This window comes from Nicotiana tomentosiformis, chromosome 4, assembly GCF_000390325.3.
Source record: "Nicotiana tomentosiformis chromosome 4, ASM39032v3, whole genome shotgun sequence".
Lineage (NCBI taxonomy): Eukaryota > Viridiplantae > Streptophyta > Magnoliopsida > Solanales > Solanaceae > Nicotiana > Nicotiana tomentosiformis.
Genome location: NC_090815.1, coordinates 39467848 through 39539936, shown reverse-complemented (window position 1 = coordinate 39539936; position 72089 = coordinate 39467848). Strand labels below are relative to the sequence as shown.

Sequence of the window (72089 nt, the reverse complement as noted above, 5' to 3'; positions counted from 1 at the left end):
CTATTATAACAATGGTTATTGAAGTTTGACTATAATTCTATTTTTTTTTGAAATTAGTCGCCTTACATTTGATTTAATAATGATAATTTGTACGACGTTTGAGCTTATTTTTTTTATGTAGGAATATTCAGACATGAAATGGTGAGAAGTTATACAAAGTAGTGCCAAAAATGACAAAAGTGGAGCACGAACAGAACGAGGACGTAAGGCAGTTCAGGCGCTAGACGACAAGAATTCATCGCCAACGCTGCTTAGCATTGCCAAGCGTGCCAAGAGCTTCGTGCTCCATTGTACGAGGTGGTCCAATTGCGGTGCCTTTGATGGCATAACATGCCAACAACCCCTGTCCAAGCCGAATTCTTCCCCTCTTTAGTTCTGGACTTTGTTACTTCAGCCTAGACTTAACCCTACCTTGTAAATATATCCTAAACTCATTTTTGAAGGGGTTGGAAATATTTTGGGGACAGCAAGGTCCCTTCGGGGACATCTGATAAAATCGGTCCTTTGGGCATTTCTTTTACTGTTTTACCTATCTTTCGACTTGTGCTGTTTCCTTATTCCTCTTCGTTAATTTCATTTGGAAATCACTACAAACTCAGAAAACCTTTCCGGCTTCATTTGACACTTTGCTTCTAATAATGGAAAAAGAAACGAATCCTGATTTGTCAATAGCGTATTCATAAACCTTTTCCTAAAAGAAAGACACACGCACGTAACCATTTTACTCCAACGGCGACATTGATTCAGCTCTAAGTGTATCTCTTTGAAGTCCTTCCACTCACTCGTGTGTTGTGTTGAGCACTCAGTATTAGTTGTGCATCGACGGCTTGTCCATGGATGAGGTGCGAGATGTGCACTCGGTATGGTGGTATTGGGCCATTCAGGAGGACTTGAGGATGGGTTTTGACTGTAACTTGAGGGATCGATGGTTTTAGTTGTGTGAGTATGTGATTTTGGACTTCTATGTTCGGTAGTGTCCCTAGGAGTGGGGCTTATGGCTTGGTGAGTGGGTGGATTGTTATATGATGAGTGTGATGTGACTGCGGAATGTGTTTGGATGGCTTGGATGTGACGACAATAGTTTGCTTGGGATGTGATGAGTACCGTTAGGTGCTTGATTTCTATCTTGGTGTGTTGTACGACTCTGAGTTGTGAGAATGTTGAGAGATCTTTCAAATGTACATTTGTGGAATGAAGTAGATTCTTATGTCTTGTTTACAAGTTCAGACTCGGGAAGATTAAGATATCGCAGAGTGGTGGTGACCATGGTAGAGCATAGAGAAATTCCAATTTGAGGCTAAGTAGGTGGGTTATCTCCTACGGGATGTTCTGAGGCTGTGTGATCCTTGTGATATTATGTGAAGAATTTTCTTTATATTATTGGGTTATATGTGTTGCAATTTGAGTTTGGATCGCTTGAGGAAGTTTTCTTGATTGTCATGAGGATGAATATGAGCTAATTTGATGAGTTGAGGTATCATATAATTAGTGATATATGAGTTCATGAAGGATTTAGTTGAATTTCGGTGCGAGATCGTGGTATTAGTGAAGCAAAGGTGTTGTGGGTTATCATATGTTTTGTTTAGTGGGTTCGAGCCTAGTGAGGGAGCCTGCTATCGCGCTCAGATTGGATAGCTATGTGTTGTATTGGTTTCCGTCTGAGGTATGTTTGCGAATCAGTTATGACTTGCAGAGGTTAGGATTGAGGATGACTCGGGTAAAGAGATTTCTGGATATGGGATATATTCCACTTTATGGGGATATGAAAATCATTGAATGATTTGAGTTTGTATTCGTGACGGATGTAGCGTACATGGAGTAGGGATTTACTCAATTGTGTTATGATGGGGGTTAATTCTTTAGGTGTTTGACGAGCGCAAAACACACACTTAAATATGCTCGCTAGTCGAATATAGTATAATATAATATCGTATCTACTGGGATTGGAGTTAAACAGTATATTCGTAGTTTGTAGCTAGATTGCCATCCAAGATAATCAACAATTTAGATTTATGTGATTAATAACGAAAATTAACTAAGAATCTAAAGCAAATTGACTAATGAAAATCGAAGCAAAGGTAAGCAAGGAAGTTATCAGTTAGAGAAAATAGGGATTGATTGGATAGGTGCAAGATAATTGTTTGGGATCTAACTCTAGATAATTCACTTCTAATATTTGAGTGAGTTTCTCGAATTCACCCAATTGTTAGTTCAAACGTCTAGTAGAAACTCCTCTCTCGATTAAGTCTCAACCTCGCAAGATGAACCAATTTAAGCACGTGAAGATATGCAAGAATGCGTAGTGGATTTATCTTTAGGAGAACCTCTCTCGATTATTATCCTAACTAGGTTTAATCAACAATTCAACTAGCCTCTTTCGATTACTAAGAAGAATTAATGAACTCAACCAACAATATAATGCAAAGATATCACAAGTTATGCCTCTCTCGATTACATGAACATGTGAATATAGATGCAAAAATTAAATAATTTAAAACGATTCAATACATAACACTAGAGTTATAATTCACAAACAAATATCAATACACCAAACCCATCAAACGCTAAAGATAACTACTCCATAGATATGGAGTAATTCATCACAAATATGTTTAAAGTAAAGAAAAACATAAAACGATCCAAACTCGTGTCTTGAGTGAGGATTGAATGATGAACTCCTTGTGCCTTTGCTTCTCCAACTCCTCCTTAGCCTCTCTAGATCTCAAATATGCCAAAAGCCCATAAAATAATGTTTTCCCATGTATTTATACCAAGTAGGGTCGGGCCCAAACGAAACCACCTTCTACTACGCGAAATAGGACAATTACTCTGTAAAATTTGCATAGGCGCGCAGCATGGGGAGACACGCCATGAGGAGAATTAGTGGGGAAATCCAGAGAGTTGTTTCTGACAGGCAGTAGGAATTTTGAACAGCCGCGGCGTGTCACACGCCGCACCACTGCATTTTTCTCAAAGTACGGATTTTTCTTATGTTTTGACGTCCAGACTTGGTCCTCGACCCCCAAACACGATCCCGGCTTAATCCCTTGGGCTTTTACTCAGACTTCAAAGCTCCAAATCACTCGAATTCATTCCATAACATTTACATAGCTCGGAATCACTCTTACTAGGCATAAAACACACAATAAGTACAAAATACTAGCGATTAAAGCTCAAACACAATAGAAGTGCAGTAAATTAGAGTGCAATAAGCGACTAAAACACGAGATTATAGCCTACCATCAATACCCCACACTTAAACCATTGCTTGTCCTCGAGAAATCAAACTACACTTCACATAGACAACCGTTTTAAACAACTCTCATAATTCATCAATATTTAAAACAGATTAAGCACAATACCGTAACGTCCTAACCTCAAGATTTGACTCACAAGCACCATGCATTATTTATAACCCGCTCACTTACTCTAACATAAAGGTCAACAAAATTACCTTTCCTTCATGAATCAAGTGCCCTCACACAACAATAGTGAGTAGTTCCACACACAATGAAATTTAAGAACAATTAGGAACTCAAGATAGAAAGAATTCACTCACTCTCAGAAATAACATTCATATGCCACAAAAAATTCACCATATGCTTGCCCGTAGTGTACTACTCTACTAATTGAGCTCATTCAATCAAGGATCAAGTAGAACTTTATTTGGCTGTAATGTAGGATGCAGGATGGGTAGGATACATTTGGATATAAGAGTGACTACACCTCCCTAAGTTAATATATACATTTTATTGTTCAAAATCCCACACTTATGTCAAACCAAAACTCCACCTTCACATCAATATACATTAACTCCCTACTTCTTTAAGCACAAATACATCAAGAGTTACCACTAGTAAAGATATTTTCACAACAATACACTTTTTTTTCTTTTTCAATTCAAGTGGCTCTTACTTTTTCAAAACAGTGCACCTTTCTCCTAATTTCAATAGTTCCACTCAAAAGCCAAACCAACCACCCTACACTTCAACTTTTACAAAGTTCATAACAAATTCAAGTGCTCACGAGAGGTACCAGGTTGAAATAGATGGTCAATTCGAACAAATAGGTAAGGCTTGTAATGTGGTTGCCAAAGAAATAGGATTACAGTATCAAAAGGGCTAACTAAGATACATAACAATTAGGTGGGTAAAAGCTTATAATTGGCTGAACAAAGAAAAGACTATATCACTTCCACGACTGAACAAAACTAGTATTTTGCTTTGAAAACACACGGGGCAAGTTCTAGACATCAAATGCAGTGCACAGAATAACACAAACCTCACACACACATGGTACATAACTCAATCGAGATTGGATTATCGAGACACTCTAGTCAAAATAGTTAAGCAAAGTTAAGGTCATACATTTTAAGGTACTTATACAAGAGTCAAAAACTGAGCCTAAGCATCAGAACCAAAACACTTACTATCCTCAAAGCATCATAAATTCAAGCGATATTGCTTTCAATTCAAATCCAGAGCAAAAGGTTTCCTACTACTAATAAAATAAAGCTAACTACACCTGGTTCAAATAAAACCCTTGGAAAAGAACCGCAGCACAAAGAAAAACCAAGGGGGAATTATTAAACTACCTAACAAAAGAAAATCTTTTTGTCTTTTTCCTTCGACTTTACTCCCTCAAAAATCCCGTCGAATAATATCCATCGTCGGGAAAAATTGAAATATTTTCAATTTTTATGGTTTTTTTCAATTTTTCCAACTACTACAACTAACAAAACTAACACATATACATACAACATAAAATTAACAAAACTAACACATATACATACAACATAAAATTATCCCCCACCCCATACTTTAAGTTGTGGCACGACTCCATGACACACAATTAAAAAGCATAAGGTAAAGGAAGTTTTCCTGAACATCTAGTCGGGGTCTTAGTCGAAGTCGGGATCCATTCCTTGCCTTCGAAATAATGCGCTAATCCATGCCGACAGCTTCTTCTCAGCCTTTTTGGGGTGCGCCCCAAAATTATATTTCTCACACAGTGCAGCCTTCTCTTTTGAGCCCTTTACTTTTCACTCAACACTTGCAACTAGCTTCTCCTTTTTAACCCCCATTTCTAAATTCATCTCAAACGTTATAGTCTCTTCACCCACTCTAAGCATGAGCGTTCTCTCGTGTATATCTAATACTGCTCTACCCGTTGCTAAGAATAGTCTTCCTAAGATGAGGGGGGCCTCTTTGTTCTCCTCCATATTCACCACTATAAAATCTACAGGAAATACAAACTTATCTACTCGAACCAAAATATCTTCCACTATCCCCTCGGGTATCAGAGTCGTTTGGTATGCCAGTTGCAAAGATATTGGCACTGACCTTATCTTTCCAATCTCTTTCTCATGTTACCTGTAAATAGATAGAGGCATTAAGTTAATTGAGTCAGATAAAGATTTATCAAAATTAATAGAGTCTAAAGAGTAAGGTATAGTAAAACTCCCTTAATCTCCACACTTTTGTGGGAGTTTATTTTGCAATATCGTACTGTAATGTGCTGTGAGCTTCACCACTAAGGTCTTCTCTATCTTCCTCTTCTTTGTCATTTTCTCCTTGAAGAATTTAGCATTTGGGAGTGCCCCTCTATGAATGGCAAATTTACATTAACTTGTTTCAGCATATCCAAAAATCTCTCAAATTGCTTGTCCGTCTTTTCTCTATATAACTTTTGAGGGAAAGGTAAAGCAGACATATGTCTGCTCTCCTCGTGTTCCTCCCTTCTTGATTTTCTTCCTTCTTCTTCTTCTTAATTTTCATTGGGCCTTTATTCTTTTTATCAACATCATTCTTCAGTTGCTCCCCACTTTCTTTTTCAAGTATCACCTCTTTTTTGATTGGAGTGGTCTCTTTCAACACTTGCCCGCTTCTCAAGGTCACAGCATTTACTGTTTCTTTGGGATTTCTCTCAGTATCAACGGGGAGAGTTCCTGGAATCCTCTCAGACAATAGAGTGGCTAGCTGCCCAACCTGTCTTTCCAAGTTTCGAAAACCAGTACCTATTTCTTTGATAGCCGCTCCATGTTCCGTATAGGTGCACTTTAAGTTTCAAGCCTCTCATTAGTTTTCAAAATGAAGGCCTTCATGAGATCTTCTAGACCACGCTGATTGGACTGCAGAGGCTCAAACTATTGCCTCAGCTAATTTTGGTATGCTGGAGCTCCTTGTCCCTCCGGTCTAGAGTTATTTTGTTGCCAAGCATTCGAAGCACCTCCAGGTGAACCCTATAAAAAACCGGGGTGCCTTTGACCCATCACATTATAATTTCCCAGAGCATGTACTTCCTCAGTTGAGGCTTGACACTTATGAGTAAGGTCCCCTCTTCCACATATATCATAAGCTACGTGAGGCTCACTTTTTATCGAGGATAAAGTCAGCTTCCTTATCTCCTTGGCCATAGCATGAAGTTCTACCTGCACAGATGTGTTAGCATCAACCTGGTGAACACTAGTTGATCTTCTTCTTTCAGCACTCTCAGAGGACCACTGATTTGCATCTTCAGATAACTCATCAAGAATTGTGACTATCTCCTCTAGAGTCTTCTTCATCAACGGACCTGGAGTTGCATCCAGAGTTGAATTCAGCTATGTTGACACTTTCTGACTATCTCCCTAAATCTCTCCCATGCTTCAAAAACAGTCTCAGTATCTTTCTGGCAGAAGTTATAGATTTCTCTTCTAAACTTGCCCGTCTTAGCTGATGAGAAATATTTATCAAGAAATTTTCTGGTCATCTCATCCCATTTTCGAATTGATCCATTAGGTAAGCTTTGAAGCCATTGCTTTGAATCATCTTTGAGTGATAAGGGGAATGCCCTTAATTAAACTGCATCTTATGACACACCATTTTATTGAAAGGTATTCATAATCTCCTCGAAGTCCATTAGATGTGTATTTGGATCTTTGTTTGGCTTCCCTCTGAAGACACAGCAGTTCTGAAGGGTTTGGAGCAACCCTTGCTTCAACTCAAAATTATTAGCTGCAATTGGAGGTGGTCGAACACTTAATAAACTTTGAATGTAAAATGGTCTAGCATAATCGCCAAGTGGTCTCCTAGGCAAGGGTTGATGTTGATTACGTCTGAGACCCCTCTTTTCTTCATTGTGCATCTCTAATAGCTGCTTCCTCAGCATCCGTTGTAGCTTGTCCTCTTTGTTGGGATGCCTCTCTCGCAGCCAAATCTACATTATCATCACCAATTCCATACATATATTTGGTTGAGGATTGCCCAACCATTTCTAACGTCTCGGTGAGAATTCATTCCTTTCTCAATTGTTGCAGTTGTTTTTCTATCAACAGCTCGTATAGTAGCACTTTCTTCGCAAAATTTCTAGTCATGCACCACACTAAACCTGTAACATGCGCACAGTCAAAGAACACCAAATATAAAAAGAGAAAAATAAATTAAAAATAAAAGAAAAAACTACAAACTATTTCAAACACTGTTGATTGCCAATCCACGGCAACTTCGCCAAAATTTGACGAGCGCAAAACACACACTTAAATATGCTCGCTAGTCAAATATAGTATAATATAATATCGTATCCACTGAGATTGGAGTTAAACAGTATTATCGTAGTTTGTAGCTAGATTGTTATCTAAAATGATCAACAATTTAGATTTATGTGATTAATAACGAAAATTAACTAAGAATCTAAAGCAAATTGACTAATGAAAATTGAAGCAAAGGTAAGCAAGGAAATTATCAGTGGGAGAAAATAGGGGTTGATTGGATATGTGCAAGATGATTGTTTGGGATCTAACTCTAAATAATTCACTTCTAATATTTGAGTGAGTATCTCGAATTCACCCAATTGTTTGTTCAAACGTTTAGTAGAAACTCCTCTCTTGATTAAGTCTCAACCTCACAAGATGGACCAATTTAAGCACATGAAGATATGCAAGAATGCGTAGTGGATTGGTCTTTAGGAGAACCTCTCTCGAATATCCTCCTAACTAGGTTTAATCAACAATTCAACTAGCCTCTTTCAATTACTAAGAAGAATTAATGAACTCAACCAACAATATAATGCAAAGATATCACAAGTTATGCCTCTCTCGATTACATGAACATGTGAATATAGATGCAACAATCAAATCATCCAAAACGATTCAATACATAAAACTAGAGTTATAATCCATAAAAAATATCAATATATCAAATCCATCAAACACTAAAGAGAACTACTCCATAGATATGGAGTAATTCATCACAAATATGTTTAAAGTAAATAAAAATATAAAACCATCCAAATTCATGTCTTGAGTGAGGATTGAATGATGAACTCCTTGTGCCTTTGCTTCTCCAACTCCGCCTTAGCCTCCATATGTCTCAAATATGTCAAAAGTCCAGAAAATAATGCTTTTCCATGTATTTATACCAAGTAGGGTTGGGCCCAAACGAAACCACCTTTTTCCTACGCGAAATAGGACAATTACTCTGTAAAATTTTGCATAGGTGCGCCTCATGGAGAAACGCGCCATGTGTGGAATTAGTGGGAAAATCCAGTGTTTTTCCCAGAATACATATTTTGCTTGCGTTTTGACGTCCATACTTGGTCCTCGACCCCCGAACACGATACTGACTTAATCCCATGGGCTTTTACTCAGATTTCAAAGCTCCAAATCACTCAAATTTATTCCATAACTTATACATAGCTCAGAATCACTCCTACAAGGCATAAAACACACAATAAGTATAAAACACTAGTGATTAAAGCTCAAACACAATAGAAATGCAGTAAATTAGAGTGCAATAAATGACTAAAACACGAGATTATATCCTACCATCAGTGTTGGTGTGATGATGGAGCATAGGTCGTTCGGCTTGTTTGGGCAGTGCATTGAGATTAGAATAGGGTGAATGACTCTTGAGAAGGTTCTAATGGGTTCAAGGTTCATATGTGGCATTTGAGTAATTTCAAAAATTTGTAAAAAGAGGATAAGATATTATATTTGCATTGGGTGGTGTTGGGACTGGCGGTACATATGTATCATTAGAGGTTCTATATCATAAAGGTAAAGGAAATAGCATTTAATTCACGTAAAGTCTCTTTAGAATGGGCACTTTGGTTGCGATACTATTCGATGCTGAAGAGGGAATACAATGACGGACGACATGGTTTCATGATAGGATCTCTTGTGGCTAGCTTTGGTTGAGGATTGTAGTGTTCTAGAAAGGAGAGGTGTTAACTTGAAGGCAATTCGAAATGAACTCAGAGAAATAAGACAGCTTGGTGGTAGATCGGATTAGCATGGTAATGGGTATAATCATATCTTTTGGTTCTTATGATATGGCGAGTCTTTACAGGTATTTTGTGGCAATACTCTTGGGTTTGTTGACCTGCGTAACTTGGTTGAGTTAGAGAGATTCAGTTTTGATGGCTTGGTTATGTGCATATGGGTTTCGTAGGGTTCTCGATGATTTATACCACGGTTTGAGATAGATATTTTCTATCAGCATAAGGAGTATGTTGCGTGTTGTAATTTTCTCCTTAATGGGTACAAGTGGAAGGTTTCCGACTGATCGAGTGTGTATTCTACTTATGACTCAGAGTTGATAATGGAGTTATCGTGTTTTCATATGATGGCATGATAGATGTGGTGCATCGTGTGGGATTGAGGTTTGCATGCACTAAGTTGCAGTTCAATTTTGAAGGGAAGGTCATGAATTTTAGACAGTATGGACAACTTCAGATAATTAGATGAAAGCTAGTACTACTTGGTATTTCCTTATAAGGGCGCGCATTTCAAAAGACGTACTAGGTTTGACTTGTAGGTGCTTCACTGGTATTGCGGTATTCTCTTGGTTGATAAACGGGTGATATTCAGATTTTGATTTTGATATATAGCGCGGGAGAATTATAGAAGTATTTCTCGTGGGATGATTGTGCACGAGAGATGTGTGAGCCATTCGAGTGGCGGAGTTGGGATCAGCTATGATGATTCATGTGTTCTATGGATTTGGGGAATATGAGTTCTTAGAAGCAGATTGTTTAGTGGTTGCAGACAGTGAAGATGTGTCCAAAGTTAGCCAGATGGTAGTACGTGTTATGGTTAGGTCATTTTGGACTTTTGGAGGGTCATTTATCCATTTGGGGATGACCGGAGTTGATTTGAAGGCCCATGGATAGGCCCAATGAGGATGTGCATACTACACCGGGTCGATTTGTTGACTCAACACTGTTATTATTGAGGGGTGTGTCATTCTATTAGAGTTAAGCTTGTTTGTGTTTCGATATGTTCTATGTGTTACTCTTCTATGCTATAATGGGTTGTGATCTGTTTTTTATTTGCACACATGATGCGATTCTGTTTGGGGCCTTATGGCAGAATTCGAGCGATATGGTATTTAGGATGTTGAATGGTTGATTGCACCTTGGTTATGGTATTTCATATTGGTGATATATTGTGTTAGCCGTTTCTCCGTGGTTATAGTCATACCCTTTGTGTGTTTGTTGTTGATTTGTGTAGGGTTGTGGATTTAGAGCATTATGGCTCAAGGTAGTTCATGTGGATCGGTATTTGGATTGGGTCACGCACTGTGACAGAGTTATGGTAGGATATGATCCTTTGAGTGAGGTTTGTTTGTTTTAGTTCTACTATGTGTGATGGGTTCGTAGCTTTGTGCTTGTGGTGGTATCTGTTGAATTTGCGGGGTGATTGTCCTATTTCATTCTCTTTCCATTACTGGGAGCATTTAATTTATTGCTTGTTTGGTGCACAGATTGCACAATATATGGCTTGAGGTTGTATTGGTGTGGCATGTCAGTAAGGTAACTGTATTTGATGGGATGAGGTCATTGGACATGGAATGAGTACTATCAGGTTTGATTGCAGTATATTTGGAAGGATAATGTCATTGATCGGCTTAGAATTGGATATGGTTCTTGTCGGACGAGAGAGCTCTATGACAGGCTGACCTTATGAGTGGTTATGAGTTTTTACATGTTTTATTCACTATTTGGCAGTGTACGAAGGTTTGGGACAAAGTTTTGGTTGATATGAGGTTAGTTACCGGTACCAGGTTTATTTTTGGGAAGCTATTGTTGTGAGAAGTTATTGTTGTGAGTATCTAAGTTATGTGGTATATCATTTGATTACATCTGGGTTATGATTATGGCTTGGTGCAGCTTGTTCAGACTTATGCAGTGTATGGATGTGAGAATTAGGTCTTATAATGAATTGTGGATGTTGGATATAGGGTTCCAAGGTTTATGGACTAAGGTTGAAGGAGGAATCTTCGGCTATGTTGAGTCACCTTATATGGATTGGTGTGACATGGGATCACCCCCCGGGTATGTGCATGGTAAGGTTATATAGTGATTTGATGGATTTGGAACGACTCTTGGCACGTTCGAGGACGAACACATGTTTAAGTGGGGGGAATGTAATGAACAAACCGGTCGTTTTGAGCATTTGCATTCCGTTCAGCTGTTTGAAGTCTTGAGTAGCTTCATATGATATATTATGACTTGTGTGAATCGTCCGTTTTAGTTTCCAGGTGATTCGAAATTGATTTGGAAGAATGAATCACATGTTAGAAGCCTTAAGTTGGAAAAGTTGACAAAGTTTGACTTTTGTGTATTTGACACCGGATCAAAGTTTTGATTTTTTCATTAGGTCCATATGATGATTTGGACCTAGGAATATGCTTGGATTTGCATTTGGATATTTCTATAAGGTTTCGGCACTATTTGGCAAAAGTTAAAAATTTAAAGGTTTGGAATGTTCATAAGTTTGACCTAGAGTTGACTTTGATGATGTCGGGTTCAAATTGTTGTTCCGGAAGTTGGAATAGGCTTGGTATGTCATTTGGAACTTGTGTGCAAAATTTGAGGTCATTCCGACTTGATTTGACATGGTTCGGTATGAGGTTTGGAAATTGAAAGTTCAAAAGCTCGTTAAGTTTGATTTGAAGTGTGATTCATCGTTTAGATGTTGTTATGTGTAATTTGAGGCCTCGAGTAGGTCCGTGTTATATTTTGGGACTTGTTGGTATGTTCGTATGGTGTTCTGAGGGGCTCGAGTGAGTTTCGGACCATTTTGGGCCATGTTGTTAGTGTTGGTTTTCTGCTGTTACCAGTTGCTTCATGTATTCTTCGCGATCGCGGAGGTCTATCCGTGATTGCAAAGTGTATTTTGGTCTGCAGTGAATTTGTTCTTGGCAGGCGCGATATATGGAATGCGTTCGCGAAAGGTAAGTTGATTGTGTTCCGCGTTCGTGATGCAATGTCACGTTCGCGTTGTGGAACTGGGAACTGGAGGTCATGTCTTCACATTCACAAAGTATTTATCGCGTTCGCGAAGGTCTGGGTTTAATGAGCATCGTATTCGCGAGGTCTATGTCGCGAACGTGTAGGGTCATTTTGTGGCGGTGAGTTTTTGTTCATCGCGAACGCGAGAGTCCTTCCACGTTCGCGAAGTGTATACCTGGAGCAATATATAAGGTACTCTATCTCGAAGGCTCTGCTCATTTTATTATATGTTGAGTTGGGGAGCTCAGATTTGGATGATTTTGCAAGCGATTTTCACCACGTGGATAGGGGTGAGTGTTTTCTACTCGGTTTTGACTATATTTCATTAATCTATCTTCGATCTTGGCAAGTGGATTATGAATTTTAAAGAGAAATTAGGGGGGGGGTGTCTAAACTTTCTAAAGTGAATTTTTGAGTTTTGAACATCGATTCTGAGCCGGATTTGAGTGAAATTAATATGATTGGACTCGTAATTGAATAAGTTGTCGGAATTTGTGAGTTTTGTCAGGTTTTGAGGTGCAAGCCCCAGTTTGACCTTTTGGTTGACTTTGAGTTATTCATTAAAGATTCTACCTTTATCATTTGGGTTGGTTTTCTTTGGAATTATTTGATGTATTTGAGTTGCCTTTGGCTAGTTTTGAGCCGTTCGGAGATTGATACATGAAGGATGGAATTCTAGAGTGTTGTTTGGCTTGCTCGGCATTTGTTTTGGCTTGTTTGAGGTAAGTATCTTATCTAAACTTGGTTGAGGCACTAGTTGCCTGAAATATTTGTGATAGCTAGGTGTTATGGGTGCGCATATGTGTGGGGTTTGAGCCTATGTACGAGCACCAGAATATTTATCCATACTCGGGGTAGTGCTAAGACTTTGATATGCCTAGAATTGATTGTTAAGCTTTAAGCTATAATGTTTCTTATATTTGTAACATTGTTGTGAACTATTTGAACCATATTTGAGGTTACGAAGAGGCTAATTCCCTTAATAAACTTAAAAATTATTATTTTGTGATGAAATTACAGATTTGAGATATAGATAGCACACTTTGTACATGCATACACTTTAGCATGTCAGTTATACCAGTTCAGGAGCATAAAATCTAATATTCGTTGATCACCTACATGATTTCTTGAAATTTGTTTCTTGTGTGATATGATTTGGACTGGATGAATGTGACCACGCCGAGCGGATTATGTTGTTATGCATGTGACCATGCCAGATAGATTGTGTTGTTATGCATGTGACCATGACAGGCGGATTATGATGTTGAGCATGTGACCACGCCGGGCATATTGTGAGTATTGGCATGTGAGTTGTCCGTGTGGATCAAGACATTGATATTATGGCACGTGAGTTGTCCGTGTAGTATCTGAGTTGTCCGTGCAGTTGATATTGAGCCTGTGACTTCGCTGGGCTGGTAGCTTGTTGAATTGACCGTGATTGCTTGTGGATACGGATCCATCCCCTAGGGTCACCCTCTCATATTTCTATCATGATGGTGTACACGCGAATTGTGAGAAACCGACGGGTTTCTAGTTGATGTGAGCTCTGGATAGAGTTTGTAACGACCCGGCCGGACTTTTTGAGCTTTAGCAGTCCTTTCATTGGTTCGGGGTCTTGAATGACTTCATATTATGTATTATGACTTGTGTGCATATTTGGATTTAAATTTTGGATGTTTCAAGAAGAATTTGAATGAGTGATTCTCACTTTAGAAGCTTAAGTTGGAAATATTGACCGAGTTTTGACTTTTGCAAAAATGATCCTGTAGCGGTGTTTTGATGGCTCCGATATGTTCGTATCGTGAATTTGGACTTGGGCGTATGCCCGAAATTGAATTTGGAGGTCCGTAGGTTAATTTGTGTTGTTCTGCCAAACGTTGGCAATTTAAAGTCTTAGAATTTTTACAAGTTTGACCGTAGGTTGACTTTATAGCTATTATATTTAGATTTCTATTTCGGGACTTGTAATAGGTCCGTTTTTTCATTTTGAACTTTTACACAAAGTTTGGTGTCATTCCGAGTTAATTTGATAAGAATCGGACGTGCGGTTGTGTTTTTAGAACTTCTTGAGTTTCATGTTGATTTCATGTGTTTTGGAGGTCCGATTCGTGGTTTCGTATGTTATTTTGATGATTTGATCGTGCGAGCAAGTTCATGTTATATTTTTAGACTTTGTTGATGTTTGGTTTGGAGCCCCGAGGGCTCGGGTGAGTTTCGGACGCATTGCAGAATGTTTGATAGTGTTTAAGTACTACTCGTTTTTGCACAGAAGCTTCATGTCTCGTATTTGCGAGATATGCGTCGCATTTACGATGTTTGGATTAGTTTTCTAGGTTCGCATTTGCGAACCCTGTTTCGTATTTTTGAAGTGGTCTGGGTTCAGCAGTGATCGCATTTGCGATCATCTTGATCGTTTTTGTAATGGTCCAAAGTTCGCATTTGCGAACTAGTTATCGCAAAAGCAGGGATGTGAGGTTCTTCGCTTTTGCTATTGTTTCTTCGCATTTGCCAACCCCCAGGACGCATTTTTGACACTTGTGACTGGACAAAAAGCTGAGGGATGGGAGTGTTAGTCTCATTATCATATTTGGGAACTCTGAACTCGGTAGGAGGCGATTTTGAAGAGGGATTTTCATATACAATCATTGGGTAAGTGATTTTGTATAATTTCCAACTATTTTACATGATTATATGTGAGTTTTAACATTAAAATCTAGAGAACCAAAGTGAAATTTTGGGAAAATTTGTCTATTCTATATTTTGAAAAATAAAAATTTGGGTTTTGGGAGTCTATTTGGACTCGAATTTTGAAACAAAGAACATATATGGACTCGTTGGGTTATGGGTAGTTGGAATCTACCCTTAGACCCGTGTTTTGACTAGGCAAGCTCGAGATTGACTTTTGAGGAATAGTGTAAATATCATAGCTTTATTTGTTGGAATTGATTTCTCTTGCATAATTTGATGTTGTTAAGTCGATTTTGGTTTAGATTTGTGCTGAGCGGAGATGAATTGAAAAGGGGAAGCTATTTTTGAGTATTGATTGAGGGCTTTTGAGGTAAGTACCTTGCCTAACATTGTGTGGGGGAACTACCCCGCAGTGATTGATTGTTTGCACTATTTGAACTCGTGAAAGACGTGTACACGAGGTGACGAGTGTGTATAAGGCTTATATGTGGAAATTGACCGGCTTAGACTCTTAGGTTCCTATGTACATTAAAATGAAGTTGTCTCATCATGTTATATCATCCATCGCTAAATTTACCCTACATGTCTTATTTAAAGTTGATTGGTTCATGTTCTACCCTTTATTGCCAAATATACCCTTATATGCCTTAATTGTAGTTGTTGCCTCTTTTATTGCCATGTTATCTCTTCCGTAGTTAATTATCCTTAATTGAAGTTATTGTTATCTCTTCAGTTGTTGACTTAACCTTATCTGAGGTCGTTGTTACATGTTATCTCTCCTATTGTTGAGCTACTCTTATTTGATATCGTTGTTACACACTTTCTCTCTCATTGTTATGTTATTCTTGTTTGAAACCATTATTACTTGTTATGTCTTTCATTGTGAGCTCGTTTTTCCATTCTTTGTGTTTAGTAATTATTGTGTTGATTTACTTATCGTACTCCCGTGTTATTGTTGTTGTTGTTGTTGTACTAGGTGTTGTTGAGCCGAGGGCTACGTGTGGTTGTTTTATTGGAATTTGTATGGTGGAAATGTTGTGGCATATGGGCACATGTGGTGCAAGTTGTTATATTGTGTTGTTATATTTTTGGCACACGTGATATTGTTGAGAGTATTGTCGGGGTGTTCGGACGTGAGTTGTCCGTGCTATTGCTATTATTGATATTGCACATGCGGCGTGGCAAGATGGGCTTTATATATGTGGGTTTGCGCATGTGGCGAGACAAGGCAGGAATATCATTATGTGCGTGCGGTGAGACACGACGGGCATTTACTTTATTATTGTGCATATGGCGAGACAAGGGGGCTATGTCGGGGATTATTTGTGATGACTTGTGATGGTCGGGGGCATTGTTATTGATGATATTTGTGTAGTGGTGTGCTTACCTTGTTTGGGTCATGCATTTAACGTTTTGTTGTGTTGTTTCCTATGTGCCATTTGTTGTCTCTGCTCTTACTTGTTGACTCACATTGTGATAGAACACTTGCACAAGCATACACCTAATTAATCACTCATATAGGTTTAAGAAGATGAACCCTGATGTTTATTGATCATTTACATGTATTCTCGTATACTTTCCTTCTGTGCGAGCATTGTACTATTGGCATGTGAGTTGTCCGTGTGGTTATGAGATATTGTCATTTCTAGCACGTGAGTTGTCTGTGCAGATATGAGATATTGTCACTCTCTTAGCATGTGATTTGTCTGTGCAGATCTGAGGTACTAATGGTATTGACACGTGAGTTGTTCGTGCAGTTGTGAATTTTAATGTGGGCACAAGATGTCAAGTGATTAGGGTTCGTGACTTGGGACCCCGCGAATTGTGGTTATGAGGTGTAGCACCTCGGGAAAATTCTTGTATAAATCTTGAGTGAAAGTGGTTGTTTATTGGGTTGTTACCTATTTTTCCTTACTTGGTTGCACCGAACTTTAACTATATTCAGCTTACTCTACGATGTTATTACATGTTTGTTCCTTGTTGCTAATTGTTGCTTCTAGTTTTCAATTGCAAGTATTGTTTGTCATTTCTACCATGCTTAGCTTTATATTGATATTGTTCCCTGTTAGTTTCACGTTCATACTTGTACAGGTTATTATGTCTAGTAGGTGTCTTGATTGTTCCTCGTCACTACTCCACTGAGGTTAATCTTGATACTTACTAAGTACCCCTGTGGTATACTCATGCTATGCTTGTTGCACATTTTTGTGTAGATCCAGGTACCTCTGAGCTTGTTGATCACTAGATAGCTGATCGAGTATTGCCGTGGAGACTTCAAGGTAATCCTGTCATCGTGTTCTCAAGCATCGGAGTCACCTTCTGAAATTTTACTTTGTACTGCTTATTTCTATTCCGGAACAATTGTACTTAAAGATTTTCTAGTAAACTCAGTAGAGCTTATGACTTGTACTACCGGTTTTGGGATGTTGTATATCATGTTGGGATTGTTGGCTTTATATAGAAATTTATGTTTCATGCTTAATAGTTAATTGGTTAGAAATCGGTATTTAATTTAGTAAGTGTTAGGCTTATCTAGTCTTATAGACTAGGTGCCATCACGATTCCTTAGGAGGAATTTTGGGTCGTGACAGTGGTGCACGCTGCAATAGGCCTTATTGGCTTATTGTTGTTTGGATCAGGTTGCGCACCGCAACAGACTGATATGTGGTTATTGTATTTCATCTTTACTTGCAATTTCCTTGATTGTTTACCTGATTTACTTGCATATCTTCCTTATATGATGAATTATTGACTGAGCAGAACATTTTAAAACAAAAAATTGTGAGCATCAAAGTGGTTTTACCTGAGATTTTCCTAATTTAATCACATATTTGTTGTATACTTGTTCAAATTATGAATTGCACAGGTGTTAGTGACTATCATTTATAGTTATTGCTTCTTTTACCCTGCTGAGGTTAGTTAGGATATTTATTGAGTACATGGGGTCAGTTGTACTCATACTACACTTCTACACATTGCGTGCAGATTTTGGACTTGATGTTACTGTGAATGGCGAGAGCTGGCATTGAAGATGTACCGCATTCTAGATTTTTCTACCACTAGTTCTTGGTAGTTCTAGATTTGAGATTCTGTTCATGTACATTTCAAATAGATGTTGTATCATTTCTCATTGCAGTTTGTAAATCTAAGCCTTAGTGGATCATGACTTGTACTAACAGTCCTTGGGGAGTTGTATAAAGATACAGTTATTTCACTTTTGGCTCTTAATTTTATTATTAAATTGTGTTTACTGTTTTTTGGCTTACATATCGGGTTGGGTCAGGTGCCATCATGACTAGTTGGGTATTGGATCGTAACATTCTTTTATCTTATTGACGAGTGTAGAATCGGTAGGATTAATTGGTAACCTAGTTGTTGTGACCATGGTAGGGTCATGGGAAGGTGTTGATTTTAGGCTAGCCGGTGGGTTATCTCCTGCGAGAAGATTTGAGGTTATGTGTTTCGTATGAGGCTTATATTCGTTGGAATGCATTTACTATCATTTCAAAGCATTTGAGGAAGCAGATATGAAGGAAGGGTATTGTGGGTTACCGACGATATGTTCTATGGCTTCAAGCCAAGTGGGGGAGTCTGCCATCGATGATCGGATTACAGAGTCATGTGTTATATCAATTTCTGGACTAAGGAACGCTTGTGGATTAGCTATGACTTGAAAATGATGACTTCGAGGAAGATTTGAGCAAGGGATTAGATAGATGCATCATGAACCAAACTTTGTGGGTATATGGAAATCTTGGAATGATTCAAGTTTGACATTTGGCATGGATGTAGTGTGCAAGGAAAAAGGAAATCGCTTGGTTTCTTCTTTTGTATATTCACATACCGGAGGAGCACATGTTCTTCAATGCGTATTGGTTGTTCATCGGTGATTAAAGCAGAGTGGATGACTTTTGTGAAGATTCTAGTGGGTTCAAGACTCATATGAGGCATTTAAGGGTTTTCAAATTTGTGCATGGCTAGAACTTGAGATCTATATTGGATGACGTCGAGACTTCCGGTACGTCTATATCGTTATTGATTCTACATGGTAGTATTAGATAGATGCAAGAAACAACTTCGGATTCACAGGAAGTCTTTTATAAGCAAGCATTTGATCTATGTTGCATTGGGTTCGGTAATCTACATGACTTGGTTGATTTAGATTGACCCAGTTCCGATGGCTTGTCTAGGTACTGGCAGGTTTCTAAGAATTCAGGATAGTTATGACCATAATCCATGTTAATGTCTTCTATAAGTATAAAAGGTTTGATGTGCTGTAATGTTCTCCTGGATTAGGTTAAGTAGACGGTTTCTGGTTGATGGGGTGTTTATCTTACTTGTGATTCAGAGTTGATTATGATATTTTTGTATTTTCACAAGTTAGCATTGATAGGTGCAGTGCACCGTATGGGATTGAGATCTGCATGGACAAGGTTGTGGTTCAGTATCAAAAGAAGGTCATGAGTTTTAGACAACATGGTTGATTTTAGATGTTTGAGAAGGGTGGGTGCTTTGGAAGGCACATTGTGTATTGATTTGCGGATTCTTGACGAGTATTACAGCAATCGCTTGGTTGTTCGCTGCAGATGTTCAGGTTTTTGCTAGTGGTGTGGAAGATTTTCAGGAGTATTTCTCATGAGGTGAATGTGTATGAGTGATGTGTCGGTCGTTTGAGTGGGAGAGTTGGAGATCAGATATGGAGATTCATGTATTCTTGAGGTTCAGAGATTGGATGTTCTCAGAGGCAGATTGGTCGTTGATTGCGGACTGTGAAAGCATGTTAAGAGTTGGATGGCTAATTGTGTATGTTATGATTGGGTCCCTATGGACTTTTGGAAGGTTACTTTAATAATTTGGAATGAATGGAATTATTTTGGGGGCTAATTGGTAGGCCTAATGAGAATGTGTATTCTATATCCAATCGGGGTTGCTTACACTAGCGCAGCATTTACCGTGGGTGTATCATCGGGCGGAATGGATGTTATTCATGCCCTGGTCTGTTCATGTGTTTCCTCTTATGCTACTATGAGTTGAGAGACTACTTGATTATTCACATGCATGTTGTGGTTCTATTTACGTGTTATGGCAGTATATGAGTGAGATGGCTCGTGTAATGTTAATTTTCTTATTTCACCTCAACCGTGTTTGTCTTTTTCGTAGTGTATTAGGGTTATTCATCTTCCCTAGTTGTATTTATGCACTATATCGTGCTTAATATTGATGCATATGTGTTTAGTGAGCATGGGCATTTCACTCGATAGTTATTCCCAGGTGGATTGATATGATTGGATCGGGTTGTGTGTTGTAACGATTGTGTGTGGGGTCGGGTTGCACGCCGCAACAGTACTATGATGAGATATGATTCCTTATTCTTATTTTGTGTGTTTTCCCTCTACTTTGTGAAAATAGTTCATAAGGATATGTGCAATATTGCCTTACCTGTTAAATTTGCTTGGTAGTATTCTTATTTGACCCTCTTACTACTATTTGTCATATCTGTGTTATTGCTTGTTTGGTGTACGGATCACGTTGTGTGAGGTTCCATGTGGATTTTGGCATGAATTTTCGATTGAGCTACTTGTACTGGGTGAGACGAGGTTTTTGGAGCTGGAATTTGCACTATTGTATTGGGATAAAGAATATTTGGAAGAATAATACCATTATTCCGCTCAAAATTTGGCAATGATCCTTTTCGGACAAGCAAACTCCACAACTTGTTGATTTCATGGGTTGTTATGAGTTTTTGTATGTTTCTTTTATCATTAACAGTGTTGCAAAGGTTTGGAATGAGGTTTTATTTGATATGAAGTATATTACCGGTACCTGGTGTGGTAATGAGCAGCTATTGTGGTATGAAGGTTACAGTTGTGAATACATGCATTATGGGTACATCGTGTGGTTTGATTGTGGAAGTGTATTGACTGCTTGATGCAGGTTGTTGAGATTGATACATTGTATATGTACAAGGATCGGATCTTATAGGGGATTTCGGATGTTGGAATTTAGTTCCATGCCCTGTGGGCTAAGGTCAAAGAAAGAATCTTCAGTCAGGGTCATCTTCATACACTTATATAGATCGTGGTGGAATGGGACCACTCATGGGTATGAGTATGATGAGTTTATTCAGCTATTTGACGGTTTTGGAATGACTATGGCACATTCGAGGATGAACGTATGTTTAAATAGGGGAGAATGTAACGACCCGACTGGTCGTTTTGAGTACTAACTCCCCTTTCCATGTTTCGAGACCTCCCATAGCTATATTTGATGATTTATGACTTGCGTGCATGGTCCGTATCATTTTTCGAAAAGTTCATATGTGATATTTGGCTTTAAAAATGACTAGAGTGCCACGATCAACGTTTTTGGTAAACGACCTCGGATCAATTTTTTGATAATTCTGCTTGGTTCGTATGATGTTTATAGACCTGTACACATGTTTGGTTGGAGTCCCATATGACCCAAGGTCATTTCAGTGCATTATGTGAAAAGTTGGAAAAATGAGTTTTGAAGTTGAAAAAAGTTTTAATGATCGATTATTGATATTTGATGTTATTTGAAGATTTGAGTTAACAAACGAGTTTGTATGATATTTCTATACTTGTATGAATGTTAGGATTGGAGCACGGGGGGCTCAGATGAGTTTCAGATAGGTTGTGGGAAGTTATGAACTGCTGAAGAACAACTGATGCTTTGAACCTGCAGATCTCGCATTTGCATGGTTCTGCTCGAAAATGAGAGCATTGCTTTTGCGATTTATGTATCGCATTTGGAAAGATAGGCTGGGGGCTGGCACTTCGCATTTGCGAAGTTTGCATCGCATTTGCGGATCGGGTAGGCTACGCATTTGTGATGGGTAAGGGGCAACTTCACATTTACGAAGCATTGTTCGCATTTGCAGACTGCCTAGGGTCGCATTTGTGATGACTTCAATTATTTTGTGATATAAGAAGGCTCAGAAGTTGTTCTCTTTTGCGAACATCGCAATTGTAATATCTATAGCTGGATAAATTGTGGCCATTTCGGGACTTAGCTCATTTTACACTAGTCTTGAACCCTAGACTTCATAGAGGCGATTTTTGGAGAGAATTTTCTTCCCAAATTCACTCGTTTAGTAACTTTAACTTATTTTCAATCAATTACAATTACTTTTATCATGAATTTCATCATCAAATCTATGAATTCTAAAGTAGAAATTTGGGGTTTTGGGTAGAATTTAGGAATTTTGTAAAATTGAGATTTAGACCTCGAATTGAGGTCGGATTTCTAAACAAATCACATATCCAGTCTTGGGGATAAATGGGTAATCGGGATTTGGTCTTAATCTCAAACTTCGACCATGTGGACTCAGGTTGACTTTTTAAATTTAGTTAAAAATTAAACCTTTTTCTTTCGTGGGTATTTCTAAAGCTTGTTTTGAATTGTTTGAACGATATTTGGGTAGATTCGATTGTTTTAGAGGCTTGTTCTAAAGGATACCCCATGTTGGATTGTTGATTGTGTTCCGAAAAGACGTAAGTGTCTTGCCTAACTTTGTTGAGTAAATTATTCCTAATAAAATGATATTGTTCCCTACATGTGGGGGTGACGTATATGCGAGGTGACGAGCGGATATGCATGTGCTAGGGTTATCTATGCTTGGGGTAGATTATATGATTATTTGTGCTTTGTTGAACCATGTCATATTTTTGCGTCATGATTTACTTGATTCGTATAATAATATGAGTACACATATTAATGTTTGAGACCAAACTTCAGCTTATTACATCTTGATTAAATATGATGCACTCTTTGTGAGACTGTTGATGTGCTAAATTCGGTCATAACTATTGATCCAAAATCCAATATGCACTCAATAGTGACTGAAAATGGTCGTTGGAAGAATAGTACCCAACAAGAGTCGGGGTCGATTTTCACAGGGAGTTACTATGGGCATTAGGGGTATACACTTGACGAAAGCAAATGAAACAACTAAATTGCACTTCCAAACAAAAGGTTTTGATTTCTAATTTTAATTTTACTCTAACAATTATAAGCAAAGAGAAGAAACTAGAGAGCGAATGATTGTTTTTGGTGTTTTTCCAAATAGTTAAAAAGCCTAGGAATGTGACCTTAACCTAGGTGTTCGCCTAATGGGTTAAATACGTTAACACTTATTTTGTTGATTGGGTATATTATAGCTCTCAACTCTATGTTAGCCACTCAATACCTCTCGGTCATAGAGTGATTTTGCCCAATTTGGCTTTCTCGAGCCCAAATGGGTATCAAACTAAATAGTTGATACGAGCTCAAGTCGGGTTCTCACTAAATAAGACTAATCAAACCCTTAATTAGCCCAATTTCTTGTTAATCAAGTTATCCTAGACTAGGTCCCTCTTTCTCAAGTAAAGACCAAGTCAAAAAGGCATGAATCAATGTTTGCAACCATTAGTTCTAAAATTAAAGCATAAACTAGGCTAAATAATCAACACCCTATCATAAACAAGCATTAAATTAAGTACCCATAAAGTTTTACACACTAGGGTTGAGTCACAACCCTAGTAAGAATTTAGATACTCATAGTGAGAAATGAAGAAAACAAAGAAGAAATGCTAATTAAACTCATAATCTAAAATTAAAATGATAAAATATGATGTTTAAATCCAAATATAGTCACAAACTTCTTAAAATAGCAAAATACAATGGCTACAGCAGCTCAAACTTTGAAACTTGATCTAAAACTGTGATTCTCGTCTATTTATAGTGGCCTAAAATGCGCAGACAAAAATATCCCTCGGGAGGTTCAGCGGCCGCACAATTCCATGTGCAGTCCGCAGATTTCTTCAGCTAGCAGGGTCTTGAATTCTGCATCCACATAATTTTGTTATGCGACTGCAAAGCATCTTCTGCAGCCGCACAATTCTTGTGCGGTTCGCACTTCAGGCAAGGCTTCAAGTCTTGGTCATTTGCACACTCTCTGAACTTTAAATTCTTTGTCAGTGCAGATCTTGTTCTGCGGCCGTACAATTCATGTGCGGTTCGCAGATCAGCTAAAATTATGTTGGGCTTTTTCACTTGTTCTGTGACCGCAAAGGGAATTCTACGGTCCACACTTTCTTCTGCGATAGCAGAAATCCTTATGCGGACTGCACTTCTTAAGTTCTGCGCCCCTTTTTGCCTTGTGAATGTGATGACCCGATAGGTCATCTTATGTTTTAGAACCTGATTCTATGATCCGAAGCCTTAAAAATCATGTTTTATCCTTCCTCGGTTTGCGTGCGCAATTCGGACATCTTTTCGGAAAGCTTTTATGTTAAAAACTGAGAAAAACAAGAATTTTTACCTTAGAAATTTGTTTGAGTTGACTTCGGTCAACGTTTTTAGACATCAGACCCGGATTCGTGTTTTAACGGTACCGGTGGCTCCGTATCGTAATTTGGGACCTGGGCGTATGCCCAGAATCGAATTCGGAGGTCCCTAGCTCGAGTTATGAATTTTTGTTGAAAATTGAAAGTCTGAAAGTTTAATGATTTTTATGAATTAACTGAGGTTTGGTTTTATTGATACTGGGTCCGTATTTTGGTTCTGGAGCCCGATACAGGTCCAAAATAATATTTATGACTTGTTTGTCGAATTTGGTGAGAAATGGAGTTGATTTGTCGTGATTTGGACATTCGGTTATGAAAATAGAAATTTTAAAGCTTTTTTGAAAATTTCCTTTAATTTGGTGTCTGATTCGTAGTTCTGGGCATTATTTTGGTGTTTTGATAGCGCGAGCGAGTTTGTATGATCTTTTTGGTTTAGAGCCCTGAGGGCTCGGGTGAGTTTCGGATAGGCTACTGAAACTTAGAATATCTGGTATTTTCCTAGAGGTGGTGGTTCTGGTACGTTGTGCTTCGCGATCGCGAAGCCATTCTCGCGATCGTGAAGAGTGAACTGGGCTGGGGAAGGTTTCCTTCTTCGCGAACGCGAAGGCTAAGTCGGGAACGCAGAGCGATGGGGGCCTTACCCTTCGCGAACATGACCAGCTCATCGCAGATGCGTAGCTTTAGGAACCTGGGGAAAGGGTCAGTCATTCTTCTACGTGAAAGCGAGCATTGGTTCGCGAACGCGAAGTCCAGGGGGTAGCAGCCTTCGCGAATGCGAAGGAAGACTCGCGAACGCGAAATCCACCCGGGCTGCTACACATCGCAAAAGCGGCAGGCCCTTCGCGAATGCGAAGAAGGCCTGACGCTCGGACCTTAAAACAGAACCAAAACGGGATTTTACCCATTTTTCATAAACTCTCCATTAGAGATCGGCCTAGGTGCAATTTTGAAGAGAAAACTCAACACCAATTCATAGGTTTGTACTCTTTAACTCATTTTCTTCCATTTCTAACATCACCCATTAAATTCCTAGCCATAATCTTTGTTCTTTCATGGTAGAAAACTAGGGATTTAAGAAGGATTGGAGGTTTTTGCAAATTGGGGTTTTAGACCTCAATTTGGGGTCGGATTCCGAAACTAATTACATAATCGGGCTCGAGGTGAATGGATTTTGGTTCGAACCTCGGGTTTTGACCAAGCGGACCTGGGGTCGATTTTTGACCTTTTGGGAAAAAGTTTGGGGAATCTAAATTTATGCATTATAATTGATTTCTTTAGCAATATTTGATATTATTAAGTCATTTGTGGATATATATGAGTGATTTGGAGGTGGATTTTAGAGGGAAAGCGGTAATTGAGCATTAAGTGGCCTTTGGAGTGAGGTAAGTGTTGTGTCTAACATTGACTTGAGGAAATATGACTTGTTTGTCTATTTACTACATGTTTAAATATTGGGAAACAACATATATGTGAGGTGATGAGTACTTATGCGTTGTAGTCAGGTTAAAGCATGCTGGCGAGGTTTGGTTTCTTGCAATTATAACTTCCTCTATTCATGTTATCCATGTTTAGACTAGTATTATTAAATTGATCGTTCTTATCATGTTTACGGATCTTCTGGTGCTAATTAAGCATTGATTTCGAAGTTGAGGTTGATATTGTGGAACCAAATGTTGAAGTAAGGCTTGTACTTGTTATTCTATCTCTCTGTTGTTATTTGTTCATTGCATTATAGTAAGGGAGAGTGTTAATGCATGAAGGGTGATGTCGTGCCATATTGTGAGTGTTAATGCATGAAGGGTGATGTCGTGCCATATTGTTAGTGTTAATGCCCGAAGGATGATGCTGTGCCATGTTATGAGAGTTAATCCACGAAGGGTGACGCCATGTCGTTTCTATTGATTTTATGGTGAGGTTGAGAGTAAAAGCACGAAGGGTGATGCCGTGCATTTTTTCTTTACCGTGTTTACTTGTTCTTATTGGTTCATAGTATATTGGCTGTTCAAGTTACTATTCTGCTGTAGTTCTCTATCTCGTATTCCCCTTTAGCATGTTCCCCCTCCCGATATTACCTGTCAAGTTTTTCCTTGCTCTTATTTGTACATATACTGTTAAATTGCACAGGTTTGTTATATAGGTGTTTTGTCATAGCCTCGTCACTACTTCGTCGAGGTTAGGTTCGACACTTACCAGTACATGAGGTTGGTTGTACTGATACTGCACTCTGCACTTCCTATGCATATTTTGGTATTGGTCCTAGCTGATCGAGAGGCGTAGCAGCTCGGACTGGTTCATCGGAGACTCAAGGTAGATTTGTTGGCATTCGCAGACCTTGAAGTCCCCATCTATCTTTTTAGTTTTTTTTTCTTACTGTTTTTTTCGTTCAAACAGTTGTATTTCTTTCAGACATTTACTTGTAGTAAATCCTAGAAGTTCGGGAATTGTGGCTCCAGATCTGGGTGGTAGTAATTAATGAAGTTTTTATATTATTCCGCACTCGATGTATTTCATTTTAGCTTATTTGTTATTATTTACTTAATTGAATAAGGATTGGCTTAATAATTCTCTAACGTCGGCTTGCCTAGCAAGTGGAATGTTAGGCGCCATCACAGTCCCGACGGTGGGAATTTCAGATCGTGATGGTGAGTTAGAACACTCCTTTTGTAGTCATATTTTATCATGGGACTTCCAACATTCCTATAATTTGCACACTTTCATTAGTTTTGGGAACATAAACCAATACTTTCGGACTACAACAAAAGCAAAAAGGTGCTAATAAGTTGTCAAAATCCATACTTATCAACTATACCTAAATCACGAACACATGTCTATGTTCGTTATTCTTGAGATATTTGGGTTCCACATTTACGTTGATGATCATGTTTGAGCATTGTTGAGATACTTGAACAATGGGATTCTTGAAGTTTATTGACTTGTTTATCGGTGCAAAAGTTGTGATTGTCGTTCACGTGTGTATTTTGCTTAATCACTATTCTTGATGTAACCCATGCTTCCTACCTTGTTTGGTGTTGATGTATATATGATTGGTGAGAAAGAGAGTAAAAGCACGAAGGGTGATTCCGTTCCATTACCTTTTTACATTATTATGTGAGGATCAGAGTAAAAGCGTGAACGGTGATGCTGTGCCATTATTTTTATATTATTAAGTGAGAATAAGAGTAAAAGCATGATAGGTGATGTCATACAATTGTTTTTACATTATTATGTGAGGATAAGAGTAAAAGCATGAAGGGTGATGCTGTGGAATTGATTTACATTAAAATGTGAGGATGAGAGTTCATGGCACAAAGGGTTTTTTCGTGCAGGCGAGGATGAGAGACATGCATTATGTTATATTGTATTTTCCTTATGTATACATTCATATCTTTATCCTAAGTTATTATTGTTGCACCTATGGTTTCTATGATGCTTGTTGTTATTATGCCTTTTCCTTCTACCTTATTTGTTATTATCCAATCCATGCCTTCATATTATTGTTATATTCATTCCTTCTTTCTTGTTTTGTTATATTTATATTTATGCCTTTTTCTCATTTGGTGTGGTTTTATCTAAACCTTCCACTTTGCTATTTATTGAAATCTATGTTCTCCTACCTTATTTTCTATCATTACTTTTGTGCCTCCCACCTTGTCTGTTACCGTTATTTATATGATCTTGCCTTGATTGTTATTGTTATCTGTATACTTTCTACTTCCTTGTTAATGTTATTGGCATTTCTTCTACCTGGTTGGTACTGTTATACATATGCTTGGTCAGGATGAGACAAATGCTCGAACGGTGTTGCCGTGCCATTTGATTTGATATACATACACATATTTGGTGAGGATGAGGTAAATGCTCGAAGGGTGTTGACATGCCATTTGATTTGATATCTTGAACATATTCCTCTTATTACAAAGATTTGTGGGTTTACTATGTTGTTTTGGTGGTTATTGCTTTAATACCGTGACTTGATCCATTAGAAATGGATGGATTATGATATTGAGGAGCCTGATCGTTATTTCTTTTATTTAATCCTATACTACTTCTCATATTTGTTCACGTAATCTACTTTTCTATTCTAGTGTTGTCTCTATTGCAAATTTAACTGCACATGTTATATTAGTGAGTATTTTTTATCTTAAAAACCTCGTTACTACTTCACCGAGGTTAGTCAAGATACTTACTGAATACATGGGATCGGTTATACTCATACTATTCTTCTGCAGCTTGCGTGCAGATATTCGATGATGGGAGGCTACGGAGTTCGAGGGCCTAGCATTGAAGACGTACCAGCACTCCAGACACAAGCTACCATTTATTCGTGGTATTTAGGATTTATATTTCTATTTATGTAAATTTCAAACATATGATGTATCTTTCCTCAAACTGAAGTTGTACACTTATTCATACTCGCTCGTGACTTGTACTACCAGTTTTTTGGATAGTTGTATTAAATTCTTTCGCCTATTTCATTCATTATCTCTGTTGGTTTCTTATCATAGTAGTGACTTATACTGTTGGGCTTACCTAACATGATGCATTAGATGCCATCATGACTTATTGGAATTTTCAGTCATGACATTCCTCAGAGTATTATTTGGGTCCAGTAGGATTGCCCATATCATCCACAGCCATAGGAATCTTAGGATCTTTCTGAAAGATATCCCAAAGTTCTTAGTGTTCATCTTCTAGAAAATTAGGCATTCTTTCTTTCCACCATCCATAGTATTTTTGGTGAACAATGGTGGCCTAACAATTAATTTTTCTTCTTGAGCGTCTGGGGATGCAGCCATCGTAGATTCTTTCAATGTGTTAGTCTTTGCTGAAAGAGCCTACTCTAATACCAATTATTATTCTAAGATTTCACTGTAACACAAGAGGGGGAGGGTAAATTATGTATTACTCGATTTTTGTAAATTAAAAAAGCCGGTTCTTTTACTTAATAGACACAAACAACTAGCTAAATATAAAATTTAAATAACACAATAATTTTACGTGGACAACCTCCTTTCTCAATGGAGTAAAAACTACGACCTATCGGTATAGGATTTGCCTTTAAAATTTCACTAACTTCAAAGAGCAGTATTTAGGTTATAACTCAATAACCAAGGGGGCTAACTCTAGTACCCATCCCCTACAATTTACTTAATTATAGCTATTTCTTTCCAAACTAACACTAGTCTAGAAAGCGAAAGAAAAACTCAAAGTTTATATTAACCTATGATTACATTTCTTTGAAAGTAAATAGGTTACAATTCAAGAACAGGGGCTAACTAGTAAAGTTATTGTCATGTGACCAGGAGGTTACATGTTCAAGTCGTGAAAATAGCCTCTTCCCCGGACCTCGTGCATAGCGGGATTTAGTGAATCGGGTTGCCCTTTTAGGTTACAATTCAAGAACAATGACTCAACCTAAAAACTAAAGAACTAAGCAGCTTCCACTTCGAAATCTGGTTCTTTTGGTTGAGCAAGTTGAGTCCGCAAAAGCACCTTCGTGCTTGAGATTGCTATTGCCAAGAGTGATTCCTTGAAACTGTGCGAATAGCATGAGACTTGAGTAGCAGCACTAAGGCTCTTTATATAGTTGTGAGGTTGGCCGAAATTCTTCTCCAATTAATACTCCAAAATGTAGAATATTTCGATAAGAAAAACCTTTCCTTATTAGATTTGGTTTTCTTATTTGTTTCCAACTCTTCAACCTTTTCTTGAATGCAAGCTTTTTATAATTGATAAAACCCTTTTTTACACGGATTCCCCCGTTAATATTTTCCTTATAGCGTATGAATTGACTTCTTTGTGGTATTCGTCTTGCATTCAACTTTCTGTCGTTTTTGATCAATATCTTCACCATTCTGTTTCATTCTACTACAAACCTGGTTCTTTTATCATCTGCATGTTATGTCTTAGCACCAGTTAGTAGCATAGAAAATAACATTAGAAAAACCTAATTTTTCCAATACATTTGTTAATCATCAAAATTTAGTTTACGCTAAACATGCTTATCTCAACACAAATTCGAGTTTGAATTGCTAGTCGAGCTCTTGGTAATCTTCTTTTTCTTTGTCACAATGAGCTCTTGTTAGGCTGTCAGTTGGTATATGTTTTGCAATGCGGTTGTAAAGTAGAACTTACAATATACCACAGTTTTTGAATGTTATCGCTTTGAATGTAGTGTTTAAAACTTTTTTGCAACTCTTTTCATCTTATATGTTTTGTCAAATATGAAATTATCTTACTACTATGTCCTAGATGAGGTACATATATACTTACATAATGAAGATCAATTTTTATTATGCGACTCTAATGCAACTTTAGGGGTATTAAAGATATTTTTATCATAAAGATCAATTCAATAACTTGGGGATTTGATTGAAGATTTGTCAAGTAACAGATTAACATTCAGTTCCAAAGCAAACATTCAATCCGAAAGCAATTTTTCTTTTTTCTTTTTTCTAAAAAAGGGAACATGTTAAGTATTGATACAACACATATTATTTTGCACAAATTTAATGAAGTTTTCAGGAAAAGTACTTCCGGGAAACTGTAGAAATGACACCTTGAACGTCATAAACCAGGGACATACTTATTGCCTAATTTCATAGCAGATTACACAACCAAAATTAAGAACTAAAAGAAATTCTCACTTGAATGTTGACAATTGCCAAGTGTATTACCAGTAAATTAGACAAATTATTGAATTAGTGAAGAATTCAATCTAATTTCTCAACAAACACGTGATAGGCAGCACGTTAATTCGCAATCAAAGGTGTGAAATATTGCCATAGAGAATTACACTTTCCTTTCACTTGCAAATGTGATGTAACTAGCTCTCTTCACACTTGTTGCAAAGTTACAATGAATCCAACTTCCAAAAGTAAGAGTAATTTCTTATTTTCAAACAATTTAATCCAGATGTTCACACGGACTTGGAAAACTTGAATTCGGCAGCAGAGTTCTTCTGAAAATCACCCTTTTCTTCATTATCAAGCAGCAAAGCATCCAAGATGGCTTGGATATAAAGAATCAAGATTTAGGTCAAGCTCATTCCTCCTTGCCTCTGCTTCTCCCCCTTGGAAATTGCCTCTGCATTCATAATTAGCCCACGGCAAACTTAATTAAGACTCTCAAATAGCACTCAATCAACCCTCTTTATCTAAGTTTCGAAAAGCATGGTCAATGGGGGTAAAAGAAGAGGGTTGCATTAAGCTGATGGTCAACGTAAACATAGTCTAGCAATGACAAAAATAAGTAAGAGAAACCCAATGCCATTCCACAAAAAAAATTTGTAAGTGGTATTTTGGTGCAACTTGATTAATCCACAAGTAGGGGTGGGCATAGTTTGGGCAGACCCGAAATCCGATTTTTTTGGATTTTTGGTTTGGATTTTCGGATTTTGGATTTAAGTTTGAAATTTTTTGGATTTCGGATTGGATATTGGATTTGATACTTCGAATTTTTGGATATCCGAAAATCTGAAATTCTTATACTTTATATTTAGTCCATTATCCATATGTCAATAGTAATAAGTTCAATACCTTACCCATTAGATATTATCTCATATATTCAATATTAATTACTAAGTTAATGTGATAATACTTTCTATTTGAACATGGTTTTACTATTTTCACTTCTTATCGGCCGTATTAATGTCTCTATTGTATTTTTTGATAATAATTTCATTACTTGAATACTTCATTTGGATAATTGAGTGATAATGGAAAACTTTTCAGGTAAATTAACATGAGTACTCATTTGGATATTCATTTTTGTAAAAGGAAGAAACTTCTCAACCTATAAGCTCAAAACCGAAAATCCAAAATATCCAAACCGATTAATCCGAAATCGAACTTAAAAAATTCGATCAAATCCGAACTTATTTGGATTGAATTTGGATTGTCATTTCTTCAATCCGAAAATAAAAAATCCAAACTGAAATTTTCATATGCAATCCGAATTGCCCGAACGCCCACCTCTATTAATAAGATGTTTGATACCTCCTAGAAGTAGGTATGTTCGTAGTTCGATTTTGGTCGGTTTTCCTCTAAAAAGAAACTGATCAATTAAGTCAATTTTTCAAATATCAAAATCAAACCAAACAAATTAAGTCTTGCTATTGTATATATTTGTCGATTTTATTTTTCGGTTTTCTAGTTTTAGTGATTTTTTCTTAAATATGAGATATACACTGCCAAGCACATATTTTGACGGCTATTTTTCAACATAATTAACACTATCAAAGCAATTACTCTTTAAGAAAATATATCATTTAGCAAGATATCTTGATGTCAATTGAATTAAATAGTGGACTAATAATTTAAGGATCTAATTAAAGAGAAGTTATTTTTGTTGTGAAAAAAGATTCTTAGACTTAAAAAAATAAAGACGATCAATCAAACTAGAATTTGTGTGCTTTTGTGTAATAATAAATTTTAAATATGTACTTTTATACTAGGTTAGGTTTGATTTTTTTTTTTTGGGTTATTTTTTGTTTAAAACCAAAATCAAACCAAAATTGGTCTGTCTTTAAAATTTAAAATCAAAACCAAATCAAGCAAAAACCTATTAGTTTTTGTCGTCGGTTTGATTTGATATTTTTGGTTTTCCGTGAACACCCTTGTCTACAAGCATAGATTTCGTGTAACTCTAAACTTAGATAGATAAGAACAAATCATCTAACATTTATGTTTATACTGGGATTTAAACCTTGGTCTCCATGTTCAATCCCACTTCATTAACCGACCACATTATTAGGTGCCGCTATGCCATTCAAATTGAAATCGGAAGTTTGACATGATTATAAGACGTACTACTTTCCAAGAATAAAACGCTGATAAATTTTGTTTATTCATTCATTTATTTTGGCAGATAAGTAATAATTACCTGGTGTTTAGGCATGGAATTGTTTGTGGGAAGAGAAAAGACGTTGAAGTAGGGACATGATGATTTTGCTCTTCCCATTCAGCCTGCTGTCCTATTCTCTTCTCCTTATCTTTGATCTGTTCAGCAAATAGACAATGCAAATAAAATGAGCCTACTTAATAACTTAGAGATAACGAAGTGGAAAGAGTCCCTTCGCCCTTTTGGGACATCTGATAAAATCGGAACAGAAAAGATTAGCATGCACAAATTGAGAAATGGTAAAATGCAACTACATGAAAATTTTACGGCTAATAACAGAAGTAGTTTCACCTTCTTCGTTAGCGTGTTATTTTCCTCCCGTATTGCCTTTTCCTGTAAAATAGCAGAACAAATTCTTAAGCTATCAATGACGAGCCATTTTTCAATTAAGTTTATGATTGATATGGTAAACGTCATAATTTTTTATGGGTGAGTGAGTTCAAATATTTTTTGTATTAAGGATAATAAGTAATATAATCGTCAAATAGGAAGTGTTATATGAAATCTTTAGTACTAAATTAAAGATTTATTATAACGTTTAAATTTTAGTTGGATCAAGTAATATGAAGTTAATAGTTGTAAGAAAAATGACTTATGCCTATAAGTGAGGGAAGTTATTTTTCCTTGTTAATTTTTGTAACCAAATACCATAAAACAACTTTCTCATAAAAAATATATTCCTGAAAAATAACTTTCGCTCTAGCTAACTTTTTCAAACAACAAAAGCTAGTACATAAAATGCAAAATTTCCACGAGGAAGCAAACCTTCTTCTGCAGCTCAGAGATAGATTCATGTATGAGTTGATTCTGCAAGAGAACAGCAGTCAAAAGTTCATATTAGTGAAAGCCCAAAAATTGAATCTTGGTCGGTAGTGCTTTCTTTTTTTATAGGCCTTAAACCACCAAGAATCGTGGTAGGACAAATTTAATCAAAGGTTTCGAATTCGAGTACTTAGAATGGAAAATTCTAGTAGGGAGTGCTTCTACCTTTAATGAATCTTATACGGTGTGAATCCAGACTAACACTGGACACCGGAAAGAAAACCAAAAAACAAAAGCCCAAAATTTGAATGGAGAAAAAAAGTCCCTTTACCTTTCTGGATCGAATAGCTTTAAGAGCGCTGTCAAGCTGCTGCTCCAAATTCTGGAGGTCCTTCAAGCTCAACGACTCCAGATCTTCTCCCAAATAATGCCTGGAAAAGTATAAGGAAAAATGAACATTGAATCAGTCTACGCTAGGTTTTCAAAAAGAAAATACTGATAGTGTAAATAATTTTTACACTTATCAAAAAATGGTGGAATTACGAACATTTTTTTTGTTATATATAAGGTATGAAATCCCCTTGAGAAAAAATTTTAATGTATCAATAAAGGCGGTTCAAAAGTTACTTTAAGTCAAAAGTTTAAATTCTGATTGTTATATTCTAGTATTTTTTTGAATTCCCTTTATAAATTTTTAGTTCCGTCATTGTTACTAAATCATTTAAAAATCATGTTCTAACTTCTAGAGTAGTAATTAAACATGATGGGAAACTAACAAAGCAAGGGAAATGATCTCATAAAGCATGTAAAATACATTAATAGTATAAAGTTTCTTTACAACATGATGTATATAAATTAAACTCTCCCAGAAGATTTCATGGAAGCAATGATGCTCTTACTTGTGGTTCCTTTGCAGAAGATCAATCTTAGCTTTGAGTTTTGTGTATTCCAAGCTCCAATTCTCCTGCAATATATAATTCATTCTTAGTGCATTGATACTAGAAAACCTCGTATTTGCAGATATGTACCCCTATCAATTAAAGGAAAGAAAAAGCTGATAGTCATACTGATGATGATTCAGAATTGCTCGCAAGAAAGCGTCTCTCTGCATATGAGTATCTTTCATATCGATCAAGAATCTTCTCCATACTGTTGCAAGAAGTGGTACAATTACTAGCTACCTCTTTCCAAGAAAAATCTTTGGAAGAAATAATTTTGTAGACACATTATGTAAAAATACTTGATTTGTAACAAGGGTACCGTAGAAAAATACTTCCTGCATTCCTCAAACAGATGCATTTTGTGAGCAAGTTGATATCTAAGTTGCTTGGATTCGGGTGCGGGTATATGATATGGGTGTAGATCTAGAGGTCAGATCCTTCATGATCAAAATTATAAGATTCTGGAATACGGATTCAGGCACGATTGCAGGGATTCGGTTAAAAATAATTCATATATCTAAAAATAGAGTTATAAAAGTATATCTAAATTATGAGACATTATGTGAAAAACTTACAATGTATTCTGAGAAGGATAAAATATTAATCTAAGAGGGAAAGGAGATAAAAGGAAAATGAGTGACATAAAAGTTTCTGTATATAAGGTATTCTATTTTCTTTAATTTTATCCTATCTTTTGTTTTGATTTCAGAAGTCATTATATCCGTCCCAATTTCTCCGTCGATTTTTTTAAAAGTACCCAAAATCAGTTGACCATATTTAGTACGAATTCCACACCTACCCCATACACATATCGTGTCGATACGAGTACGGCATCTAAAGTAAAGAGTCCGAGCAACTTAGATTCATATTATCGAAACATCTTATCTTACCCCATTTAGCCCAAACGTACGTTGTATTGATCATGTAACTCCAATAATTTTGCAGGTTGTGGATTGTAGGTTGCCGCTGGATAGCTTGAATAAGCTAGACTTGTCTCACATAATTAGAGGTGGATTTGAGAATTGAATTTTATGGTTTCTCGATTCTAAGATAAAAATCTCAAGTGCTAGTATATATTTAGTGAATTTTTAACACATATGCAGGATGTGGCCAAAGTTACTAAAATCTATCGAACCCGTCTATTTAAGGGGTCTTTACACAAATAGCCATTAGATTCACTGTTTGATTTTTCTAACGAGTATATATAAATAATACATGATTATACACATATTATACATATATCATACATCCAAAGTTTATTTTTTGATATAGATGAAGCACATATATTATTTGTGTAATATATCTCTTATAGCCAAAATAGAAAAGCTCCAATAATTTTCAATAACATAAAAGAATTCCTAATAAAATGTCTTTGTTTAGGTAACCCATCTATGCATGAATTATTGGTCGTAAAAATTTGATGGACAATATTTCGATACTATCTTTACCGGAAGAAGCTGGCTATCGCAGCCCCTTGCTTTTCAAATTTATATTCTATCGACCCTTCAAAATTTCCGCTAAATACAATTCAATTGATCTCTTTTCTCTAGTTACAAACTGCTGTCCAACTAAACCTATTTCCGCTACGAAATGGACATCAATATGTGCCATGTTGGCCAGGTGACCATGGATTTTGAAAATGCTTTTTCAGAAAATTGGTTTTCCTCTATAAAGATTTCTTGAGAAAAAAAAATGCAAATATATGTGTAATACTTAACTTATAATGAGAGGTCAAATTTTAGCAAAAATAAAACACTAAGTGTTTACACACATTTTAACAAATATATGTACTATCTCCGTTTCAGTTTATGTGAATCTATTTTCTTTTTGGTCCGTTCCAAAAAGAATGACCCCTTTCTAAATTTGGAAATAATTTTGCTTAAACTTACAATTCTACCCTTAATGAGAAGCTTTTATAACCACATAAATACTCTGGGCCCTTTTTGAATTGTTTAAGACCACAAATTCCAAAAGTCTTATTTTTTCTTAAACTTCATGCCCAGTCAAACAGATTAACATAAATTGGAACGGAGGGAGTAATAACTAAGAGAAATTGTAAATTATCGTTTATTTATTTCTGAAACGTCCCACTTAATAAATTCACCCACTAATTGGAGCAATAAGAGTAGTTTTGTAAAAGAGTGACTTCAATTTTTTTTATGTATCGCATATATTACAACATTTTCAATTTATCAAAAAACGACAAATAATATAGACAGAAGATACTAACAAATTCCTACCTCTAACCTCTATAAACCAGTGTAGCAAAGTATATTTAATAATTCTGAGGAAATTCTAAAGAAAAAGAAAAAGATGGATGGGAATATAAACTGTTCTCTTGTGATTACACAGCTTTCATTAAGTTTCCGTACCCTTGGAAATGTAACAAAAACGATTGAATATTAAGCGCAATAGCTTAAGATCCTGCATGTTTTCACTTTGCCCAGCCTTTCTGAATCACCAATATTGCATGCATTTATTTCTGTATGATTCAGACATTATCACCATAAATAGAATAACTTGATTCTGCAGTGCCTAAGATCGCTTCTACTTAAAATGGTGGTGTCTGATTAGCGTGTGATGTCGACTATTTCACTAGGCTGCTATTTCCTATAATATATCAAATAATTCTAACCATTAATATTTACACAAATGGGAAAATATGATATGTTTTATTATTATTATTATTGAGATTTAAACTCTAGTTTCTCATGATTGACGGAATTCACCAAGCTGTATTATGTCAAGGTCAAGTAGCTTTCCATGCACTAAACGATTACACCAGTCATCTGTTTTTCTAGCCAGTATTCGTCAAACTTAATAGGTCAATGTGGATGACTCGAGTTTCACACACTCTTCCTGTACAAGAATACTAGACGAAGAAAGTTTATCCCTATGTTACTTTATGTACACCTATTACTATTTGGGGAGTCAAACAAAGATTTTCTTTAATCATAATTTTTGTAAATAATTAATAAATATTTTGAATTATTATATATGGTAACTTATATAGTATTCTTCATGTAGTTTCTAAATATATAAATTTATTTTTAAAAAATTGAAATTTTTATGTCAATATTCACATAAATAATTAGGCAATTTGGCCCTTGTACTTCGAAAAGCTTCGCATAAACTGGAAAGAGGGGAATAAAACGGCGTTCAAAATTGTACACACACACACACACACACACATATATATATATATATATATATATATATACATACATACATACATACACTCCGTTTTAATTTAGATGGTATAGTTTGACTCGGAACAAAGTTTAAGGGGAAAAAAAGAAGAATAGTTTCGAAATATGTGGTCCTAAAAGCTTAAGGGGCAAAAGCTTTGTAGGGCCATGACATTTGTGTGACTATAAAAATTTCTCATTAAGGATAAATTGGGTAAAATAAAAAGTTTAAAGTAAATTATTTCCAAATATAGAAATCTATAATCTTTTTGGAATAGACTAAAAAGGAAAGTGTATCATTTAAAATATATGAATAACAAGACCTCAAAATCTTCCCCAAAATTTGTAGGATTCATGAGCGTGGAAATGCCAATTTAACATATAATATAGCTACAAGATCCTCTGTTAGAAGTGAGAAATCCATTGAACTAAGGATCAATACGTTCCGAGAGACTCTTGGAAAAGTAACAGATTTTACTTAATTCGTTGTTCTTTTTTTCCTTTCCAAGCAGAGACACTTAGCAGAGTAAAGATGATCAGATCCAAGATAACGTAGTATAGTTCTTTTATCGGTAGTAATATTCAACAACAAACGAAAACGAAAAACTAACAGCAAGAGCCACTACTACAAGCAACAAATATACTCATAAAAATGATGAAATCGAAGATGGATGTGTTTCTAAGACAACCAATTTGTAGCACAAAACAAATAAATACTCATATTCCAGCGTATGTGATCTTATTTCCTTTTTAATCTGTTCAAATAAGATTTACCTTATCCTAAATTTGAAATGATATAATTTAAATTTTCTATAAAACCTTTACTTCCATACTTTTATAGCCACACAATATTATAAGTAGCATGTTAAAGACCACAAAATCACACAAACTTGTCGACATGTCTCGGACCACAACTTTCAGAAATTCTCTTCTTGTTTTAACTCCGCACTCAGCCAAACATGGTCACACAAAATGAAACAGAGGGAGTATGCAAACAAGTAAGAACCGAATCATGCAAGAAGAAACCCTATTCGACATCATTTCTTAAAGGAGAACTCAAACAAGTAAGATAACAATGGAGGATTAAATTATAATTCGTACCAAGAATCAGAAGAGTAGTCAGAGAGCTTCCCTTTGTGAGAGAAAATAATCAAAGCCACCTCTGCATCACAAAGCACTGAGATTTCATGAGCTTTCTTCACTAAACCACCTTTCCTCTTTGAAAATGTCACTTGCCTATTTACCTTATTCTCTATACGCCTCAGTTCCACTTTTCCTCTTCCCATCTTTCCCTTTCCCCAATTCTCAACAGATGACCTCAAAATGGAAACCCTGGATTTATTGAACAAAAGGGGAAAGAGAAAAAAAAAAAGGCAAAAACCCTAGGTAGGAGTTTTTTTCACAAAAATAAACAAATACCCATTTTTGTAAAAGAAAAAAAAAAGAAACTGTAGTATGGAGTACTACTTTTTTTGTTGTTTCAAAGCGGGGAGGATTATTAGGTTAAGAAAGGAGAGGTTGTCTGAAAAGGCAAGTACAAGAAAAGATAAGACAGGATATAGTGGTAAGACCACAGGTCTTAAAGAACCAGGTGGTGTTTTAAGGATTTGTTGTCGAGTAGTGAATGGCTAACACAACTATAGTCCGTTAGTGTCTGGTGGATATATCAACCCCTCACAGTTATTATACAAGTTCCCGTACAATGGGAATTGTAGCCGTATGTCCTCTAAGCAGTGATCTTTACTTCTTTTATCCTTTTCAGAGTAAGGCTATGTTAAAGCCTCTAGTATTTTTTCTCTTTTGTCAAGTCTATTTTTACTTTCACTTTCTTTAGCTTCTTTCTCATTGAGCTTTGACTAGTGAACTCCTTTATCTGTTTTATTTTGTTGAGATATAATATAACTAGATTAATTTAATGTGTGCTTTCCACTAATAAAAAATCAGGTTTTAGTAAAGAAATTCTGTAGCTAAACAGAAAAATTTATCGCTAATCTCATTTAGCGACGGATTAGCAACGGATTATCAAAAAATTTTGCTAGCTACGAGCGTTTTAGCGACAGATTAGCGACGACGTTCGTAGCTAATTCCAACTCTTTTTGTAGTGTTCTAACAACTTAACCTTTTATATAAGATTTACACACTTAAATATATTAATGTAATAATTGGACCCCTTGTTTTGCTTGGTTCTATATTGTATTTTACGTTTATGTGTTGTTAAAACTGTTTTTGACTTGTTACTACGGTTTGTGTTGAGTCTTGAGGGAGTTCGGGCATGTTCGGCTCAGATATGAAAGTCAAAACAGTGGTTGGTGCACAATTTCTAGTTTACTAATGGATCACCCAGATCGCGGAAGAGGTGTCACAGTAGCGAGAGTATGTGGCTGGTGCAACTCCGTTGTCACGAAAGGTGTGTCACGATTGTAGAAACTGCTGACAAAGTCAACTTTCGCTTTGCAAAGGATTGTGCCATGATCACGATAGCCCTGCCCTGGACCAGGATCACAATAGGGAAGAGTTTGATGCGATTGTGAGAGTATGTCGCTGGTGCAATTCTGTTATCACGCAGGGCTAGTATGGACCAAGTGAACTTCCGCTTTCGCATAGTATTATGTCGCGATCATGAATGCCTGGCCAGGCATCGAAGGATTGAGTGTAATCGCAGAGGAGTTTGGTATATAAACGTATTTTGAAAATTTATTTTGGGTTGAGAGCCCTCGGGATTGTGGTTTTGAAATAAGGAATTGACACTTTAGGTCAAGGTAACTAGTATAAAATCCTATTTGAGCTTTATTTACGAGATGCTAAATGGATTTGTATGTTCTTAAAATGAGACTTGATGGGCAGAACTAAGAATTATTTTAATTAGCCCGCTGAATTTAATGGGCTAAATTAACATGGTGGAAATTGGGAATAGTCATTTACAAAAAACAACTTAGATATATGGATCCTGAGTAGGTCTATTATTTTTTAAGAAGATCATACAAGAGACGAGCTAGGCCTGACCTGTTGGATCCTCAAGTTCACAAAAGTATACGTGATCGTCAAGTAATAAAGCGACTTGAAAGTCAAATGCCGAACCCACAAAGACTTAGATAAACTATTAACTGAGCAACTAAAATCGAATATTTGTTCAAGGTAATCAAGAGTGGTAGTTTTTTCTACTAAACTAATATTGCTGAAATTAAATAAGTAATTGATAAAGGGTGAAAAATGCATGTTTTGAGTGTGTTTGTGCATTAATTCTTGTGTGAGTTGCGGGAGTTCACACCGCTTTTGAAGTAAAAATATCCTCATTACGTATTTCTTATGTGTAGGAATAAACTTGCGCGGAAAAGGATCAAATGGGGGAAAAATTAGTGAAACGGAGCTGAAGAGAAAAGTTCCGGACAGCAAAGCGAGAGTCACTTCGCCAGATCGGGACCGAAGCAGAAGAAATCAAAAAAGTCCCTGACAGCAAAGCGAGGTTCACTTCTCCAGACCGGGACCGGAGTAAAAAAATATCAGCTTTTCCAATCCAAATTAGGAAAAGCCAATTTCAGCCCAAATAAACCCTAAACCATATAAATATGAGAGTTAGCCACTTTTTAAAAGAGAGAAGACCCTGGGGAGGCAAGAACATACTTGGAAGCAGAGAGAATCCATAACAAAGTTCGGAAACCGTGGAATTCATCTTGAGTTCTTATTTTTCCCTTCTATTATTGATTTTTATGTATTCTTGGGAATTAATTGAGATTGCTACCATGACTATGCGTGGCTAAACTCGTTCATTCTAGGGTTATGATTTTACATAAATGTTGATATTCGGAGATTGATTTGATGATTTAATTTATCATGTTGGGTTGTTTATTCATATCCCGAGCCTAATTATTTTACTGCCTAACTAATAGTAAAATACTATATATGAATCTTGAGTTGAACTTGAAAGAGGTAATTCTTGATTGCAATAGGATTGAATAGAGTGCGATCTTGAACCTAGTCATTGGGGAATTGATTTGCGAATACGGATAGAAATAAACCTATTTGCCGTGCTTAGCCAATTGTGCAAGAGATTATTATTGTGTATATTTATCTCTAATCTCATAGAAAAATAGGGTTTAGAATAAATTGAATAGGCGAGTAGAAGTTGTCGAATTTCTACGAGTTTTATTGTCTTTGCAGGTTAATAACCCAGATAAATTAATAAGTCAAGTTAATTGAAGAATTCGACAGGATTGTTACATAACCATAACCCTGGAATATTATTTCTCACTGAATTAAACCTTTCGTGCTAAGTGTGCTAGTTAATTAGTTATTCTCTTAATCGTAATTTTAGTTAGTAGAATTAATCAAACAAAAATCACCTTGAAATGGTTCTTGACTCGATAAATTGAAAATTGCTTGATTTAGTTGATAATTGATCACAAGTTCTCGTGGGAACGATACTATACTCACTCTTTATTACTTGATTGACCGCGTATACTTGCGTGTGCGATTTAGGGCAACAAGTTTTTGGCGTCGTTGTCGGGGGCTTAGAAATTAATTATTTTGCTACATTAAGCTTTTACTACTCATCGAGTTTAGTTTTTTAATCTCCTTTTTGGCTGGGTGTTTGATCTCAGGTACCTTGCTTGAATGCGACGAGTTAGAAGCCATGATAGACTACAGGATTTTGACCCAGAACCTGAGAGAGCATTTCGTAGAAGGTTGAGAGAAACTCGAGAAGCAAATAATCTACAAGCACTCATCCAACTTCCTGTGAAAATGGCGGAAGAACACCCATTGGCGGTACAAGAATTGGCTATGCCTAGCATTGCTAATGTCACCTCAAGTATCGTTAAGCCTAGGATCACTGGGCATTTTGAGCTTATGCAGAGCATGATCCAGCTACTTCATGCAAATGGACAATTCATGGGATTGCCACACAAAGATCCCCAACAACATATTCTGAATTTTCTGGAGATTAGTGATACCTATATCACTAACGGGGTCACATCTGATTATGTCAGGCTCACAATGTTCCCCTTTTCTCTATTGGGAGAGGCCAAGAGATGGTTGAAATCTGAGCCAGCTAACTCTATTGCATCGTGGAATGATTTGGCTTGCAAATTCTTAGCTAGGTTCTTTCCTTCTGGTAAAACCGCAAAGATAAGAAGTGAGATAGTTGCATTCAAACAGAGAGAAGGTGAATCACTTTATGCAGCCTAGGAGGGACTCAAAGGGCTACTAAGAGACTGTCCACACCATAACAAAACTAACGAGGTACTGGCTCACACTTTTATTGAAGATCCGCAGCCTAAAACAAAAATAGTGGTAGACGCAGCAGCTGGTGGTCAAGTATTGGAAAAGAGCTTCGATGAAATCTATGCGCTGTTGAATAAGATTTCCAAAAGCAACCCAGATTGGCAAGGGGAAGCATGCAGAGACACAGTCTAGAAAGTTATCGGGGTACTTGAATTGGATGTTGTATCAGCATTATCTGCACAGGTAGCATCTTTAGCGAATCAAATTAGCAAGATGAATGTGGTTCAGAACCAACAATAGTTCCAACCAGTGCAACAGGTGCAGGTGTTCTGCGAAGTCTGCGGCGAGGGCCAAACCAGTGATGCCTGTCTAGCGAATCCAGAGTCAGTCTACTTTGTGGGGAATGCAAATAGAGGCCAAGCTAATCAGAATTAGTATGGTAATACTTATAATCCAAATTGGAGGAACCACCCAAATTTCTCATGGGGTGGAAATCAGGGTAATCAAAATTAGTTCAAACCTCAAGGTCAATACCAGCAGTTTCGCCCACCACAAGCAGATCAGTCCACAAATCTGATGGGTAATATTGAGGAGGTGATCAAGAAGATCATGGTTGATAATCAGAATCAACCTACTGCTATTCGAAATCTAGAGCAACAGATGGGGCAACTTGCCAGTGCCCAGAACACCAGACCAACGGGAGCATTACCTAGCGACACTTAGGCTAATCCTAAAGCCCCTATTAACGCTGTGTCATTGAGGAATGGGAGAGAATTAGAAAAAGTGCTATCGAAAAATAGAAAGCAAGTGACATTTAGTGAAAAACAACTCACCACAGACGTCGAATCGAAAACTGCAAAGGAGGTAGAGAATCCAATTGAAGAGGCCGTGGCAATGCAACCACAACCAATTATTGCGAAGCCACCACGTCCGTTCCCTCAGAGATTGCAGAAAGTGAAAGATAATGTAGCGTACAAGAAATTCCTTGATATTTTGAAACAAGTGCAGATTAGCATCCCATTGGTGGACATTCTACAAGAAGTGCCAAAGTATGCAAAGTATATCAAGGAAATTGTGGCAAACAAGCGCAAACTAATAGTGTTCGAGACTGTAGCACTCACTGAGGAGTGTAGTTCCAGAATTCAGAATAAGTTGCCTCCTAAATTGAAGGACCCAGGAAGCTTCACAATTCAAATTTCAATTGGGAAACATGTGGTTGGGCGAGCATTGTGTGATCTTGGGGCGAGCATAAACTTGATGCCGTTGTTTGTGTTTCAACAGCTAGGGTTGGGAGATCTTCGACCGACTATGGTAGTATTGCAATTGGTAGATAGATCATTAGCCAGCCCTGAGGGCGTCATTGAAGATGTGCTGGTCCAAGTGGGCACATTCATATTCCCAGCTGATTTTATCATCCTGGATTATGAGCCTGATCAGGAAGTCCCATTTATTTTGGGACGACCATTTCTAGCCACGGGTCACGCAATTATTGATGTATATGAAGGACAAATGACCATGAGAGTGGGTGATAATGTGGAGGTCTTTAATGTATACCGAGCACTTTAATTGCCAGCACACTATAAAGATTTGGCCATGATCACTGTTGTGGATGATGAATTGGCAGGCATAACACCATACTTGGTATCTGAAGATCCTTGAGGAAGAGCTTTAATTGACGAAGAAGAAGAAGAGGAGGATGAACTTGTGGAAGAAATTGTACAAGTTTTGAACATGACATGCCAGTATGTCAGCGGGTTGAAGAGATTTGAGGAAATCGACAGGCCATTGACATTGACACCATAAATTTACAGACTGATATAGAGGAGCTTCAGACGATTGATTTCAGTGTTACTGATGGCACTATTGCGGAAGAGCCAGGACTCGTCGTCGTGACTGTAACGGGTGTGGGGAATGCTGCGACTGAGGTTCCTCCTATTTGGGGGGGCGAGCTAATTGAGGAAGTTGATGCGTTTGGTGTCACATTTCATTTTGTTTTTGTTTGTAGATTAGGGGCAGTCTCAGTACCCAAAGTTGAAGCTGAGGTGTCACGCTCAAACCTCGAGAAGCGCAATTGGTGCTCAACCGAGTGAACCCGGTCAAGCAAGCCTGTTAAATACTTTATACCCAACTCACTCATGATCAAGAAAAGTCATTATTTCATTAATTAGACAGTAGGAAGATCATATATACAATACTAAATCGTCTCATTGGTTAGATCATTTTTTTTTAAGTTTCAAGATACACACATTCTTATGATTCGAGTGGGACAAGAGATCAAAACACAACAACTTTTCTAGCACCCATGTACAACCCACATAGTGTCTACGGAGCCTCTAAAAGATACAAAAGAGTGCTATGGTAGTGCCAGCAATAAGGCCCCGGCTATACCTCGAGACATGAAAATAATATGAACAAAAGATACAATACGTGACCCCGGGATGGAGTGGGGCTCACCAAGTCTGCTAGGAAGAAGATGTACCACTATCACTTATCAACACTGCCTGCTATGGAACTACCTGCATCCATTTAAAGATCCAGCGCCCCCGACAAAAGGGACGTTAGTACTGTTGAATAGTACTAGTATGTAAAACTAAACACCGTCTCAATAGAATAAATAATAATACAAGGGGGAACAGTCAAGTATTCAATAAGAGCTTCAAATAATGCTAAAACATCAAGTTAAGAATCACATAAGTTTTCAAGTCAATTTCTATGTTATTAGGTTGGGTGATCTTTAGTGCCGATATACCATAATTCACAATACCACCGTATTCTTACACGGAGTCCGATCACGACCCGATCGGCTAGGTCGTCTCATTTGAGGCATCAACCATAACCACAATTTTATTATAATTTCCAGCACAGTCACCACCATGTGTGCGGCATGGCTTTCGATCACGGCCCGATCGGCTAGGCCGTCTCACCCAAGACATTACCTTTTTCAGTCAATCATCTCACATCATACTTGTTTCATATACTTTCGATTCATTGGCACTAGTGGCCACAATTATAAAGTCATTCTTGGCACTTAGTCGTATTTCATAATTTTCGTTCTCCTTTCCACATTCAAATATCATCATCATTATCATTATCAACAACAATAAGGCTTCCCATTCAAGACATTAAATTCACATATGAGCAATTTGGGAATCTTAGGCACATAGAGGTTTTTCATACAATTTGGCATAACAACCTTTATTTCGATCTTGACTTTAAGTCTTAACATTTCTAACACATATTCCACGTTTTGAACACATCCTCAAATGGCAAGATAATATGATGAAGCATTTAGAATAAATATTGAACATACATCCTTCAACAAAAACACATTATGAATAGCCGATTCTATAATGATCAATTTGGGACTTACACCAATTACATGAATACCGTGGGATTCGATTCTAAGAAGAAGGGGGTTTAGCAAACATACCTCAATTGAGCATCATTTAAACTCTAAAACATTCCGGAATTCTTAGCAACTTCGATCTATTTTACAAATATAACAAGTTTGACCAAAATTAGGAAGATGGTCATTATTCTAGCTCATTTGAGCACATTATCAAACACTAGGTGTGCATTAATATTTTTAAGGCCCTTTTATGGAAGATTCCATCATCCCACAACCCACTCTTTTTCATTTTTAGCTCACAACATTCCCACATTCTTTGATAACATATGCATGCAAGATAACAACCCCCACACCTAATAATTATCTTTCTAATTATCCCCCTTTTTAGTAGATTTTCGAAATTAAGAGCTAGGGCATAGATTCTTACCTTTAAGATGAGGACTTTCTTGATAATCTTCAAGGATTGAGCAAGAATTGTTGGATATTAGGTTGAAGGTTACTTCCCCGCTCTAAGAATTCTTTCTCACTCTAAAAATATCAGAAATATGCTAAAAAATGGACTATGGCATATGTTTTAACGAAAAGGGTCGGGTTTAAAAACTCCAAAAATGAAGCTCCGGAATAAGGTATGCGGTCGCATATGCGATCGCATAATACTTATACGATCCGCAGAATAGGCCGCATAATTTCCCTCCAGAACTGGGCAAATCTGACTCAGTTTGCGGTCATTATGCGACCCGCAGACTTGTTATGTGGTCGCATAATACGTCACAGAACCTCCCTCCGAAAAATCTTAAAGCTAGATATGCGATCAGAGTGCGGCTGCGAAATGGTTTTGCGGTCGCATAATGGGTCGCAAAAATGACATCAAAATTGGCCCAAAAGACTATCTCACTCTGCGACCATTATGCGATCCGCAGAGTGATTCTGCGGCCGCATAGTGGGCCGCAGAAGTGCATTTCTTCTGCCCAAATTTTTTCTTTACTTTCCAGTACATTGTTCAACCCAAAAGGTCGGAGCCATGGTGAGCAAGCTTGCGGAGAAGAATTTATACAATTCTCAAACACGTAAGCCCAGTTCGGCACCACGAAATATTATTTTCTTTTGTGGAATCTTACGGGGCCTTGCATGAGGAATATGTTTGAGCTTAAGTGTGGGGTTGTCCCGACCCTTAATATTGAGGATCATGTTGCTAGCTAGACCCTAGAGGGTCTCAAGGAGTTTCTGACACCCACTCTACTTTTAATCTTGCTTATTTGTGTTTTTGTGATATTGTGCGACTGAGGACAGTACACATTCTTAAGTGTGGGGTGGGGTGTTAGACTTTGATTTTTGTGGCATATGCTTAATTGCTAGTGATTTATTTATAATTGCATAATCGCACTTATGGCCATTGTAATTATATAATTGCAGTCATTTTTTTAAATGGCTTAATCCCGGGTTTTCTTTAAATAGCGGTTCTTTCCCGAGATGCCATTTTCTTGAACCGGGTATTTTAGGTAGATTTATTTTGTAATCATTATGGACTTTTCCCACTGATGCATTACCTAAACAGTTTTCTTGAGGGACTAAAGTCTAAAGAAAAATACAAAAAGATTTTTTTCTTTTTGAACTGATAATAGAATGGGTAGAACTTGAGCATCTATGTTGTTGACATGTTTTATATCGGGGCTTGGGTTCGGGGCATTTGAACTGAGTACTTTCGTCATGATCTTTATTTTACATGACTTGATAATATGTGTGATTTTCTTTTGACGCTTAAACTTATTTGCTGACTCCTGTTATTACTTCCTAATTATTGGAATTGTTATGATGACTATGCCTAGTTGTTTAACTTGAGAGTCGGTCATGAGCCTTCCGGAGTGAATCATGTGCATTGTGTGATGTGAGGTCTTGATTACATTTCGTGCTATACTGTGTTAGTCTACACTTGCCTCGTGTGTTAGTTGAAGCGAAATAAGTAAGCTTTGTGAGTCTAGGAGATGATGTACGCGTTTCTTTGATTGTCCATTGAGCTAGTATGCCACCATAAATAAAATTATCCTTAGATAGCCCATTTAAGCCTATAAACCTTTTCTTTGGCACCCACATTACAAGTTGATTCCCTTTTTGTTCTTAACTAGATCTTCTTGAACCTTTACCTACGAAAGCACTTATGTCCCTAGAAGAGTAAGGTGAGAGTTGAGGTAGCTTTTGAGTGGAACCATAGAAAGGCCAAAGGTGTACGTGTGTTTTGAAAGATCATTAGCTAGGCAACCTAAATGGGGAGAGTGTTGAAAAAAAAGGTCATAGAAAATACAAGGAAAAAAAATAGAAAATACACCTCCTATTCCTTTTATCCTGGCTAGTGAAGGCACAGTTGTGCTTAAAGAGAAAGGCTGAATTGTACATGGTTTCGTGGCATTGCTTGGATTGGTCATGAAGAGAGTGTATTTGAAAGTTAAGTGTAGTATATTAAAGTAATTAGGAAGGTTAGTCATTATACCAAAATATATCCTACCCATCCCTTAGCCTATATTACAACTTGAAAAGACCTAATTAATCCTGGACTTAGTAAGCTTAGATTAGTAGAGATATACACTACGAGCAAGCCTATGGTACCCATTAGTTCAGGGTTCATCTGTACCAGGTTCTTCTGATAATTATTATGGTTCTCGGGGTCCGCCTTAGTACTTACCGCCATTGTTCGAGAGGGGTTGTTTTGAGTGTGGAGATTCGGGTCACGTGAAGAGACATTGCCCCTGCCTTTCCGGAGGTCCAACTTAGTAGAGGAGTCAGACTATGACTTCAGCACCAGTTACTTCACCACCCGCCCAGCCAACTCGGGGAGAGGCTTAGGCAACTAGGTGTCGCCCTAGAGGGGGAGGCCGATCAGTTGGCAGCTAGGCCCAATTCTATTCTCTTCCTGCCAGACCAGATGCCGTTGCTTCAGACACAATGATCACATGTATTGTCTCAGTATGCCACAGAGTTGCTTCTGCATTATTTGACCCAGGTTCCACTTTTTCGTATATGTCATCGTATTTTGATCGTTATTTGGATATGCCCCGTGATTCCTTAGTTTCATCTGTTCATGTATCTACGTCGGTGGGGGATACTATTGTTGTAGACCGTGTATACCGGTCATGTGTAGTGACTATTGGGGGGTTGGAGACTAGAGTTGATCTTTTGCTGCTTAGTATGGTTGATTTCGACGTGATCTTTGGTATGGATTGGCTGTCTCCATGTCATGCTATTCTGGATTGTCACGCTAAGACCGTGACGTTGGCGATGTCGGGGTTTCCAAGGATCGAGTGGAAAGGTTCTCTAGACTATGTTCCCAGCAGAGTGATTTCATATTTGAAGGCCCAACGAATGGTTGGGAAAGGGTGTCTGTCTTATTTGGCCTTTGTGAGGGATGTGGGTGCTGATACTTCTACTATTTATTCTGTTCCAGTGGTGTGAGATTTTACGGATGTGTTTCCTGCAGACCTGTCGGACATGCCGCCCGATAGGGATATTAACTTTGGTATTGACTTGGTACCGGGCACTCAACCCATTTCTATTCCTCCGTACCGTATGGCACTAGCTAAGTTGAAAGAACTGAAAGAGCAGCTTCAGGAACTTCTTGATAAGGGATTTATTAGGCCTAGCGTGTTGCCTTGGGGTGCACGGATTCTGTTTGTGAAAAAGAAGGATAGTATTATGCGGATGTGCATCGACTATATGCAGTTGAACAAAGTTACAATCTAGAACAAGCATCCTCTTCCGCGTATTGATGATCTATTTGACTAGCTTCAAGGAGTGATGGTGTTCTCTAAGATTGATTTGAGGTCTGGGTATCACCAGTTGAAGTTTCGGGACTAGGATATTCTAAAGTCAGCATTCATGACCTATTATGGTAATTATGAGTTCCTTGTGATGTCTTTTGTGCTGACCGAGGCCCCAACAAATATTCATGCGTCTGATGATCAGTGTATTTAAGCCTTATCTCGACTCGTTTATCATAGTGTTCATTGATGATATCCTGGTATACTCACGTAGCCAGGAGGAGCATGCCCAACATTTCAGGATTGTGCTACAACGACTGAGGGAGGAGAAACTTTACGCCAAGTTCTCCAAGTGTGAGTTTTGGATTTGTTTAGTAGTGTTCTTGGGGCACGTGGTGTCCAGTGAGGGGATTAAGGTGAATCCGAAAAAGATAGAGGCATTTCGGAGTTGGCCCAGACCGTCCTCAGCTACGGATATTTGGAGCTTCCTCGGCTTGGACGGTTATTATCGTTGCTTCGTGGAGGGTTTCTCGTCTATTGCATCACCTTTGACCAAATTGACCCAGAAGGGTGCTCCTTTCAGGTGGTCAGACGAGTGTGAGTAGAGCTTTCAGAAGCTCAAGACTGCCTTGACCATAACTCTAGTTCTAGTTCTACCTTCAGCTTCTAGTTCTTATACAATGTATTGTGATGTTTTTCGGATTGGTATTGGGTGTGTCTTGATGTAGGGAGGTAAAGTGATTGCTTATGCTTCGTGTCAGTTCAAGCCCCATGAGAAGAACTACCATGTTCATGATTTGGAGTTAGCTCCCATCGTTCATGCATTGAAGATTTGGAGGCACTATCTCTATGGTATGTCTTGTGAGGTATTTACAGATCATCAGAGTCTCCAACACTTGTTCAAACAAAAGGATCTAAATTTGAGATAGCGGAGATGGTTAGAGCTGCTAAAGGACTATGATATTACTATTATGTATCACCCTGGGAAGGCCAATATGGTGGCCGATGCCTTGAGTAGAAAGACAGTGAGTATGGGTAGCCTTGTATTCATTCATGTTGGTGAGAGACTGCTTGCAGCTGATGTTCAGGCCTTGGCCAACCAATTTGTGAGATTAGATATTTCAGAGTCCAGTCAGGTTCTAGCTTGTGTGGTTTCTTGGTCTTCCTTATATGATCACTTTAGAGAGCGCCAGTATGACGATCTCCATTTGCTTGTCCTTAAGGATACAGTTTAGCATGGTGATGCCAGAGATGTTACTATTGGGGATGATGTGGTGTTGAGGATGGAGGGTCAGATTTGTGTGCCTAATGTAGATAGGCTAAGTGAGTTGATTCTTGAGGAGGCCCACAGTTTGCCATATTCCATTCATTTGGTGGAGTAGAATGAAGAAGGACATAGTGGGGTTTGTAGCTCGGTGCCTAAACTGTCAGCAGGTGAAAAATGAGCATCAGAGACCGGGTGGATTGCCTCAAAGGCTTGAGATTCCGGAGTGGAAATAGGAGTGTATCACCATGGATTTTATAGTTGGACTACCACGGACTTCAAGGAAGTTCGATGCTATTTGGGTAATTGTGGATCAGCTGACCATGTCCGTGCACTTCATTCCAGTTGGGACTACTTATTCTTCAGAGCGGTTAGCTGAGATTTACATCTGCGAGATTGTTCACCTTCACGGTGTGCTAGTGTCCATCATTTCAGATCAAGGCACACAGTTTACATCGTAGTTTTGGAGCGCTGTGCAACGAGAGTTGGGAACCCAGGTTGAGTTGAGTACAACATTTCACCCTCAGACGGACGGACATTTCGAGCGCACTATTAAGATATTGGAGGATATGCTACGCGCTTGTGTCATAGATTTTGGGGGTTCTTGGGATAAGTTTTTGCCACTCGCGGAGTTTGCCTACAACAACAGCTACCAGTCGAGCATTCAGATGGCTCCATATGAGGCTTTATATGGGAGACAGTGTCGATCTCCGATGGGTTGGTTTGAGCTAGGGGAGGCTAGGCTATTGAGTACTGACTTAGTTCAGGATGCTTTGGATAAGGTTAAATTGATTCAGGATCTGCTTCGCACGACACAGTCTAGACAAAAGAGTTATGTAGATAGGAAGGTTCGAGATGTTGCTTATATGGTAGGGGAGAAGGTACTTCTCAAGGTTTCACCCATGAAGGGTGTGATGAGGTTCGGAAAGAAGGGAAAGTTGAGCCCTTGGTATATTGGGCCGTTTGAGGTGCTTCAAAGGATTAGAGAGGTGGCTTACAAGCTTGACTTGCCACATAGTCTGTAGAGTGTGCATCCCCTCCTGAAGTATGTCTGTGATGTGTCTCTTGTTTTGGATTTCAACACGGTTTAGTTGGATGGTGATTTGACTTATGATGTGGAGCCGGTGGCCATTTTGAGTCGACAGGTCCAAAGGTTGAGGTCCAAGGATATAGCTTCAGTGAAAGTGCAATGGAGAGGCCAGCCAGTTGAGGAGGCTACTTGGGAGACCGAGGGGAGATGCAGAGTAGATATCCATGATTATTTGAGACTCTAGGTACGTTTCTAGACCCGTTCGAGGACGATCATTTGTTTAAGAGGGAGAAGATGTAACGACTTGGCCGGTCATTTTGAGAGTTATAGCCCCGTTCCCCCATTTACCGCTCATTCTGTTCTTTATAGCTGCTATGTGACTTGCCGGGATAGTTGGTTCGGGTCTGGAGAGGGTTTCAAAATGAATCGAGACACTTAGTCTCAAGGTTGGAAGTATAAGTTGAAAAGGTTAACCGGATGTTGACTTATGAGTAAACAACTTCGGAATGAAGTTTTTGATGGTTCCGTTAGCTCCATTGGGTGATTTTGGTCTTAGGAGCGTGTGCGGATTGTCATTTGGAGGTCTATAGTTGAATTAGGCTTGAAATGGCATAAGTTGGAAATTTATAAGTTTGACCGAGAGTGGACGCTGGGGTTACCGAGCTCGGATTAGAGTTCTGGGAGTTGGAGTAGGTCCGTGGTTTCATTTGTGACTTGTGTACAAAATTTGGTGTCAATCGGATGTGATTTGATAGGTTTCGGCATCGAATGTAGAAGTTAGAAGTTTAAAAGTTCAATAGCTTTGAATTGATGCGCGACTTGTGGTTTTAGCATTGTTTGATGTTATTTGAAGGCTCGACTAAGTTTGTATTGTATTTTAGGACTTGTTGGTATATATGGTTGAGGTCCCGGGGGCCTCGGGGGTGATTCGGATTGAAATCAGATTGGATTTTGGAGTTTTGGAGAAGCTAGTGTGGTCAGGTCTGGTACAACCGCACCTGCGAGGAATAGGCCGCAGGTGCGGAGACGCAGAAGCGTCCTTGGGTTCACAGATGCGGTTCTAGGTGAGTGGAGGTAGTTGCGCAGGTGCGAGGGAAAATGCCGCATCTGCGATCACGCAGATGCGGGCGGCTTGTCGCAGAAGCGGAAAAAAACTTGGGGAGTTTGGTTCCGCAAAAACGGATGGGCTTGCACAGAAGCGCACCCGCATGAGCGGGATTTGGGACCGCAAAAATGGGATGTCTAGACCTTAAGTTACCTCCACATAAGCGGATTTGTAACCGCAAAAGCGGTACAGTAGATGCGGCTAAATGGACCGCAAAATCAGTACCACTGGCAGTGCATATTAAAACGAGGGTTCCGTGATTTTCATCATTTTGAAAATTTCAAGCTCGGTATTAGGCGATATTTGAGAGGAATTTCGAGGGGTTTCTTGAGGTAAGTCACTTGTGGTTAAATTTACTCAATAATTAAGTTTCCCCATTGATTTTTCCACCTAGATTGTGTGGTTTTGAGGTGTAATTTTGGAATTTGAGGCTAGGGATTTGGAAAGTTTAAATTGGAGATTTGGGGATCGATTTGGTGTTGGATTTTGGTAAATTTGGTATGGTTGAACTCGTGGTTGAATGGGCTTCCGGATTTTATGACTTTTATCAAATTTCGAGATGTGGGCCCAGGGGCCGGCTTTAGAGTGACTTTTTGACTTTTGATTAAGAGCTTAGTATTTTCTTATGGAATTGATTCTTTTAGCCCGTGTTGATTGTATAAAACTGTTTGTGGCTAGATTCGAGGAATTTGGAGGCCGTTTCGCGAGATAAGGGCTTGTCGGAGTAGGGATTTGCATAGCTTGAGGTAAGTAACACTTCTAAACTTGGTTCTGAGTGTATAAATCCCTGAATTACGTGTTATATGATTGGTATGGAGGTGACACACATGCTTGGTGACGGGCGTGTGGGCGTGCATCATAGAAGTTGTGACTTAATTGTTTTCGTGGAGTTGCATAATCAAATAATCATGTCAATACCCACATATCCTCCACGCGTTAGAGAAATTGAGCTAAGACTCATGTTAAAATCATAGCCATGTGCTGATATTTTTTGGACCCATAGAGGTCGTATTACTATTGAATTACTTGTTTAAAAAAAGTTACAATTGTGAACTCAGTCACATCTATCATTTTCATATCATATCTTAGTCTCTATTGCCATCCATTGATACAACATATCATCATGACGGACTAATTTTCATGACATTTTGAGCCAGAGAGACTGGAGAGATTAATATCTGAGTGAGGCCGAGGGCATGATTGTGAGTGATAATTAAGGGATCGGGCTGTACATAGCAGTATAATTGTATTTATTTATGCATGGACCTAGCTTATTATAGCGCTTGGCTTCTGAAATTACCTAAATCTTAGACTTGAGGGGATGTTTGAAAGTCTTGCTGGGCAGCAACACCTATGTTTTGAAAGAGTCAATTTCTTTTAAGAGGCTAGTCTTGCGATTCGTTTCTGGTTTTGAAAAAGGGGACTGTCACCTTGGCTAAGTTATTTTCAGCTTCAAAATCTTCGTAAAATGGTTAGTAAAACATATCATATTAACAGCGTGAGCAGCACATGATTGATGAATTAAAAAAAAGTTACTATCTAGTATTTCATTTAACCCTATGTTCTTTAAGGCTTGCCTAAGTTATTTATGTATTCAAAAGGTAAAGCAAAACACTAAATCAAATATGACGAGAGCAATGTTATATACATGTAAGAGAATATAAATAACAAGATATAATGAAGCAGTAAATGGGTAAGGAATGACTCTTGTTTGGGCCTGAAAGAGGTAGGCCCAATAATTAGTGGGAATGGACATCAACAGACTCGAGATTTCAGATGCATGACGCGCAGTTTGGGCCTGAGCTCCTCGAGAACTCAGTAGGCCCAATAGTTGTACAGGTTCAAAAGAAAGAGAGAAAGTCATTAGAAACAATATTCTATACATACAATCATACATGAAATATGTGAGTAAATCACTTGAACAAAATATAAAAACTAACAGTACTTAGATATTATAAAAGGTCATACTAATGTGGAGGTTACATACGGTAAATAATTTACATTGAAAACCTTTCATTGTCATTACAAACTAAACCCCAAAGGAGTAATGAATATCAATGGATTAAAAGGCTAAGGGTACAGTTCTATTCAAGGTCAAAGCCCCCCTTTGAATCCCCTGACACTTCAAAGTTCCCAAGGTCTTTAGGGCCCAAGGCAATGCTTGTGCCAGGGAGAGAAACCCAACCAAGAGTTAAACCCTACTCCCAAATACCACCAACCATTAATGACTCATGCTTCCCTACAGGTTTAAGTGCTAATGAGGCACTTCCAATATAAACCAATCACCATAACAATACCATACCACATAAGTGTACCCCTTTCTTAAGAGGGCCAAACAAAATATCATAAGGGCACAAGGCAGTTTTATCAACATTTATTATAACTATATTTCCAAAACTAAGTGGATGATTAACACATTAAGCAGGTCCTAAGGCTAAGTTTCAAGCACTCATAGGGGCAGAGATATTATCATGCTACTACTAAAGAACCAAACAGCTGAAATCAGGTATCTTAAGGATAGAGAAAGAGCACACAGTTCAATTCTTCAATAATTTATAAATACCGATGTATTTGCCTTGACAACCCCTTATTAGACTAAGCATTGATTGGTTTAACTCAAGTCTTGTATTTAGCACACACAAGTTAATAATTCTACTGGAAGCTTTGAAAGTATCAATCAAAGTTTCAGACAAATAGTCATAGTCAGAACCTTTACAAATGCTGTTAGAGATACCAAAATACAATCAAAGTTTCAACAAGGCTACAGGTTTATAAATTTAAATAGAACTCCTAAGAGTACTTAACAGAATCTCATGCCACTAGTCTTTCTTATCTTGAAAATTAATGACATGACCACCTCTCTCTAAGAATATTTACCTTACACTAATCTCATTAAAAGCAAGCAGGTTGTTATATCAAAGCAGTAACAATAAGAGATTTTCCTTAGAGTTCATAAGCTAGGTTCAATTCATTTTTAAGGGGAGAGAGAGATTAATGCAGTTTCAAGACTGTGCAAACATGTATGAAGATGAAGGACAAACAGAAACATTGAAGAACTAGAATGAGTGCAGGATTAGAAAAAAAATATACAAAGGCACTTAGTAGAGATCACAGACTAGGTTTTGACTTATATTAGATACCGAGTTGTTAGCTTCATTTAGGCATCTCTTAAAGAGAATTAGCAAAGCTGTTGTGCTGGTTGACAGGCCAATATCACCCTAAGCATATGACATGATTACTTTCTTTTCAAAGAGTCCTATGTCTAACATTCATGCTGTTTTTATTTGAAGATCAAAGCACACTGCAATATTCCGGCAAAGCAGGTAATCTCCAAGTCTTTCATTAGTTGTAATAGTGGATTACAATAGACTCAGATAAACTCAACAAGTTTTAATGATACTGGATGCACACGCATTAGCATAAAGGACAAACAGAGATGAATACGAAAATTCCATTCAAATACATACATAAGATGTTTCAGCCAAGATTATGACTTTACAAACATGACTGAGTTTCGAACCTTATGAAATCAAATCAATAATATCATTAAAGAAGTTCAGGACGGGGGAGACTTTATACTAAGTAGGTCTAATCCAGCTATACAGATTAAAGGTGAATATCTAAACATGATGAAGTTTTGCTCAACCTACTGACATAATAGTTATTTTCCAGTCACAAAAAACACAATTGAAGCTTAATTCACGAGAGATACCCTGACCATGACAGAATGCATACAAGAGTAGTTCTAGGAGTTCATCAGAGCTAACCTAGTTACCTTAAGACCCTTTTATGCAATGATGCTCTCAGATGTAATCAACAGTCATATAAAGACACAAAGATTTTCACAGTAATGCTTCAAGGCTACTTCAGGATTAACAAAGATTCATATTAAAAAAGAAAGCAACTTAAACACTTAAGATGATATACTCCAACTAAGAGATAAAGGATTAGGTCTTAAGCATTCTTATCTGTCCTAGTTAAAAATCATCAAATAACAACGTCAAGTACATATCAACAGACTACACTAAACAAAATTAATGTGATAGACATGAAGACCATAGCAGAGTATTAAAGAAGTCTGAAGTCTAAATAACTATGGGAATCTATTAAGGCATATCAAGGAGGTTAATTGTATAGGCTGTTTGATTCGGAATGGTAGTCATCAAGGTCACATAATAGTTCAATCAATACTGATTCGAGACACATAACGGTCAGTCATAAATCAATAACAAATCATTATAAGCAGGAACAAACAGTCATAAACTAATGACAAACATCATAAATGAAAGAAGTCAATAGAAAGACAACAGTATATTCGTGATTTCGAGTAAAACAATCAAAAGAAAAGGGGTCGAGGTATACTTACCTCCTTTTGTGCAGCAAACCAAACAAAAAGTGCACTTATCCATATAGGAACCAAAGTTTCAAGCTTTGAACAATGAAAGAACTCGAAAACAAAAGAGAAACAGAAATCAGTAAGAGAGCCTAAGATTTTGAAATCTTGGTGTGTTACTGTGCTCGTATTAGGTTTTTTCTCCTTGTTAGGTCTGTTAGGTGAGAGCATTGGAGGCTCTATTTATAGTGTCATTCAATGCCTTAGGTTCACAGATTCAAACTAGATAGTGGAAGATGAGGGAGAGTTAATGAGATGAGCACGATTGAGTGAAAATTAAAGACGAACCGAGGTGAAAAATGGTGATAGATAATTACCTGGGCATAGGAAGTGAGAGATCGACCATTGAAGCAAGAGAGACCATCGGTCGGAACCCTAATACCCAGAGGTCATTGCATTTGACCTCTGGATATCGAATATCAATGATGAAGCCAGCTAATGTCTTCATGCTTGCTTCGATTTGAAAGGTCATGAGAGAAAATCAGACGAATTCAGGTTTCAAGTTTTGGTTTGTGACTCCATGATTAGGGCTTTTGAAATCAAACGGTGAAAACAGAAAGAACAACAAGATTTGAAGTACAAGAGCAAGATAGATAGCCATGCATGCCATGGATTTGAAAGATCACAGATGATTTGAGGTTTCGTCTTTGGGGTTAGGGTTTCAGATTCAGAGATTTTGAATCTCAATGTTAAAAACAGAAAGAGGACAGCATGATTCGCAGATAGGGGAGCAGATAAAGTGTTTGGGGTTTAATTTTTGTGACCTTGCACCGATTTGCGCAAGGTGTCTTGGCTGATGGGTAGGGGGTTTAAGAGAACAAAGAACAAAAGAGGAAAGTGAGGTAGCCGTTCAGCGTGAAAACGATTTGGGTTAGGGGGATACTTGGGATCGTCTATTTAGTTAAGCTTAGGGGAAGGGATCTGGGCCGTTGATCTTTAGATCAACGGTCCTGATAATTTGGGGTTTAAACGTTTTAGGGACGAAATTTGAGGGCCGTTAGATCCCTTAGTTCCGACGGCCAAGATTAAGCTTGCTGGGATATTAAATTAAAAGAAAAATGGAGAAAAATTCAGAGCCGTTGATCTGTGGGATGGACGGGTCGGATCAATTGTGTTTGTTATGTGAGTAATTGAGATAGGTGATATGGTGCAAAACTATTGGTTTAAAGGGAGGCAAGGATTGTCAAGCTGAAGTGGAGGGGCTGTTTGGACTGGGTCAATTCCGGATTGGGCTTGGGTGTTGGGCTAGAAATGATTTAAGAGACAACCACATGGTCTTTAATAGATAATTACAATTATAACCTTTAGCCTCTTTTGTTCCCTTTTATAATTAAATTAAATAAGCTTAATAATTTTTAATAAATTGAAGTAAAATTATAATAATTTTATACATTGTTAACTTTTGCAATTAATTGTTTATAAATACTTCATTTTTTGAATTTTAACATTAATTTCTAATTATTAACATAGTAGTCTAATTAACTAGAAATTAAGGAGTAATTCGTTAAATTAATTATAAAGACTATGTGATGTATATAAAAGTTATTTTAATAATCTTAAAACACTATGTATATTTGTAATTACATAATACTAATACTAAATTATTAATTTCAAAACTACTATTACTTAGTTAATTTTGAAAAATATGTATTATTGATTGAAAATATTTTCAAAACATTCATTGTAAATTATTAAGTATAAATAAATTAATTTTAAAAGGGAGGGTCAAAATTAGCCGTCAACAGAATTAACTAGAACATAATCAATAAATTTCAATATTTATGTCAACCACAACCACAGAAATGTCACGATCCCAAATTACCCTCTGTAGGATATCGTGATGGCATCTAGTCTCTACGACTAGGTAAGCCTAACAATTAATAATAACTTGACAAAAGTAATTAACGAAATACTAAATCAAGGCTGAATATATGATATAAAATTTCAAAAACAGGATCAATAACAGTACACTCCCCAAGACTAGTTAAACTGAGTCATAAGTTCTATAGAATAAAAACTACAATATCTACTACATCACTGTCTGAAAGAAAATACAACATGAAGTAAAGATAAGGGAGGTGACTTCGAGGCTTGCGGACGTAGAGCAGGTATACCTTGAAGTCTCCAAAGGCAACTGCCTAAATCAACTCTTGTGTCCGGCATGACAGACGTACCTGGATCTGCACAAAAAGATGTGCAGAGCGTAGTATGAGTACACCACAATGGTACCTAGTAAGTATTAAGTGTAACCTCGGTAGACTAGTGACGAAGCCAGGTCAAGACACCTACTAGGATATAAATAAACAATATGTAAATGTAATGAGGATAAATAATGAAAAGTGGAGAAATAACTGATATAAAACAAGATAGTAGCATGAACTAATATCAAATTTTATAAGCACGGGAATAACATAAATAAATCAGTTAAAGATAACCACAATGATCATATACGGACAATAACTGACAAAACAAGGAAGAACAAAATAGCAATCACAACGAGGTACCGCCTCGTGTACAATAAGAATCACCATCGAGGTACCTCCTCGTATATTTATATCAAGAATCACAACCGAGGTATCGCCTCGTACTCACAATTCACACTGAATCACAATATTTTCTTATACCACCGCGTGAGCCTTACATTTGAAATAGGTTTTGAAAACTATTTTTCTGAAATAGCTACACGCACTTTAGCCCACCTTATGACGCCGCATGGCTTCACATAGTTCCCTTACAAGCAACACACACATAAGTCCCACCTTATACCACCGCATGCATGATAATAACACATTACAATAACAACTCGCACCACAAGTGCCCATATATCACAACTTGCCAACAATCAACAATATCAATATTTCCACAACAATAGCCATGGCTCCGCCACAACGTGTACAAAAATATTAACAATAACAATGAATGTAAAATTCTCAACAGGAAATATGTCTCAACAATTATCAACTTTGCTTCAAAATGATATGGCTTTCACAACTTCAACACCAATAACTCAACAATGAGAAAGATAATGTGTAACTACGAACCACATACAATTAACTCACTATAGAAGGAATAACATGAATGAGAACAATATCAACTAAAGGGGTAACTAGTAATAATTACTTCAAATAATGATAACTAACAATGAAAGAGATGACACATGCAATGACTTCAAGTAATGATAATCAACAATGGAAGAGAGTGCATGTATCAAATAAAGAAGCAACAAGTTCAACTAAAGCATGGAAGCAATTTATCAAGTAGGATGTAGAACAATTGTTAAACAAATCGATTAAGGCATATAAGGATAGACTAACAGAAATAAGAATAGATTGACTATGGTAATTTAGAACATGATATGGCATTTCAATTTAAGCATGGAAGTAGTCTAAGTAGCCTAAACCTGTCAAATACAACATACAACTCGTGTACCCACTCATGACCTTGCGTACATGGCTTTCACATAGCACAAATGAATCAAAGAATACCAATCCTAAGAGGTAGTTCCCCCATACAACGTTAGGCAAGACTTTGGGCACACATCCACATTGGGCACACATGAACAATAGCTGCCAATTACAAGTCGTGGACTGGATAATTCTTCTCGTGTGTCTTCAATTATCGAGAAGCGTAGACAATCACCCTACCGTCTTGCATCAACATCGCGCCAAGACCAACATGTGACCCATCACAATATACAGTATAAGACCCCGAGCCCGTAGGCAACACCAATAATAGGGATGTAGTCAAAGCAGTCTTGAGCTTTTGAAAGCTCGCCTCACACTGCTCGAACCATCTGAAAGGAGCACCCTTCTGGGTCAATCTGGTCATAGGTCCAGCTATAGATGGGAAACCCTCTACAAAATAATGATAATACCCAACCAAACCAAAGAAAACTCCGGATCTCAGCAGCTGAAGATGGTCTAGGCCAACTCTGCATTGCTTCAATCTTCTTCGGATCTACCTTGATCCCCTCACTCGACACCACATGACCCAAAAACGCCACCTAATCAAACCTAAATTCACACTTTGACAATTTTGCATACAACCTTTTCTTTCTAAAGGTCTGGATCAAGATCCTCAAGTGCTGCTCATGATCTTTCTGGTTGTGGGAGTACACCAGGATGCCGTCAATAAACACAATGATGAATGAATCAAGATAAGTATGGAATACAGTGTTCTTCAAGTGCATAAATTCTTCTAGGGCGTTGGTCATCCCAAATGATATCACAAGGAACTCGTAGTGACCATACCGAGCCCTATAGGCAGTCTTTGAAATATCCAGATCCCGAATCTTAAACTGATGATAACCTGACCGCAAATCAGTCTTTGAGAACACTCTGGCACCCTGTAGCTGATCAAACAAGTTATTAATATATGGCAATGGATACCTGTTCTTCACTGTAACCTTGTTCAACTGCGGATAATCAATACACATGTGCATAGAACCATCCTTATTCCTCACAAACAAGACCGGAGCACCCCAAGGAGACATACTAGGAACATAATCCAATGCACCCCTACACTCTAACCATGGAAAACCTGGCATAGCCAGCGTCACAGTCTTGGCGTGACAATCTAGAATAGCATGATAGGGCGACAACCAGTCCATGCTTAAGATAACATCAAAGTCTACCATACTAAGAAATAATAGATCAACTCTGGTCTCAAAACCACCAATAACAACCAAACAAAACCGATACACATAGCCCACAATAATAGGATCTCCCACATGTATGGACACATAAATAGGAGAACTCAAAGAATCACTAGATATATCCAAATACGGAGCAAAGTAAGATGATACATATGAATAAGTAGATTTCGAATCAAATAAGACTGATGCATCTCTATGGAAAACCAGAACCATACCTGTAATCTGAAGCAACTGCCTCCGTCCTACTCGGAAAAGCATAGAATCTAGCCTGACCTACCCCTCTAGGGTGGCCTCTACCTGCCCGTCCCCCATCCCTAGTTAGTTGTGCGGGTAGAGTGGCAACTAGGGCAGCAATCATGGCTTGAGAAGTCTGTGGACTTGACTAAATCCGTCGAGCCTGAGTAGTCTGTGGAGGTGCACCCCTCCTGAGTCTGGGGCAGTCTCTAACCATGTGAAAGGTATCATCACACTCAAAGCAAGCTCTCGGTGGGCATGGCTGTTGGGACTGGCTGGGGCCTGCCCGGCTGAACTGACCGTTGAAGGCACCCTGTGCAGGAGGTGCACTAGAAAGTGGCTGAGCAAAGTGTGCAACCTGAGATCTCGAAATAACTGGAGCACCCTAGAAGCTGGAAGTGATGAATGAACTGGACAACTTACATAGACTCTACCATGACGGGCTGTAGCTATAGCATGGCCACCATTAAATCCTCTAGTACCTTGAGGCCACTTGGCCTCCCTGTCCTATATCTTACGGCCCCGCATACCCTCTAACCTCCGTGCAATCTCTACAACCTACTGATATGGGTTATCTGTCTCCAACTCTCAGGCCATACTGAATCTAATACCATAGTTGAGCCCCTCGATAAATTGACGAACTCGCTCTCTGAGTGTAGAAACCAAGGTAGGTGCATGCTTGGACAAATCACTGAATCAGACAGCATACTCCGACACTGTCATATTACCCTGGCATAGCTGCTCAAACTCCACGCGCCATGCATCCCTAAAGGTCTGAGGAATAAGCTCTCTCAAGAACAACTCTAAAAATCGAGTCCATGTAAGTGAAGCTGTATCGACTGGGCTACCATCCTCGTACACCCACTACCACTGATACTCTACTCTCGATAGCTGAAATGTATTAAAAGCAACCCCACATGTATCCACAATACCCATGGTGCGGAGAATACAGGGTCACCCCTCTAAAGAACCATGTGCATCCTCTGAAGCCAAACCATTGAAAGTAGGGGGTGATACTTCTTGAAACTCTCAAGTCTAAGCTGCTCCTCCTCAGATGCGGCTGTCCTAACCGCGGGCTGAACTGGAACAACAGGTTTTACCGGTATAACCTCTGGGACCTGATCAACACAGACCCGCTGCTTTGGGGTACGGGCCGCGGGAGTCTGAGCTCCTTCCCTAGCCTGAGATGTGGCTGGTGCAAGTGGGATCAACCCCACCTGAGCTAGAGTACCAAATATACTCAAGAATTGTGCGAGGGTCTCCTGAAGTGCAGGGGTAGCAACAGGCGCCTTGGGTGCCTGCCCCCCAATTGAAGCTACTGGTGGCTCCTCTGTCGCAGCTCGGGCAGGTGCTCTGGCTTCACTATGTTCCCCTCCTCAGCCTCTGCCCTGGCCCTGACCTCTCGCGGCTCTAGCTGGAGACGCGGGTGTCTGATCGTCAAATCCAGTAGTGCGTGTCCTCACCATCCGTGAGACAATAGAAGGACAAAGATTCAGAATTAAGAGTCAACAAATTCACACGATAAGGAATCAAGGAAGTGAAGTTTTCCTAATAGATCCATAGCGATCCACAAGACTCTATTAAACCTGCTTATGACACGTAACACCAATGAACCTAGAGCTCTGATACCATCTTGTCACGGCCCCAAATTTCGCTCCGTAGGATGTCGTGATGGTACCTAGTCTCATAATTGATATAAATTTTTGAAAACAGGATTAACAAAAATACACTCCCCAAGACTAGTGGAACTGAGTCATAAGCTCTATAGAATAAAAACTAGAATATCTACTATATCACTGTCTGAAAGAAAACACAACAGGAAGAAAAGATAGGGGAGGTGATTCCAAGGCCTACGGACGAAGATCAGGTATACCTTGAAGTCTCCAACGGCAGCTACTAAAATCAACTTTAGCATCCGGCACGGGCAGACGTACCTGGATATGCACAAAAATATGTCCAGAGCGTAGTATGAGTACACCAAAATGGTACCCAATAAGTATCAAGCCTAACTTCAATAGAGTAGTGACGAGGCCAAGTCAAGACACCTACTAAGATATAAATAAACAATATGAAAACGTAATAAGAATAAATAATGGAAAACAGAGAAATAACTAATATAAAACAAGATAATAACATGAACTAACACCGCAATTTGTAAACATGGGAATAACATAAATAAATCAGTTAAAGAGAACTACAATGATCATCTACGGACAATAACTGACAAAACACGGAAGAACAAAACAACAAGAATCACAACGAGGTACCGCCCTGTGTACAATAAGAATTACCACCGAGGTACCGCCTCGTGTATTTATATCAATAATCAAAACCGAGGTACCGACTCATACTCACAATTCACAATCTCAGTCACAATCTTTTCTTATACCACCGCGTGAGCTTTACATTTGAAATAGGTTTTAAAAACAGTTTTCTCGAAATAGCTACATGCACTTTAGCCCACCTTATGATGCCGCATAGCTTCACGTAGTTCCCATACAAGCAACACACACATAAGTCCCACCTTATACTGCCGCATAAACCTTAACCCTAAGCCTTATGCCGCCGCATGCGCGTCAATAACACATCACAATAATAACTCACACCACAAGTACCCATATATCACAACTTACCAACAATCAACAATATTTATATTTCTGCAACAATAGCCCATGGCTCCGCTACAACATGTACAAGAATATCAATAATAACAATAAATGTGAAATTCTCAATAAGAAAGATGTCTCAATAATTATCAACTTTGTTTCAAAATGATACAGCTTTCACAACTTCAACACCAATAACTCAACAATGAGAAAGATAACGTGTAACTACGAACCACAAACAATTAACTTATTATGTAAGGAATAACATGACTTCAAATGAGAATAATAGCAACTAAAGAGGTAACTAGTAACAATGACTTCAAATAATAATAATAATTAACAATGAAAGAGATAACACATACAATGACTTCAAGTAATGATAATCAACAATGGAAGATATGCCATGTATCAAATAAAGAAGCAACAAGTTCAACTAAAGCATGGGAACAATGTATCTAGTAGGATGTAGAACAAGTGTTAAACAAATCGATTAAGGCATGTAAGGATAGACTAACACGAATAAGAATAGATTGACTATGAGAATTTAGAACAAGATATGGCATTTCATGTAAAGCATAAAAGTAGTCTAAGGAGCCTAAACCGGTCAAATAACAATCCAATCATGGCATAAATCAATAAAAACATATTGCGGCGTGCAACTCGATCCCATCATAAATCAATAAAACCTGCTGCGGCGTGCAGCCCGATCCCATCAATATCCTCACCATAAGGCCGTTGGCCTCACTCAGTCATCAATCTCTTCAGTCTCTCGGGCTCACAATATCATAAACATTAGCCCAAAATGATGATGTGATGTATCAAAAAATGGTAAGAGAGACTGAGATATGATATGCAAATGAATGCGTATGACTGAGTATGTAATTGCAATGTAAGCAAATAACTCAACAACAGAAATGACCTTAGTGGGTCCCAACAGGATAAGCATATAGCCTAGGCATGGTTTCTAACATGGATCACAGCTCAATTACTCTAGCACGTAGAGATTTCATAGATACAAATAAGATTAGGTAACTACACAGTACCACGGAAATAACAGAGTCACAATTCACACGGTGCACGCCCACATGCCTGTCACCTAGAATGTGCGCCACCTTAATGCCAAACACATATCACGTATATTCAGGGGTTCATACCCTCAGCATCAAGTTTAGAAGTGTTACTTACCTCGAACAACCCAAATCCAATACCGAGAAAGCTAAGCGATGCTCCAAAAATGCCATCCCGCAAGCACCGACCTCCGAACAGATCGAAACTAGAAAACAACAACTCAAATACATCAAATAAAGCCAAAGAAATAAAACCCAATCGATAAAGGTCGAATCTTTAATCAAAGCCCAAAATAAACCCAAAAGTCCAACCTGGGCCCGCTCCTTGGAACTGGACAAAACTTATAAAATATGACAACCCATTCAATTACAAGTCCAACCATACTAGTTTCACTCAAATCTGACTTCGAATCGATGTTCAAAACTAAAAAACTCACACTATGAAACTTTATGCTAAAACCCCCAATTTCTCTTTAAAAGTCATAATCCAATTAACAAAAACGAAGATACAATCACAAAATATAATCATAATTGGGTATAAAACACTTACCTTAATCCTTGTGATGATGTTTGCCTCCAAAATCGCTTCACTCTGAGCCCCAAATCTCTAAAATATGTTAATAGAACCAAAACCTCGATTTATAGGTTCTGCCCAGCGGTTATCGCATTTGCGAACCAAAATCCCGCTTCTGCGGACCCGCGCATGCGGCCTAATCTTTGCTTCTGCGAACCAACCAAACTCAGCAGCCATCGCTTCTGTGGAACACCACTTCGTACCTGCACACCCGCAGGTGCGGCTCTGCCATCGCACCTGCGTAATACCTTGTCCCTGCAGCCCAAGGCACCGCTTCCGCATTTTCGCAAGTGCGGCCCATTTGTCGCATCTGCGGAGCCATGCTCCCAGTTCCGCTTCCGCTCCTGCGACTCCTTTGTCGCTTCTGCGACCACCGCATCTGTGCAAACCAGCTGCAGGTGCGATCACACCACGTCCTGCCACCAGCAACTTTAGCCAAAAATGATCCCAACGATCCGAAACTCACTCGAGCCCTTCGGGACCCCGTCTGTATATACCAACAAGTCCCATAACATAATACGAACCTACTCGAGGCCTCACATCACACATAACAACATCGAAATGACGAATCGCACCTCAATTCGAACTAGAATGAATTTTGAACTTTTAACTTCCAAAACGTCCACCGAAACATATCAAATCAACTCGGAATGAACTCAAATTTTGTACACAAGTCCCAAATGACATAATGAAGCTATTCAAATTCTCGGAACCACAATTCGAACTCGATATCCACAAAGTCAACTCCTTGTCAAACTTATAAACTTTCCAACCCTTCAAATTTCCAACTTTCGCCAATTAGCGCCGAATCCTTCTAGAAATATCCAAATACAAATTCGAGCATACGCTAAAGTCGAAAATCACCATCCGGACCTAACGGAGCACTCAAAACTTCGTTCCAGGGTCAAATTCACAAAAGTCAAGCTTAATCAACTCTTTCACTTAAAGCTTGAAACATGAAATTCATTCTTCCAAATCACTTCCGGATCACCGAAAAAACCAAGACCGACGATTCACACAAGTTATAATACATTATAAGAAGCTACTCAAGACTTCAAATAGCTGAACGGAGTGCAAATGCTCAAAACGAGCGGTCGGGTCATTATATTCTCCCCCACTTAAATATACGTTTGTCCTCGAACTTGCCAATAGTCGTCCCAAAGCCATCAAACTACGGGGTAACCTTATCCTGCACATACTCTGGGGTGATCCCATGTCACCCTATTCCATATAGGCCCGACAACACAACATAACTTAAGATCATTACTTCGACCTTAGCCCGTAAACCTTAGAATCCTATTTCTAACATTCAAAATTTTCTATAAGACCTGAATCTCGCATCTACACACTGTATAAGTCTGAACCACCTGCATCAAGTCATAACTATAACCAAAGACAAAATCACATCATATACCACATAACTCAAATACTCATAGCAATAACTTCTGATAATAGTAGCTGCTCAAAACAACCCATTACCGGTAATAACCTCATTTCAAACAAAACCTCATTCAAAAAACTTCGCACACAGCCAATGATGGAAAAAACACACAGAAACGCATAACCACTTATCAGATCAACAAGCCATGGAGCTCCCTCTATTTCGACAAGAACTATAGCCAATTTCTAAGCCGATCAGTAGCATTATCCTTCAAAATATACCGCAATAAGATCCGATAGCACCCATTCTAGGTCCAATGACCTTACTATATCAAGCCCAACTATCTTATTGACATGCCACACCCCACAAACCGTGCAATCTGTGCACTAATAAGCAACGATTCAAATGTACCCAAAAATGGAAAATGACTCAAACTAGAGAACCATCCCGCAAGTTCAACAAATACCACCACAACCGCAATGCTACAAAGCCATCTTACATAGTAGATCCAAGACACACAAATCTAACACAAAGGATCATATCAGAAAATGAATAAGCTCCACTCTACCTGAATGGCACATCCCTCAACAATAGCAGTACAAAGTCAACCAATCCGACCCAGTGTAGAATACACATCCTCATTGGGCCTACCAATGGACCCTAAATCAACTCTGGTCACCAACAAATAGATAAATAACCCTCCGAAAGTCCACAATGACAGAATCATAACACATATTATTCTCTGGCTAGCCTTGGTCACATTTTTCACAGCCCACAACCACGAAACAATATGCTTCTGATAATTCCTGGCCTCCAAATACATAGAACACACGAATGACCATATCCGATCCCAACTCAACCGCCCGAATGTCTAATACATCTCTCATACACGATCATCCCATGAGGAATACTTCTAAAATTCTTTCGTGCCACAAAGAAAAAATTAGAATATCATCAGTCAATCAACCAGGTGAGTACCACAATACCAATGAAGCATTCGCAAATCAACACACTATGCACCTTCTGAAACGCGCACCCTTCTTAGGAATTACCAAGCAGTTATAACATTTATCTACATATCAAAAACTGTCCATGCTGTCTAAAATTCATGACCTTCCCTCAATATATGAACCGTGACCTTCCATATGCAAAACTCAATCCTACATAACACACCAGATCTATTATGCCATCATATGAAAAGTACAAGAATCTCATAATCAACTACGAGTCACCAGCAGAATACATACTCGATCAGTCAGAAACCTTCCATTTGATCCCATCTAGGAGAAAATCACAACACGCAAGACGCTCCTCATGCCAGTGGCAAATATACACCTCGAACCGTGGTAGAAACCATTTAGAACACTTTGAAATCCATTTGCACATAGCCCATCTATCAGAACCGAATCCCTCTAACTCAACCAAGTCACGCAGGTTGCCAAAACCCAAGAGAATTTCCACGAAACACTCGTAGAGCCTCACTACATCATAAGTACCCCAAGGAACCAATCTTATCCATTGTCGTGCTGATCTAACCTGCTACCAAGCTATCCCATTTCTCTGAGTTCTTTCCTAATTACCCTCAAGTTAACACTCCTCTTCGCTATAATACCATGATCCTCAACCAACACTCACCCCCACCAGATCCTAGAATAACACCACACCGCCCTAAAGCCCATAAGCCGCTGTATTCCCTCTTAAGCACCCCAAAAGTACCACAATCGAGACACCCACTTCGAAGAGTCCTTATGTGAACCTGAAACTATTTCCTCCACCTTTCTGATACCGAAATGTAAAATCCATAATGATATAGAAATATCGCGAGTCTCGACACCATCCAATGTAAATCTCGTATCCTAGCCATATACAAATCCAGAAAAATTCTCAATTGCTATGTATAATTCTTGAATCCATTAGATCCTTCTCGAGAGTCATCCATTCTGCTCAAATCTCAATTGCATCGCTCAAGCGAGCCAAACAACATGTGCCCCATTATCACAACAACACCCAGAGAAGTAATCCACACCTTTAAGCAATCGAGCAATTTCCTACTCCACGCGCACTACATCCTTCACGAATAACAACTAAACTCATTGCATGATTTTCATGTACCCATAAACTGTAACATAACCCATATCCGAAAATTCCTTTACTCGAGTCATCCTCGATCTCCACCTCTGCTAGTCATATCTGATTCATAAGTATTCCTCAGACAAAAACCAATGCAACACGTAACCATGCAATCAAATCGTCGATAGAAGACTCTCCCACTTAGCGCAATGCCATTGAATAGAACGTCTGATAACTCACCATATCCATACTCTATTACTGCCATAATACCTCCTGGAGATTCAACTAAATCCTTCATAAGCTCACATAACACAAACCATATAGTACCTCAAAACATCTACTAAGCCCGCATACATCCACATGACGATCAAGTCAACTTTCTCAACCAAATTCAAATTCAAATCTCAACACATATACCCCGCTGGTAGAAAGAAAACTCTCTATACAACATTATAAGGATCACACCTCCGTAGATTACTACGCAAAAGATAACCCACCTGCTTAGCCTCAAATTGGCATTTTGCTATACTCTTTCACAGCCGCGATTACTATGCCATCACTAAATCTTCCTATGTCTGAACTAACCACAAGATATGAAAATCTACTTCGTTCCACAATTAAACAACATGAAAAATATTTCAACATACTCAACTCGAGACTATACGTCACATCAAGACAACAATCTAGCACCCAATAGTACTTTTTACATCTCAAGCAAACTCTTTTCATCATATTCAAACCATCTAAACACACCCTACAGTCACATCATACTCATCATATAGCCATCCAATCACTCATTGAGTCACAAATTCCACTCATAGGGACTCTACCGGACATATAAGTCCAAAAATACGTGCCCACACAATCGAAATCCACATGCTCAAGCTACGGTCATAACCCGACCTCACGTCCTCTAGACTGGCCCATCATCAGCACACAAAAATCATATCTCACACCTCATCTATGGAATCACAAGCCAGCGATGCACAGCTGATAACGAGCGCTCACATGTGCACACGAATGCGTGGAGGGAATTCAAAGAGTTATGTTTCAAGCTGAATCAATGCCGCACGATAAGGAAATAAAGATGGGAAGTTTATCCTAAATGCCTTGTAGCCTCTCGAAGATAGGTATGGACGTCATCATACCTATCCGCAAGACTCTACTAGACACTTGCTCATGACTTGTAGAACCTATGAACCTAGAGCTCTAATACCAACTTGTCACGACCCAAAATCTATCTAGCCATGATGGCACCTAACCTAACCTGCTAGGTAAGCCAGTTAACAACAA

The 72089-nt window shown here is 38.2% G+C and overlaps 2 protein-coding genes and 2 non-coding genes across 4 annotated transcripts; 2 read left to right on the top strand and 2 right to left on the bottom strand.

Moving 5' to 3' along the window:
* The first annotated feature begins 6598 nt into the window (after positions 1-6598).
* On the top strand, positions 6599-6702 carry LOC117275314 (small nucleolar RNA R71). Its single transcript, XR_004505478.1, has one exon. It is a non-coding gene; the product is annotated as a small nucleolar RNA R71 (small nucleolar RNA).
* Positions 6703-30962: 24260 nt separating this feature from the next.
* LOC104090460 (agamous-like MADS-box protein AP1) lies at positions 30963-39571 on the bottom strand. Its single transcript, XM_070199734.1, has 8 exons — positions 39202-39571; positions 35039-35120; positions 34871-34935; positions 34303-34402; positions 33975-34016; positions 33501-33542; positions 33192-33307; positions 30963-31394 (listed from the first exon to the last, which is right to left on the bottom strand). The coding sequence occupies exons 1-8, from the start codon at positions 39384-39386 to the stop codon at positions 31295-31297; spliced, it is 732 nt and encodes a 243-aa protein (XP_070055835.1). The 5' UTR covers positions 39387-39571; the 3' UTR covers positions 30963-31294.
* Positions 39572-43221: 3650 nt separating this feature from the next.
* On the bottom strand, positions 43222-43328 carry LOC117273404 (small nucleolar RNA R71). The gene has a single exon (XR_004503410.1). It is a non-coding gene; the product is annotated as a small nucleolar RNA R71 (small nucleolar RNA).
* A 568-nt stretch (positions 43329-43896) lies between these two features.
* LOC138909536 (uncharacterized) lies at positions 43897-45410 on the top strand. The gene is made up of 3 exons (XM_070200740.1): positions 43897-43996; positions 44099-44859; positions 45132-45410. Exons 1-3 carry the CDS (start codon positions 43897-43899, stop codon positions 45408-45410), a joined length of 1140 nt encoding a protein of 379 aa, XP_070056841.1.
* The last annotated feature ends 26679 nt before the right edge of the window (positions 45411-72089 follow it).

Excerpts from the sequence above, each read along its gene's own strand:
- LOC104090460 (XM_070199734.1), bottom strand. The coding sequence starts at position 39,386 with ATGGGAAGAGGAAAAGTGGAACTGAGGCGTATAGAGAATAAGGTAAAT. Across the intron at positions 35,121-39,201 it reads GACTACTCTTCTGATTCTTG|TATGGAGAAGATTCTTGATC; the intron begins GTACGAATTATA and ends TTCTTGCAACAG. Across the intron at positions 34,403-34,870 it reads CTTCTGCAAAGGAACCACAA|GCATTATTTGGGAGAAGATC; the intron begins GTAAGAGCATCA and ends ATACTTTTCCAG.
- LOC138909536 (XM_070200740.1), top strand. The coding sequence starts at position 43,897 with ATGGGTAATATTGAGGAGGTGATCAAGAAGATCATGGTTGATAATCAG. Across the intron at positions 43,997-44,098 it reads ACAGATGGGGCAACTTGCCA|AAAAAGTGCTATCGAAAAAT; the intron begins GTGCCCAGAACA and ends GGAGAGAATTAG. Across the intron at positions 44,860-45,131 it reads GAGTGGGTGATAATGTGGAG|ACTGATATAGAGGAGCTTCA; the intron begins GTCTTTAATGTA and ends ATAAATTTACAG.